Raw genomic sequence first — 72,089 nt, forward strand, 5'->3', positions numbered from 1 at the left:
AGTAGTGTGCGTTGAAAGAGGTGACTAGTGTATATTCTTTCAGATGAGTAGTGTGTGTTGAAACAGATGACTAGTGTATATTGTTTCAGATGAGTAGTGTGTGTTGAAACAGATGAGTAGTGTATACTGTTTCAGGTGAGTAGTGCGTGTTGAAATAGATGAGTAGTGTATATTGTTTCAGATGAGTAATGTACATTGTTTCAGATGAGTATTGTGTGTTTAAACAGATGACTAGTGTATGTTGTTTCAGATGGCTAGTGAGTGTTGAAACAGATGACTAATGTATAATGTTTCAGATGAATAGTGTGTGTTGAAACAAATGACTAGTATATATTGTTTCAGATGAGTAGTGTATATTGTTTCAGATGAGTAGTGTGTATTGAAACGAACGACTAGTGTATATTGTTTCAGATGAAAAGTGTGTGTTAAAACAGATGACAAGTGTTTATTATTTCAGATGAGTAGTGTGTATTGAAACAGATGACTAGTGTATGTTTCAGATGAGTAGTGTGTGTTGAAACAGATGAGTAGTGTATACTGTTTCAGGTGAGTAGTGCGTGTTGAAATAGATGAGTAGTGTATATTGTTTCATATGAATAGTGTGTGTTGAAACAGATGACTAGTGTATATTGTTTCATATGAGTAGAGTATATTGTTTCAGATGAGTAGTGTGTATTGAAACAGATGACTAGTGTATATTGTTTCAGATGAGTAGTGTGCGTTGAAAGAGGTGACTAGTGTATATTCTTTCAGATGAGTAGTGTGTGTTGAAACAGATGACTAGTGTATATTGTTTCAGATGAGTAGTGTGTGTTAAAATAGATGAGTAGTGTATATTGTTTCAGATGAGTAGTGTACATTGTTTCAGATGAGTATTGTGTGTTGAAACAGATGACTTGTGTATGTTTTTTCAGATGGCTGGTGAGTGTTGAAACAGATGACTAGTGTATATTGCTTCTGATGAGTGGTTTATGATGAAACAGATGACTAATGTATAATGTTTCAGAAGAATAGTGTCTATTGCAATAGATGACTAGTGTATATTGTTTCAAATGAGTAATGTGTGTTGAAACAGATGACTAGTCTATATTGTTTCAGATGAGTAGTGTGTATTGAAACAGATGACTAGTGTATATTGTTTCAGATGAGTAGTGTGTGTTGAAACAGATGACTAGTGTATATTATTTCAGATGAGTAGTGTGTATTGAAACAGATGACTAGTGTATGTTTCAGATCAGTAGTGTGTGTTGAAAGAGGTGACTAGTGTATATTCTTTCAGATGAGTAGTGTGTGTTGAAACAGATGACTAGTGTATATTGTTTCAGATGAGTAGTGTGTGTTGAAACAGATGAGTAGTGTATACTGTTTCAAATGAGTAGTGCGTGTTGAAATAGATGAGTAGTGTGTGTTAAAACAGATGACTATTGTATGTTGTTTCAGATGGCTAGTGAGTGTTGAAACAGATGACTAGTGTATATTGCTTCTGATGAGTGGTTTATGATGAAACAGATGACTAATGTATAATGTTTCAGAAGAATAGTGTCTATTGAAACAGATGACTAGTATATATTGTTTCAGATGAATAGTGTGTGTTGAAACAGATCACTAGTGTATACTGTTTCAGATGAGTAGTGTGTATTAAAACAGATGACTAGTGTATATTGATTCAGATGAGTAGTGTGTGTTGAAAGAGGTAACTAGTGTATATTGTTTCTGATGAGTAGTGTGTGTTGAAACAGATGACTAGTATATATTGTTTCAGATGAGTAGTGTGTGTTAAAACAGATGAGTAGCGTATATTGTTTCAGATGAGTAGTGTGTGATGAAACAGCTGACTAGTATATATTGTTTCAGATGACCAGTGAGTGTTGAAACAGATGACTAGTGTATATTTCTTCAGAGGAGTAGTGTGGGTTGAAATAGATGACTAGTGTATATTGTTTCAGATGAATAGTGTGTGCTGAAACAGATGACTAGTGTATATTGTTTCATATGAGTAGTGTGTATTGAAACAGATGAGTAGCGTATATTGTTTTAGATAAGTAGTGAGTGTTGAAACAGATGACTAGTGTATATTGCTTCTGATGAGTGGTTTATGATGAAACAGATGACTAATGTATAATGTTTCAGAAGAATAGTGTCTATTGCAATAGATGACTAGTGTATATTGTTTCAAATGAGTAATGTGTGTTGAAACAGATGAGTAGTGTATATTGTTTCAGATGAGTAGTGTGTGTTGAAACAGATGACTAATGTATATTGATTCAGATGAATAGTGTGTGTTGAAACAGATGACTAGTGTATATTGTTTCTGATGAGTAGTGTGTATTGAAACAGAAGACTAGTGTATATTTTTTCAGGTGAGTAGTGTGTGTTGAAACAAATGACTAGTGTATATTATTTCAGATGAGTAGTGTGTATTGAAACAGATGACTAGTGTATGTTTCAGATGAGTAGTGTGTGTTGAAAGAGGTGACTAGTGTATGTTTCAGATGAGTAGTGGGTGTTGAAAGAGGTAACTAGTGTATATTCTTTCAGATGAATAGTGTGTGTTGAAACAAATGACTAGTATATATTGTTTCAGATGACCAGTGAGTGTTGAAACAGATGAGTAGTGTATATTGTTTCAGATGAGTAGTGTGTGTTGAAACAGATGACTAATGTATATTGTTTCAGATGAGTAGTGTGTGTATTGAAACAGATGACTAGTGTATATTGTTTCAGATGAGTAGTGTGTGTTGAAACAGATGACTAGTGTATATTGTTTCAGATGAGTAGTGTGTATTGAAACAAATGACTAGTGTATATTGTTTCAGATTAGTAGTGTGTGTTGAAACAGATGACTAGTGTATATTGTTTCAGATGAGTAGTGTGTGTTGAAACAGATGACTAGTGTATGTTTCAGATGAGTAGTGCGTGTTGAAACAGATGAGTAGTGTATATTGTTTCAGATGAGTAGTGTATATTGTTTCAGATGAGTATTGTGTGAAACAGATGACTAGTGTATATTGTTTCAGATGGCTAGTGTATATTGCTCAGATTAGTAGTTTATGATGAAACAGATGACTGTATAATGTTTCAGATGAATAGTGTGTGTTGAAACAAATGACTAGTATATATTGTTTCAGATGAGTAGTGTGTGTTGAAACAGATGACTAGTGTATATTGTTTCAGATGAGTAGTGTGTATTGAAACAGATGACTAGTGTATATTTCAAATGAGTAGTGTGTGTTGAAACAGATGACTAATGTATATTGTTTCAGATGAATAGTGTGTGTTGAAACAAATGACTAGTATATATTGTTTCAGATGAGTAGTGTGTGTTGAAACAGATGACTAGTGTATATTGTTTCAGATGAGTAGTGTGTATTGAAACAGATGACTAGTGTATATTGTTTCACATGAGTAGTTTGTGTTGAAACAGATGACTAGTGTATATTATTTCAGATGAGTAGTGTGTGTTGAAAGAGGTGACTAGTGTATATTCTTTCAGATGAGTAGTGTGTATTGAAACAGATGACTAGTGTATATTGTTTCACATGAGTAGTTTGTGTTGAAACAGATGACTAGTGTATATTATTTCAGATGAGTAGTGTATGTTGAAAGAGGTGACTAGTGTATATTCTTTCAGATGAGTAGTGTGTGTTGAAACAGATGAGTAGTGTATATTGTTTCAGATGAGTAGTGTGTGTTGAAACAGATGAGTAGTGTATACTGTTTCAGGTGAGTAGTGCGTGTTGAAATAGATGAGTGGTGTATATTGTTTCAGATGAGTAGTGTATATTGTTTCAGATGAGTATTGTGTGTTGAAACAGATGACTAGTGTATGTTGTTTCAGATGGCTAGTGTATATTGCTTCAATTAGTGGTTTATGATGAAACAGATGACTAATGTATAATGTTTCAGATGAATAGTGTGTGTTGAAACAAATGACTAGTATATATTGTTTCAGATGAGTAGTGTGTGTTGAAACAGATGAGTAGTGTATACTGTTTCAGGTGAGTAGTGCGTGTTGAAATAGATGAGTAGTGTATATTGTTTCAGATGAGTAGTGTATATTGTTTCAGATGAGTATTGTGTGTTGAAACAGATGACTAGTGTATGTTGTTTTAGATGGCTAGTGTATATTGCTTCAGATTAGTGGTTTATGATGAAACAGATGACTAATGTATAATGTTTCAGATGAATAGTGTGTGTTGAAACTAATGACTAGTATATATTGTTTCAGATGAGTAGTGTGTGTTGAAACAGATGACTAATGTATATTGCTTCATATGAACAGTGTGTGTTGAAACAGATGACTAGTGTATATTGTTTCAGATGAGTAGTGTGTATTGAAACAGATGACTAGTGTATATTATTTCAGATGAGTAGTGTGTATTGAAGCAGATGACTAGTGTATGTTTCAAATGAGTAGTGTGTGTTGAACGATGTGACTAGTGTATATTCTTTCAGATGAATAGTGTGTGTTGAAACAAATGACTAGTATATATTGTTTCAGATGAGTAGTGTGTGTTGAAACAGATGAGTAATGTATATTGCTTCAGATGAATAGTGTGTGTTGAAACAGATGACTAGTGTATATTGTTTCAGATGAGTAGTGTGTATTGAAACAGATGACTAGTGTATATTGTTTCACATGAGTAGTTTGTGTTGAAACAGATGACTAGTGTATATTATTTCAGATGAGTAGTGTGTGTTGAAAGAGGTGACTAGTGTATATTCTTTCAGATGAGTAGTGTGTGTTGAAACAGATGAGTAGTGTATACTGTTTCAGGTGAGTAGTGCGTGTTGAAATAGATGAGTAGTGTATATTGTTTCAGATGAGTAGTGTATATTGTTTCAGATGAGTATTGTGTGTTGAAACAGATGACTAGTGTATGTTGTTTCAGATGGCTAGTGTATATTGCTTCAGATTAGTGGTTTATGATGAAACAGATGACTAATGTATAATGTTTCAGATGAATAGTGTGTGTTGAAACAAATGACTAGTATATATTGTTTCAGATGAGTAGTGTGTGTTGAAACAGATGACTAGTGTATATTGTTTCAGATGAGTAGTGTGTGTTGAAACAGATGAGTAGTGTATACTGTTTCAGGTGAGTAGTGCGTGTTGAAATAGATGAGTAGTGTGTGTTAAAACAGATGACTAGTGTATGTTGTTTCAGATGGCTAGTGAGTGTTGAAACAGGTTACTAGTGTATATTGCTTCAGATGAATAGTGTCTGTTGAAAGAGATGACTAGTATATATTTTTTCAGATGAATAGTGTGTGTTGAAACAGATGACTAGCGTATATTGTTTCAGATGAGTAGTGTGTGTTGAAACAGATGACTAGTATATATTGTTTCAGATGACCAGTGAGTGTTGAAACAGATGACTAGTGTATATTTCTTCAGAGGAGTAGTGTGGGTTGAAATAGATGACTAGTGTGTATTGTTTCAAATGAGTAATGTGTGTTGAAACAGATGACGAGTATATATTGTTTCAGATGAATAGTGTGTGTTGAAACAGATGACTAGCGTATATTGTTTCAGATGAGTAGTGTGTGTTGAAACAGATGACTAGTATATATTGTTTCAGATGACCAGTGAGTGTTGAAACAGATGACTAGTGTATATTTCTTCAGAGGAGTAGTGTGGGTTGAAATAGATGACTAGTGTATATTGTTTCAAATGAGTAATGTGTGTTGAAACAGATGACGAGAGTATATTGTTTCAGATGAGTAGTGTGTGCTGAAACAGATGACCAGTATATATTGTTTGAGATGAGTAGTGTGTTGAAACAGATGAATAGTGTATATTTTTTCATATGAGTAGTGTGTATTGAAACAGATGAGTAGTGTATATTGTTTCAGATAAGTAGTGTGTATTGAAACAGATGACTAGTATATATTGTTTTAGATGTGTAGTGTGTGTTGAAACAGATGAGTAGTGTACATTGTTTCATATGAGTAGTGTGTTCAAACAGATGACTAGTGTATATTGTTTCAGAGGAGTAGTGTGTGTTTAAACAGATGAGTAGTGTGTGTTGAAACAGGTGACAAGTGTATATTGTTTCAGATGAGTAGTGTGTGTTGAAAATGATGAGTAGTGTATATTATTTCAGATGAGTAGTGTGTGTTGAAACATATATTGTTTCAGATGAGTACTGTGTGTTGAAACAGATGAGTAGCGTATATTGTTTCAGATGAGTAGTGTGTGTTAAAACAGATGAGTAGTGTGTGTTGAAACAGATGAGTAGTGTATATTGTTTCAGATGAGTAATGTGTTGAAACAGATAACTAGTGTATATTGTTTCCGATAAGTAGTGTGTTGAAACAGATGACTAATGTATATTATTTCAGATGAGTAGTGTGTGTTAAAACAGATATCTAGTGTATATTGTTTCAGATGACTAGTGTGTGTTGAAACAGATGACTAGTGTGTGTTGAAACAGATGACTAGTGTATATCGTTTGAGATGAGTAGTGTGTGTTAAAACAGATGACTAGTGTATATTGTTTCAGATTACTAGTGTGTGTTGAAACAGATGATTAGTGTATATCGTTTGAGATGAGTAGAGTGTGTTAAAACAAATGACTAGTGTATATTGTTTCAGATTTGTAGTGTATATTGTTTCAGATGACTAGTGTGTGTTGAAACAGATGAGTAGTGCGTGTTGAAACAGACGACTAGTGTATATTGTTTCACATAACTAATGTGTATTGAGACAGATGACTATTATATATTGAAAAAGATGACTAGTGTATATTTTGTTTCAGAGGACTAGTGTGTATTGTTTGAGATGTCAAATGTGTGTTGTAATATATGACTAGTGTTATATCGGTAACTGTCAAGTAACAATGCAACTGTTTTTTAGTGTTAAGTTCTACACAGTTCTTTAAGTAGTGAAAGTTAAGAGATAAATTTCAGGGGAAGAAATTATGTTTTGTAAAAAAAGGAAAAATGTCTCGTCTACCGTTCGACTTACGTCACCATAGATACAGACATTCTTGTTCGACCCAACACCTTTAGTGTCACAAATCACAGTCAGTCCCATTTATATAATTCGTTTTTTTTAAATTTATTACCGAGGTATATATTGTGGAAAATAATTCTATTCAATAAAGGAAATCCCACTTATTTGTGACAGTGCTTTGCACGCAATATCCGGTGAAGCAAATGAAACAGAGAAAAGAGACATTTAAACATTTCTACAAATAGAATTAAAACACCAAGCGTGTTGTACAGAATAATAATAAGTATATAATATATTTGAGGTCAAATTCAACGTAATGAACTAGGATCCTTACCGAATATTAATATATATAGATTTCTCTGCAGCTTGAATACAACATCACAATCTAGGAGCTTACTCAAACAAAACAGTATCCAATGTAACTGATTTCATTACAGTCCTGTTCAAATGAGACATGTTTTATTTATCCTTAGTTATTTAGTTACACTCCTACTGTCTGGTTGAGTCATATATATATCCTCTCCAGCTGAACCATATTCTTATGATTGGCAGTTTATTTACTTTTCTATTTTTGATATAACGTTATATCAGGGTCACATATCTTTGTTATAACGCTATATCAGGGTCACATATGTTTGTTATAACGCTATATCAGGGTCACATATGTTTGTTATAACGCTATATCAGGGTCACATATGTTTGTTATAACGCTATATCAGGGTCACATATCTTTGTTATAACGCTATATCAGGGTCACATTACTGTGAAATTGCTATAATTTTTACGTTGTGTAGTTCAGTCACATTCCTCTTGTGACCTGATGAATACCAAGTTGAATCATTTTTTGCTAGACCAGTTTGTTCGCTTCAGAATTTTCGTGAAACGTTAGACAAAAGACTGTTACCGTATAGCTGTCCCTAGTTTTGATGGAAGAGAACATTCACCACGAATACACAATCAGATCACACTATCATTGAGCCAATGTTTCTTTTTCTAGTATAATAACAGGTGGACGTGGTAATGTTTATAATGATATTGTTTTTGTAGTAAGACTAGGGAAACTTTGATACTGTGTTTGTACGTAACTGATAAAGTGTAGCTTTGTGCTGTCTTGATATAGTGAAATTTAGATAAATAATAAATGTTTCATTTTACTCCTTAGCAAACTGCGGCTGTTCGTACAAACTAATCTGATTTCTATGTAAAACTCACCACAATAACCTTTATGTTCAACCACAAACAATCCACATATCATCCCCGAGAGACAGTGAGCTTCCATTCGGTGGATTACCTTATTCACAGATGTAATAATTTAGCATGTCTTTCGTTATAATGTGATAATGGTATTTCTATCATAACACACTCGGTCTAGAACTTAAACCTGGTGTTATAAAGTGATAACGACATTCCTTCTGTCATAACACACTCGGTCTAGAACTTAAACCTGGTGTTATAAAGTGATAACGACATTCCTTCTGTCATAACACACTCGGTCTAGAACTTAAACCTGGTGTTATGAAGTGATAACGACATTCCTTCTGTCATAACACACTCGATCTAGAACTTAAACCTGGTGTTATAAAGTGATAACGACATTCCTTCTGTCATAACAAACTCGGTCTAGAACTTAAACCTGGTGTTATAAAGTGATAACGACATTCCTTTTGTTATAACACATTGAGTGATAATATACACTAAGTCTTCAGCTTGCAATACTAAACACAGTGACCACCATATGTATATTTTCTTACTAACCTGTATTGCTTGACAATGAACACAGTGGACAATGAAGTAACATATTACCTTATCTTCTATACTTTCCAACACTGAATACAAAATACTACACGTATAAGGCACAATCTAGAGAGAATTGGACAATACTGAACAATGTAAGTACGGTTTCTTAACATAACAACTTGGAGCAGCTCTTGAGAAATCGCGTGGTGTTTCATTGTGAAGTTTCAAGAGTTATATACTCTTTAAATTTAAACATAGTTTTAAATTGTTTTAGTGACTTGAATGAATTATCAAACTTTCATTTTAAGTTGATTACGAATTACAAACAAAGAACTGTGTTTTGACTTGTTTGTACACAGCTGTTATTATTCGGTTATTATGATTTGTTGTTTGTACACGGCTGTTATTATTCGGTTATTATGATTTCTTGTTTCTACACAGCTGTTATTATTCGGTTATTATGATTTCTTGTTTCCACACAGCTGTTATTTTCGGTTATTATGATTTCTTGTTTCTATACAGCTGTTATTATTCGGTTATTATGATTTGTTGTTTCTACACAGCTGTTATTATTCGGTTATTATGATTTCTTGTTTCTACACAGCTGTTATTATTCGGTTATTATGATTTGTTGTTTCCACACAGCTGTTATTTTCGGTTATTATGATTTCTTGTTTCTATACAGCTGTTATTATTCGGTTATTATGATTTGTTGTTTCTACACAGCTGTTATTATTCGGTTATTATGATTTCTTGTTTCCACACAGCTGTTATTTTCGGTTATTATGATTTCTTGTTTCTATACAGCTGTTATTATTCGGTTATTATGATTTGTTGTTTCTACACAACTGTTATTATTCGGTTATTATGATTTCTTGTTTCTACACAGCTGTTATTATTCGGTTATTATGATTTGTTGTTTCTACACAGCTGTTAGTATTCGGTTATTATGATTTGTTGTTTCTACACAGCTGTTAGTATTCGGTTATTATGATTTGTTGTTTCTACACAGCTGTTATTATTCGGTTATTATGATTTCTTGTTTCTACAGCTGTTATTATTCGGTTATTATGATTTGTTGTTTCTACACAGTTGTTATTATTTGGTTATTATGATTTGTTGTCTCTGCACAGCTGTTATTATTAGGTGACTTGCGTATCTTAGGTTGCCAGTAAATAAAAATATAAACAACATGTCAGTAGAGTTACGGAAGCGTTACCAAAGTGTGGTCCACCGACGGGTCAGCGGTAAGTTTACGGACTTACAACGCTATAATATGGGGCTCGATTCCCCGCAATGGACACAACAGATAGTTCAATACGTTTTGTTTTTTTTCTAAACCAAAAAAACACAAGGTGTAAACCAATATCGTTGAAGTAGACAGGCATAGTCCTTGTGTCAGTTGGTTATTACTACAAAATTAAGTACAACTAACCCTGATGCCTAGAGGTTGTGACCAAGGCGTTTAGCGTAACACTGACTGAATAAAACATTGTAATTATTTTATAGATACTGTGATGTTATTTTAGAGAAAAGCAATCCAAATATCCTAACAAAGTAGAATCATTACTTACTAGCTGCACAAGACCACGTTGGGACACGTTTACCTCTATAAAACTGACCTCAACACCGAAGGTACTTACCGGTGTGAAATCTCAGCAGAAGCGCCCTCTTTTCAAACAGAGCGAGCGGAGAGAGAACTGAGAGTATATGGTAAGTTCACTTCTTACATTAACTAAGTCTTATCTTTATTTGTCGAGATAAAATTTATAATGTACACTATTTCCGTTATTTACGTTTTTTTTCTGAACTGGTCAGATTAAGCTATTTATTCGTCTCTTTTTCATTAGAAATAATTTATCTACAGGGTGGCCCGTAAGTCCCTACCCATCCATATATCTTATGTATCCAGTGTATCTGTTTGCTGTCCCTCATTCTCGCTGCATAATATTATGCGACGCCATGTTCTATGAGACATTTTCAAGTGTAAATGGGCTTACATCGGCCATATTTCTCTGAAAAAAAAGAAACAAATTTATAATACATGCGTAATTGAATATAACATAATAACATATGGATGGGTAGGGACTTACGGGCCACCCTGTAGACTGGTCACTCTAGGCTTTCACGATATCTCTCAACTCGTCAGTATTTGTAATTGTAATAATTATCTTAACCACTCAACTTATCATCATATTAATTTAACAGTTATATAGATTATATAAAGATACAATATATTATTTGATTGGCTTTTGATATAAAGACACAACATATTATTTGACTGGCTAATGATATAGAGACACAATACATTCTTTGACTGGGTAGTGATTAAGAGATACGGTATATTATTTGACTGGTTAGTGATATAGAGACACAATATATAATTTGATTGGCTAGTGATATAGAGACACAATATATTATTTGATTGGCTAGTGATAAAGAGACACAATATATTATTTGACTGGCTAGTGATACAGAGACACAATATATTATTTGACTGGCTAATGATATAGAGACACAATACATTCTTTGACTGGGTAGTGATTAAGAGATACGGTATATTATTTGACTGGTTAGTGATATAGAGACACAATATATAATTTGATTGGCTAGTGATATAGAGACACAATATATTATTTGATTGGCTAGTGATAAAGAGACACAATATATTATTTGACTGGCTAGTGATACAGAGACACAATATATTATTTGATTGGCTAGTGATACAGAGACACAATATATTATTTAATTGGCTACTTTTACTGCAACAGACTAAAATCGTGTTAATTAATAGTTCATTAGTACTGCTTGAAAACAGCAACAAGCAGAAACAATACACCTCGTATATAGGAGAGAAATGTAAACAGTTTGTTTGGTTTAGACGTATGTTTCAGGTTATTAGTAGCCGGTTAAGGACCATTCATCGCAAACAAAGAGAATAACAATTTTTTGTTTTTTTATCTATAACGTTTGTAAACTAGTGGGTTTTCCAGCCGTTTTGTTCTTGTCCTGACGTAAGACACCTATACTTTATTCAATAGCTGATTCGGTATCATAATATATAATACTTACACCTAAAGTTTATTGTATAACTGTTTCGCTATCGTAGCATATAATAGTTACCCACTGTTACTAGAGGAAGTCTAGTCCAAAAGGCAGTTTCTAAACTGCGAATTAAGTTTCTTTAAGACACAATGAAAGAACAAAGCACGCGGTTGTTGGTATAATGACGTAACGTTGATGTGAACTATAGATTAAATGAAGAGAAAAAAGCTAAAGAACAGAGACCGAACGATGGATTGAGACACGTATAGATAGTGGATACCATATGGTTGACAACACTCCCCGTTTATTTGACACGTGAAGATAATGGATACTATATGGTTGACAACACTCCCCGTTTATTTGAAACGTGAAAAAAATGGAAATTATACGGTTGACAACACTCCCGTTTATTTGACACGTGAAGATAATGGATACTATATGGTTGACAACACACCCCGTTTATTTGACACGTGAAGATAATGGATACTTTATGGTTGACAACACTCCCCTTTTATGTGAAGATAATGAATACCTTATGGTTGACAACATTCCCCCTTTATTTGACACGTGAAGATAATGGATTATATATGGTTGATCACACTCCCCGTTTATTTGACAGGTGAAGATAATGGACACTTTATGGTTGACAACACTCCCCGTTTATTTGAAACATGAAGATAGTGGATACCATATGGTTGACAACACTCCCCGTTTATTTGACACGTGAAGATAGTGGATACTATATGGTTGACAACATTCCCCGTTTATTTGACACGTGAAGATAATGGATACTTTATGGTTGACAACACTCCCCTTTTATGTGAAGATAATGAATACCTTATGGTTGACAACACTCCCCGTTTATGTGAAGATAATGGATACTATATGGTTGACAACACTCCCCGTTTATTTGACACGTGAAGATAATGGATCCTATATGGTTGACAACACTCCCCGTTTATTTGACACATGAAGATAATGGACACTTTATGGTTGACAACACTCCCCGTTTATTTGACACGTGAAGATAGTGGATACTATATGGTTGACAACACTCCCCGTTTATTTGACACGTGAAGATAGTGGATACTATATGGTTGACAAAACACCCCGTTTATTTGAAACGTGAAGATAGTGGATACAATATGGTTGACAACACTCCCCGTTTATTTGACACGTAAAGATAGTGGATACTTTATGGATGACAACACTCCCCGTTTATTTCACACGTGAAGATAATGGATACTATACGGTTGACAACACTCCCCGTTTATTTGACACGTGAAGATAGTGGATACTATATGGTTGACAACACACCACGTTTATTTGACACGTTAAGACAGTGGATACTATACGGTTGACAACACTCCCGTTTATTTGACACGTGAAGATAATGGATACTATATGGTTGACAACACACCCCGTTTATTTGACACGTGAAGATAATGGATACTTTATGGTTGACAACACTCCCCTTTTATGTGAAAATAATGAATACCTATTGGTTGACAACACTCCCCGTTTATGTAAAGATAATGGATACTATATGGTTGACAACACTCCCCGTTTATTTGACACGTGAAGACAGTGGATACTATATGGTTGACAACCCTCCCCGTTTATTTGACACGTGAAGATAATGGATACTATACGGTTGACAACACTCCCCGTTTATTTGACACGTGAAGATAGTGGATACTATATGGTTGACAACACTCCCCGTTTATTTGACACGTGAAGATAGTGGATACTATATGGTTGACAAAACACCCCGTTTATTTGAAACGTGAAGATAGTGGATACAATATGGTTGACAACACTCCCCGTTTATTTGACACGTAAAGATAGTGGATACTTTATGGATGACAACACTCCCCGTTTATTTCACACGTAAAGATAATGGATACTATACGGTTGACAACACTCCCCGTTTATTTAACACGTGAAGATAGTGGATACAATATGGTTGACAACACTCCTCGTTTATTTGACACGTAAAGATAGTGGATACTATACGGTTGACAACACTCCCCGTTTATTTAACACGTGAAGATAGTGGATACTATATGGTTGACAAAACACCCCGTTTATTTGAAACGTGAAGATAGTGGATACAATATGGTTGACAACACTCCCCGTTTATTTGACACGTAAAGATAGTGGATACTATACGGTTGACAACACTCCCCGTTTATTTAACACGTGAAGATAGTGGATACAATATGGTTGACAACACTCTTCGTTTATTTGACACGTGAAGATAGTGGATACTGTACGATTGACAACACTCCCCGTTTATTTGACACGTGAAGATAGTGGATACTATATGGTTGACAAAACACCCCGTTTATTTGACACGTGAAGATAGTGGATACAATATGTTTGACAACACTCCCCGTTTATTTAACACGTGAAGATAGTGGATACTTTATGGATGACAACACTTCACGTTTATTTGACACGTGAAGATAGTGGATACTATATGGTTGACAACACTCCCCGTTAATTTGATATGTGAAGATAATGGATACTATACGGTTGACAACACACACCGTTTATTTGACACGTGAAGATAGTTGATACTATATGGTTGACAACACTCCCTGTTTATATAATAAAGACGAGAATAATGTTAGATAGTACCACTAGTACCACTTTGTAAACATTTTTATATTACATTCTTTACCGGCTCACTACCGATTTGTAATATCTTTCATTCACTATTATTAAACTCATTAGGCTAAATACAATGATTAGTGTATTAGCTGCACTTTGGTTACAATTTTTTGGAGATTTGACTGAGTTCTATAAGTTTACTTGCCCTGCCAATATTTTACCCTGATCCTATTGTATGTCTTTCTACGCTTAAGTTTATATGTTACTCTTTTATATGTTCTCAAACTAAAAATAAGGTTCCTTACTTACTCTGTGATTAATTACTTCACGAAACACGAATGCTCAAGCAATTTACAATTATTGTTGACACTTTTATATGCAAAAACGTCTCGTTTGGGTTGAGAAAATAGTTTACATAGAAGAGCGAACAACGTTTCGACCTTCTTCACTCATCGTCAGGTTCACACTGATCTGCAGAGTAAAAGAAGAAAAATGTAGATAGTGAAAACTTATAGTTGGTTTTCGATCGTTGACATTAAAAACGATAAAGATTTGGGTTTGCTAAAAAAGAACAATTGTTTTATTTTATGTGTAAAATATCTAACGTTTGGTTAAAAATATAATGTTTACTTCTACTTGTTTCATTATGGTTTTAAAGATATAATGAAAACAAATTTTGTTACAAAGGGTTTGACGGTAATTGGTTATTTGATTTGTTGGATTAGTTATTCTAGAATAAAGCCACATTAGGCTATCTACTTGGGTTTTTGCGAAGAATTGAACCCCAGATTTTAGGGTCGTAAGTCCGTAGACTTATCGCTGTCCTAGCAGGGGACTTGGTTGTTTTATGCACCATCATTGGTTGAACGATACTTTTATGGACTACACGACCAGGTTAGAGAATTCCTAGGATTTAGGATTTAATTTTGAAATATTGGACAAAGAGGGAGGGAACAGTCAGTGAGCAGCTCCAGCCACTACAACTTTAACTTGCCCACAATTGAATAGGCTGGGCGTTTTCAGCAGCGTCGTGTCTCTAGCCTAGGACCTTTCGATCACACGCTAACTACTAAGACATCATCAATCAAGGTTTAATCACTCTTTGTATAACAGTGTCTCAGTTCCACCTTGTTTAATCTGACGACAATGCTGTTCGATACCTTCCATGTCTATGAAGGATGACATGGTTAATTTTAGACCATCTCCCTTTGTCACACTTTTCACGAGACGTCAGGAATCAGTCACAAGACCACATGTAAGCAAAGAAATAACACACAACACTGAAGGTCCCTTTTTCACAATTTTTGCGGGCTTTGGTTCTGAATTTAAGAATCGTGCTATATGAAAATCGTTTCTTGCTAAGGGCTGTGATACCCTTCATATAGTCATATAGTTCACTGGTGGCATTGTATTACCTAACGGCCAAGAATCTGCTGTGAATCAAAAGTAGGAGCGAACAACATGAACCGTGACGTCACTGATAACTCGAATTGGAAGTACTCCCCTCTCCAGAACAAACAAACAAAGTAGTTATCGGTACCTGACTTGAGCAAGCCTATAAAATATACATCCATGAGGATAAAGTTATAATAACTTCAACACTACGTACGAGAAACACTGTTTCTCTCTCTCTTCATCTTGGCCCAAGGTATACGACAAGATATATATACGATATCAGCTTCCAGTCATGCGAAGTACACATCAGATATTTAATGACTATTACAACGGAATTCCAATGGGACTTTCTATGTGTGTTCATGTATAACAATTGTCAAATAACACACAGTACCATAAGGGTGAAAAGGCGGTGATCCAGATAAAACTCACCTATACTGGTTAATAAATTACGTTCACGGAAATATTTTTGGAGTAGAATACAAACTTGGGTGCATACGATCTGTTACAGATGACAAACTGCACGTTTAACTATGGTTCAGCCACTGTATGAAAGCGTGATTTCATATGTTCTTCTAACAGTAATTTATTATTAATTTCTATCTCTAAGTCATCACGGTTGTGAAGCTGTAATAAATCATAACATTCGGTTGCAATAAACACGTGTTCAGTTAGCCATTAAAATACAATTCTAGTTTGAATGACTTTGCAACGGGCACTAAGTCGTTTCTATTAATATAACGATCTGTTAAGATTTCTTACTATTTGTCACAATTTTATTATTGAATATTCCTTATTATCTTATATTAACTATTGACTATTGTATACTTGTATTAATTTATATTTACTACTGACTTTTGTGTACATGTATTGTTTTATATTAACTACTGACTCTTGTGTATATGTATTATAAGAACTACTGACTTTTGTGTACATGTATTATTTTAAATTAGCTACTGACTTTTGTGTACATGTATTATTTTAAATTAGCTACTGACTCTTGAGTATATGTATTATAAAAACTACTGACTCATGTGTATATGTATTATTTTGTATTATCTACTGACTCTTGTGTATATGTGTTATTTTATATTAACTACTGACTCTTGTGTATATGTGTTATTTTATATTAACTACTGACTCTTGTGTATGTGTTATTTCATATTAACTACTGACTCTTGAGTATATGTATTATAAGAGCTACTGACTCTTGTGCATGTGTATTATTTTGTATTAACTACTGACTCTTGAGTATATGTATTACTTAGTATTAACTACTGACTCTTGTGCATATGTATTTTGTATTAATTACTGACTTTTGTTTATATGTATTATTTTATATTAACTACTGATTATTGTGTATAGGTATTATTTCATATTAACTACTGACTCATGTGTATAGGTATTATTAACTACTGACTCGTGTCTAATGGTGTTTAATTCTGTTGAACAATATAAATGAAATATTTGTATGGTTCTAATATGACTTTTTTATGTTACACTCAGTTCTATTTGATTTAAAATTTGTCTTCGTTACGGTGATAAACATGGTGATAAATCATGTCCCACTTCACACACCACGTTAAATACATACTACGTTAAACCATTATATTCATAAACATTATGTAGGTTTAAACATTTAATACTCTGTAGGATTATCCACATGAATGGCCAACAAAATGTGAATCATTCTGATAATAAACGATCATTTTATATGATGCACGTGATCTCACCACCACATTTTGTAAACTTCGATGCACGTGATCTCACTACCACATTTTGTAAACTTCGATGCACGTGATTTCACTACCACATTTTGTAAACTTCGATGCACGTGATATCACTACCACATTTTGTAAACTTCGATGCACGTGATATCACTACCACATTTTGTAAACTTCGATGCACGTGATCTCACTACCACATTTTGTAAGCTTCGATGCACGTGATATCACTACCACATTTTGTAAACTTCGATGCACGTGATATCACTACCACATTTTGTAAACTTCGATGCACGTGATTTCACTACCACATTTTGTAAACTTCTATGCACGTAATATCACTACCACATTTTGTAAGCTTCGATGCACGTGATATCACTACCACATTTTGTAAACTTCGATGCACGTGATCTCACTACCACATTTTGTAAACTTCTATGCACGTGATATCACTACCACATTTTGTAAGCTTCGATGCACGTGATATCACTACCACATTTAGTAAACTTCGATGCACGTGATATCACTACCACATTTTGTAAACTTCGATGCACGTGATCTCACTACCACATTTTGTAAACTTCGATGCACGTGATATCACTACCACATTTTGTAAACTTCGATGCACGTGATCTCACTACCACATTTTGTAAGCTTCGATGCACGTGATCTCACTACCACTGATTTATATATTTTACATCAGTTTTGTTTCCCTTATATAACTAACTAGTATATATAGTTTAAAACTTGTTTTATAGCATTAGCAACTAAGACCAAAAGACTATAGGCATTATGTAATCCTAAAATTTTTTAGGATTTTTTGTAATCCTAAAAAAACATCCCAACCAATCAAGAAATACCAACTGACATGATACGCAAATGTACATGTGGAGACATGATGATGTATAAAACTGTAAATATCGCCATCAGTGACATAACGGCTACTGTAACTGTATGCAATGTATAGAACAGAACCTCACCACATGATGATGTGTAAAACTGTACAATGTCACCATCAGTGACATAATGGCTACTGTAACTGTATGTAATGTATAAAACAGAAACTTTCCACATGATGATGTGTAAAACTGTACAATGTCACTATCAGTGGCACGGTGGCTACTGTAACTGTGTGCACTGTATAGAACAGAAAATCTCCACATGGTAATGTGTAAAACTGTACAATGCCACCATCAGTGACATGGTGGCTACTGTAACTATATGTAATGTATACAACAGAACCTCTCCACATGATGATGTGTAAAACTGTACATGTCGCCATCAGTTGCATGGTGGCTAACTGTACTTAACTCCAACGAACCATAAAAACACCACATGGACACAGAAACCGTTCCTACTATTGGTTCAAGTCAGTCTTATGACAGATCCGCCCACGGGTAGCTACTACTATCGTGTAGATATAACTATGTAAAGGTAAACGTGTACGTTTGTATTGTGGCTCACAGCTAGTTAACAATCACGACACAGGGACACAGAAACACACTGGTGTTAAAGCAAACTTAACAGAGCGAAGTGTTTATCACCAAAATGTGTCTTTCGTAAGTTAAAGTTGATTACCGATATGAGTAGTGTTTAACTGTTCAAAACCAATTGTTTTAAACTGTAGTTTATATAATAATTAGTACAGGAATGTGTTTGTAGATGGCGTGAATGAAATTCAATGTTCACATGGCAGGCACGACATGGGTGCGATAGCTATTACTGATTTATTGTTCCAACTATACTGATATCACGCTGTATTTGCCTTATGTATACAAGGTTCCTCTCCTTTCGGACACAACGCTGTTAATAAGACCAAACTTTGTTGTTGTTGTCGTATTCCAATGCATGATCGAAGTCGGCCATGTAAACTGTCACTCGAAACAGAGTTCTTTAGATCATAATTTAAAAGATAACTTCAAGCAAAAGTTTCGAACAATGAATCTACAATCACGATGATGGTTGAAGATAGCTGTCGAATTACATACAGTCAACACCGCGTAAGTGGGTATTTTAAAGAGAGTGAAGCCATACACTAAAGATATGGCAATATTCCCCATATTGATAAGGGGTATAAATATAATAGCTATGTAAATTTTAAAAACATGGTGTGTTGATCACCAGTGATCAGATATATATAATACATCTACCAACAATAATACAAATAACTGTCCAATCTGCATGAAGACAATCCAAAGGTTGTCTGTTTCTTACACCACGGACGTATTTAATTAAACTACACTGTTTCAGATAAGACAATATAAAAACTAAAGAAATAACATTCAAACAACAAATCCTTATTCTGACCCCATGTTTAAAAGCTGTAATATCTAGGAAAGTGAACTGCGTAAAGATATATCATAAACACTGTCTTCTTTTTTCTTGTTTCGTTTTACTGGCGATGGTATTACAGGTTTCATCTCTGTATCATTTTAAAAGTTCGTATTAAATTAACAACTTTAATAATCCTGTATCAGAAGGTTGAGTACTTGGAAGTCTCGAAACCGGACTTTTTCCATGAGGGCGTGCTAGAGAAGTCTGTCAAAACTGTAGCACAGGATTTATTTAATACGTTATGGAAGAGAAGTCACTCAAAACTGTAGTACAGGATTTATTTAATAAGGCATGCTAGAGAAGTCTCTCAAAACTGTACTACAGAATTTACTTAATAAGGCATGCTAGACAAGTCTCTCAAGACTGTAGTGCAGGATTTATTTAAAAGGGTATGCTAGAGAAGTCTCTCAAAACAGTAGTACAGGATTTATTTAATAAGGCATGATTGAGAAGTCTCTCAAGACTGTAGTATAGGATCTATGTAATAAGGTATGCTAGAGAAGTCTCTCAAAAGTGTAGTACAGGATTTATTTAATAAAATATGCTAGAGAAGTCTAACAAAACTGTAGTACAGGACTTATTTAGTAACGTATGATAGAGAAGTCTGTGAAAAATGTAGTACAGGATTTATTTAATAAGGTTTGAATGAGAAGTCTCTCAAAACTGTAGTACAGGATTTATTTAATAAGGCATGCTAGAGAAGTCTCTCAAAACTGTAGTACAGGAATTATTTAATAAGGTATACTAGAGAAGTGTGTCAAAACTGTAGTACAGGATTTATTTAATAAAGTATGCTAGAGAAGTCTCTCATAACTGTAGTACAGGAATTATTTAATAAGGTATGCTAGAGAAGTCTCTCAAGACTGTAGTAGTGGATTTATTTAATAAGGCATGATTGAGAAGTCTCTCAAAACTGTAAAACAGGATTTATTTAATAATGTATGCTGGAAAACTCCCTCAAAATTGTAGTACAGTATTTATTTAATAAGCAATGCTAGAGAAGTCTCTCAAAACAGTATTACAGCATTTATATAATAAGGTATGATAGAGAAGTCTGTCAAAACTGTAGTACAGGATTTATTTAAAAAGGTATGCTTTTGAAATCTCTCAAAACTATAGAACAGGATTTATTTAGTAACGTAAGATATAAAAGTCTCTCAAAACTGTAGCACAAGATTTATTTAATAAAGCATTCTAGATAAGTCTGTGAAAACTGTAGTACAAGATTTATTTAATAAGATATGTTTGAGAAGTCTCTCAAAACAGTATTACAGCATTTATATAATAAGGTATGATAGAGAAGTCTGTCAAAACTGTAGTACACGATTTATTTAATAAGGCATGCCAGAGAAGACTCTCAAAACTGTAGTACAGGATTTATTTAAAAAGGTATGCTTTTGAAGTCTCTCAAAACTATAGAACAGGATTTATTTAGTAACGTAAGATATAAAAGTCTCTCAAAACTGTAGTACAAGATTTATTTAATAAAGCATTCTAGATAAGTCTGTGAAAACTGTAGTAGGGGATTTATTTAATAAGGTATGATAGAGACGTCTCTCAAAACTGTAGTACAGGATTTATTTAATAAGGCATAGAAGAGAAGTTTCTACAAATTGTAGCACAGGATTTATTTAATTAGGCATTCTAGATAAGTCTGTCAAAACGGTAGTACAAGATTTATTTAATAAGGTATGTTTGAGAAGTCTCTCAAAACTGTAGTACAGGATTTATTTAATAAGGCATGCTAGAGAAGTCTCTCAAAACTATAGTATAGGATTTATTTAATAAGGCATGCTTGGGAAGTCTCTCAAAACTGTAGTACAGGAATTATTTAATAAGGTATGCTAGAGAAGTCTCTCATAATTGTAGTACAGGAATTATTTAATAAGGTATGATAGAAAGTCTTTCAAGACTGTAGTACAGGATTTATTTAATAAGGCATGATTGAGAAGTCTCTCAAAACTGTAAAACAGGATTTATTTAATAAGGTATGCTAGAGAAGTATCTCAAAACTGTAGAACAGGATTTATTTAGTATCATATGATAGAAAAGTCTCTCAAAACTGTAGTAAAGGATTTATTTAATAATTCATGCTAGAGAAGTCTCTAAAAACTGTACTACAGGATTTATTTAATAAGGTATGCTGGAAAAGTCCCTCAAAACTGTAGTACAGTATTTATTTAATAAGGCATAGAAGAGAAGTTTCTCAAAATTGTAGTACAAGATTTATTTAATTAGGCATTCTAGATAAGTCTGTCAAAACTATAGTACAAGATTTATTTAATAAGGTATGTTTGAAAAATCTCTCAAAACTGTAGTACAGGATTTATTTAATAAGGCATGCTAGAGAAGTCTCGCAAAACTGTAGTACATGATTTATATAATACTGCATGGTAGAGAAGTCTGTAAATACTATAGTACAGAATTTATTTGATAAAAAATGCTAGAGAAGTTTCTCACAACTGTAGTAAAGGATTTATTTAATAAGGTATGCTAGAGAAGTTTCTCAAAACTGTAGTACAGGATTTATTTCATAAGGCATGCCAGAGAAGTCTGTCAAAACTGTAGTACAGGATTTATTTAATAAAGTATGCTAGAGAGGTCTCTCAAAACTGTAGTATAGGATTTATTAAATAAATCATGCTAGAGAAGTCTGTCACAACTGTAGTACAGGATTCATATAATAAGGTATGCTAGAGAAGTCTCTGAAAACTGTAGTTCAGGATTTATTTAATAAGGCATGGTAGAGAAGTCTGTAAATACTATAGTACAGAATTTATTTGATAAGAAATGCTAGAGAAGTCTCTCAAAACTGTAGTACAGGAATTATTTAATAAGGTATACTAGAGAAGTGTGTCAAAACTGTAGTACAGGATTTATTTAATAAAGTATGCTAGAGAAGTCTCTCATAACTGTAGTACAGGAATTATTTAATAAGGTATGCTAGAGAAGTCTCTCAAGACTGTAGTAGTGGATTTATTTAATAAGGCATGATTGAGAAGTCTCTCAAAACTGTAAAACAGGATTTATTTAATAATGTATGCTGGAAAACTCCCTCAAAATTGTAGTACAGTATTTATTTAATAAGCAATGCTAGAGAAGTCTCTCAAAACAGTATTACAGCATTTATATAATAAGGTATGATAGAGAAGTCTGTCAAAACTGTAGTACACGATTTATTTAATAAGGCATGCCAGAGAAGACTCTCAAAACTGTAGTACAGGATTTATTTAAAAAGGTATGCTTTTGAAGTCTCTCAAAACTATAGAACAGGATTTATTTAGTAACGTAAGATATAAAAGTCTCTCAAAACTGTAGTACAAGATTTATTTATTAAAGCATTCTAGATAAGTCTGTGAAAACTGTAGTACAAGATTTATTTAATAAGATATGTTTGAGAAGTCTCACAAAACAGTATTACAGCATTTATATAATAAGGTATGATAGAGAAGTCTGTCAAAACTGTAGTACACGATTTATTTAATAAGGCATGCCAGAGAAGACTCTCAAAACTGTAGTACAGGATTTATTTAAAAAGGTATGCTTTTGAAGTCTCTCAAAACTATAGAACAGGATTTATTTAGTAACGTAAGATATAAAAGTCTCTCAAAACTGTAGTACAAGATTTATTTAATAAAGCATTCTAGATAAGTCTGTGAAAACTGTAGTAGGGGATTTATTTAATAAGGTATGATAGAGACGTCCCTCAAAACTGTAGTACAGGATTTATTTAATAAGGCATAGAAGAGAAGTTTCTCCAAATTGTAGCACAGGATTTATTTAATTAGGCATTCTAGATAAGTCTGTCAAAACGGTAGTACAAGATTTATTTAATAAGGTATGTTTGAGAAGTCTCTCAAAACTGTAGTACAGGATTTATTTAATAAGGCATGCTAGAGAAGTCTCTCAAAACTATAGTATAGGATTTATTTAATAAGGCATGCTTGGGAAGTCTCTCAAAACTGTAGTACAGGAATTATTTAATAAGGTATGCTAGAGAAGTCTCTCATAATTGTAGTACAGGAATTATTTAATAAGGTATGATAGAAAGTCTCTCAAGACTGTAGTACAGGATTTATTTAATAAGGCATGATTGAGAAGTCTCTCAAAACTGTAAAACAGGATTTATTTAATAACGTATGCTAGAGAAGTATCTCAAAACTGTAGAACAGGATTTATTTAGTATCATATGATAGAAAAGTATCTCAAAACTGTAGTAAAGGATTTATTTAATAATTCATGCTAGAGAAGTCTCTAAAAACTGTACTACAGGATTTATTTAATAAGGTATGCTGGAAAAGTCCCTCAAAACTGTAGTACAGTATTTATTTAATAAGGCATAGAAGAGAAGTTTCTCAAAATTGTAGTACAAGATTTATTTAATTAGGCATTCTAGAAAAGTCTGTCAAAACTATAGTACAAGATTTATTTAATAAGGTATGTTTGAAAAATCTCTCAAAACTGTAGTACAGGATTTATTTAATAAGGCATGATAGAGAAGTCTCGCAAAACTGTAGTACATGATTTATATAATACTGCATGGTAGAGAAGTCTGTAAATACTATAGTACAGAATTTATTTGATAAAAAATGCTAGAGAAGTTTCTCACAACTGTAGTAAAGGATTTATTTAATAAGGTATGCTAGAGAAGTTTCTCAAAACTGTAGTACAGGATTTATTTCATAAGGCATGCCAGAGAAGTCTGTCAAAACTGTAGGACAGGATTAATTTAATAATGCATTTTAGAGAAGTCTGTCAAAACTGTAGTACAGGATTTATTTAATAAAGTATGCTAGAGAGGTCTCTCAAAACTGTAGTATAGGATTTATTAAATAAATCATGCTAGAGAAGTCTGTCACAACTGTAGTACAGGATTCATATAATAAGGTATGCTAGAGAAGTCTCTGAAAACTGTAGTTCAGGATTTATTTAATAAGGCATGGTAGAGAAGTCTTAAAAATACTATAGTACAGAATTTATTTGATAAGAAATGCTAGAGAAGTTTCTCACAACTGTAGTAAGGGATTTATTTAATAAGGTATGCTAGACAAGTCTCTCAAAACTGTAGTGCAGGATTTATTTAAAAGGGTATGCTAGAGAAGTCTCTCAAAACAGTAGTACAGGATTTATTTAATAAGGCATGATTGAGAAGTCTCTCAAGACTGTAGTATAGGATTTATGTAATAAGGAATGCTAGAGAAGTCTCTCAAAACTGTAGTAGTGGATTTATTTAAAAAGCCATGATTGAGAAGTCTCTCAAAACTGTAGTACAGTATTTATTTAATAAGGAATGCTAGAGAAGTCTCTCAAAACAGTATTACAGCATTTATATAATAAGGTATGATAGAGAAGTCTGTCAAAACTGTAGTACACGATTTATTTAATAAGGCATGCCAGAGAAGACTCTCAAAACTGTAGTACAGGATTTATTTAAAAAGGTATGCTATTGAAGTCTCTCAAAACTATAGAACAGGATGTATTTAGTAACGTAAGATATAAAAGTCTCTCAAAACTGTAGTACAGGATTTATTTAATAAGGCATTCTAGATAAGTCTGTGAAAACTGTAGTACAAGATTTATTTAATAAGATATGTGTGAGAAGTCTCTCAAAACTGTAGTACATGATTTATTTAATAAAGCATGCTAGAGAAGTCTCTCAAAACTGTAGTACAGGATTTATTTCATACGGCATGGTAGAGAAGTCTCTCAAAACTGTAGTAGGGAATTTATTTAATAAGGTATGATAGAGACGTCTCTCAAAACTGTAGTACAGGATTTATTTAATAAGGCATAGAAGAGAAGTTTCTCAAAATTGTAGTACAAGATTTATTTAATTAGGCATTCTAGATAAGTCTGTCAAAACTGTAGTACAAGATTTATTTAATAAGGTATGTTTGAGAAGTCTCTCAAAACTGTAGTACAGGATTTATTTAATAAGGCATGCTAGAGAAGTCTTGCAAAACTGTAGTACATGATTTATATAATACGGCATGGTAGAGAAGTCTGTAAATACTATAGTACAGAATTTATTTGATAAAAAATGCTAGAGAAGTTTCTCACAACAGTACTAAAGGATTTATTTAATAAGGTATGCTAGAGAAGTTTCTCAAAACTGTAGTACAGGATTTATTTCATAAGGCATGCCAGAGAAGTCTGTCAAAAGTGTAGGACAGGATTAATTTAATAATGCATTTTAGAGAAGTCTGTCAAAACTGTAGTACAGGATTTATTTAATAAAGTATGCTAGAGAGGTCTCTCAAAACTGTAGTATAGGATTTATTAAATAGGTCATGCTAGAGAAGTCTGTCAAAACTGTAGTACAGGCTTCATATAATAAGGAATGCTAGAGAAGTCTCTGAAAACTGTAGTTCAGGATTTATTTAATAAGGCATGGTAGAGAAGTCTGTAAATACTATAGTACAGAATTTATTTGATAAGAAATGCTAGAGAAGTTTCTCACAACTGTAGTAAGGGATTTATTTAATAAGGTATGCTAGACAAGTCTCTCAAAACTGTAGTGCAGGATTTATTTAAAAGGGTATGCTAGAGAAGTCTCTCAAAACAGTAGTACAAGATTTATTTAATAAGGCATGATTGAGAAGTCTCTCAAGACTGTAGTACAGGATTTATTTAATAAAATATGCTAGAGAAGTTTAACAAAACTGTAGTACAGGACTTATTTAGTAACGTATGATAGAGAAGTCTCTGAAAAATGTAGTACAGGATTTATTTAGTAACGTATGATAGAAAAGCCTCTCAAAACTGTAGTACAGGATTTATTTAGTAATTCATGCTAGAGAAGTCTCTGAAAACTGTACTACAGAATTTATTTAATAAACCATGCTAGACAAGTCTCTCAAGACTGTAGTGCAGGATTTATTTAAAAGGGTATGCTAGAGAAGTCTCTCAAAACAGTAATACAGGACTAATTTAATAAGGAATGCTAGAGAAGTATCTGAACAGTAGTACAGTATTTATTTAATAAGGTTTGGTTGAGAAGTCTCTCAAAACTGTAGTAAAGGATTTATTTAATAATTCATTCTTGAGAAGTCTCTCAAAACTGTACTACAGGATTTATTTAATAAGGTATGCTGGAAAAGTCCCTCAAAACTGTAGTACAGTATTTATTTAATAAGGTATGCTAGAGAAGTCTCTCAATATAGTAATACAGGACTAATTTAATAAGGAATGCTAGAGAAGTCTCTCAAAACAGTAGTACAGGATTTATTTAATAAGGCATCACTGAGAAATCTCTGAAGACTGTAGTATAGGATTTTTTTAAATAAAATATACTAGAAAAGTCTAACAAAACTGTAGTACAGGACTTATTTAGTAACGTATGATAGAGAAGTCTCTCAAAACTGTAGTACAGGATTTATTTCATAAGGCATGCCAGAGAAGTCTCTCAAAACTGTAGTATAGGATTTATTAAATAAGGCATTCTAGAGAAGTCTGTCAAAACTGTAGTACAGGATTCATATAATAAAGTATGCTAGAGAAGTCTCTGAAAACTGTAGTATAAGATTTATTTAATAAAGCATGCTTGAGAAGTCTCTCAAGACTGTAGTACAAGTTCTTATTTGATAAGGTAGCTTGAGAAGTCTCTCAATACAGTAGAACAGGATTTATTTAATAAGGTATGATAGAGAAGTCTCTCAAGACTGTAGTATAGGATTTATTTAATAAGGTATGCTACAGAAGTCTCTCAAGACTGTAGTACAGGATTTATTTAATAAAGTATGCCAGAGAACTCTGTCAAGACTGTAGTGCAGATTTAATTTAATAAGGTATGCTAGAGAACTCTGTCAAATTTTAATACAGGATTTATTTAATGAGGTATGCTGGAGAACTCTGTCAAAACTGTAGTACAGGATTTGTTTAATAAGGGATGCTAGGGAAGTATCTCAAGACTGTAGTACAGGATTTATTTAATAAGGTATGCTAGAGAAATCTTTCAATACAGTAGTACAGAATTTATTTAATAAGGTATGCTAGAGACGTTTGTCAAAAGTGTAGTACAGGATTTATTTAATAAGGTATGTTTGAGAAGTCTCTCAAAACTGTAGTACAGGATTTATTTAATAAGGTATGCTAGAGAAATCTTTCAATACAGTAGTACAGAATTTATTTAATAAGGTATGCTAGAGACGTTTGTCAAAAGTGTAGTACAGGATTTATTTAATAAGGTATGTTTGAGAAGTCTCTCAAAACTGTAGTACAGGATTTATTTAATAAGGTATGCTAGAGAAATCTTTCAATACAGTAGTACAGAATTTATTTAATAAGGTATGCTAGAGATGTCTCTGAAAACTGTAGTACAGGATTTATTTAATAATTTATGCGAGAGAAGTTTCTCAAAACTGTAGTACATGATTTATTTAATATGGAATGCTACAGAAGTCTCTCAAGACTGTAGTGCAGATTTTATTTAATAAGGTATGCTAGAGAACTCTGTCAAAACTGTAGTACAGGATTTATTTAATAAGGTATGATAGAGATGTCACTCAAAACTGTAGTACAGGATTTATTTAATAAGGTATGCTAGAGAAGTCTGTCAAAACTGTAGTACAGGATTTATTTAAGAAGGCATGTTTGAGAAGTCTTTCAGTACAGTAGTACAGAATTTATTTACTAAGACATACTAGAGAAGTCTCTCAAGACTGTAGTACAGGATTTATTTAATAAGGTATGCTAGAAAAGGTTCTCAAAACTGTAGTACAGGATTTATTTAATAAGGTATGCTAGAGAAGTCTCTCAAAACTGTAGTACAGGATTTGTTTAATAAGGTATGCTAGAGAAGTCTCTAAGGACTATAGTACAGAATTTATTAATAAAGGTATGCTAGAGAAGTCTCTCAAAACTGTAGTACAGGATTTATTTAATAAGGTATGCTAGAGAAGTATCTCAAAACTGTAGTACAGGATTTGTTTTATAAGGTATGCTAGATAAGTCTCTAAGGACTGTAGTACAGGATTTATTTAATAAGGTATGCTAGAGAAGTCTCTCAAAACTGTTGTACAGGATTTGTTTAATAAGGTATGCTAGAGAAGTCTCTAAGGACTGTAGTACAGAATTTAATTAATAAAGTATGCTAGAGAAGTCTCTAAGGACTGTAATAAAGGATTTATTTAATAAGGTATGCTAGAGACGTCTCTAAAGACTGTAGTACAGGATTTATTTAATAAAGTATGCTAGAAAAGGTTCTCAAAACTGTAGTACAGGATTTAATTAATAAGGTATGCTAGAGAAGTCTCTAAGGACTGTATTACAGAATTTATTTAATAAGGTATGCTAGAGAGGTCTCTCAAAAATGTAGTGCAGGATTTATTTAATAAAGTATGCTAGAGAAGTCTCTCAAAACTGTAGTACAGGATTTGTTTAATAAGGTATGCTAGAGAAGTCTCTAAGGACTGTAGTACAGGATTTATTTAATAAGGTATGCTGGAGATGTCTCTTAAGACTGTAGTACAGGATATATTTAATAAGGTATGCCAGAGACGTCTCTCAAGACTGTATTACAGGATTTATTTAATAAGGTATGCTAGAAAAGGTTCTCAAAACTGTAGTACAGGATTTGTTTAATAAGGTATGCTAGAGAAGTCTCTAAGGACTGTAGTATAGAATTTATTTAATAAGGTATGCTAGAGAAGTCTCTCAAAAATGTAGTACAAGATTTATTTAATAAGGTATGATTGAGAAATCTCTCAAGACTGTAGTACAGGATTTATTTAATAAGGTATACTTGAGAAGTCTCTCAATACAGTAGTACAGTATTTATTTAATAAGGCATGCTACAGAAGTCTCTCAAGACTTTAGTACAGGATTTATTTAATAAAGTATGCCAGAGAACTCTGTCAAGACTGTAGTGCAGATTTAATTTAATAAGGTATGCTAGAGAGCTCTGTCAAAACTTTAATACAGGATTTATTTAATAAGGTATGCTGGAGAACTCTGTCAAAACTGTACTACAGGATTTGTTTAATAAGGCATGCTAGGGAAGTATCTCAAGACTGTAGTACAGGATTTATTTAATAAGGTATGCCAGAGAACTCTGTCAAAACTGTAGTACAGGATTTATTTAATAATTTATGCGAGAGAAGTTTCTCAAAACTGTAGTACAGGAATTATTTAATAAGGCATGCTACAGAAGTCTCTCAAGACTGTAGTACATGATTTATTTAATAAGGCATGCTAGAAAAGTCTCTCAAGACTGTAGTGCAGATTTTATTTAATAAGGTATGCTTGAGAAGTCTGTCAAAACTGTAGTACAGGATTTATTTAATAAGGCATGTTTGAGAAGTCTTTCAGTACAGTAGTACAGAATTTATTTACTAAGGCATACTAGAGAAGTCTCTCAAGACTGTAGTACAGGATTTATTTAATAAGGAATGCTAGAGAAGTTCCTCAAAACTGTAGTACAGGATTTATTTAATAAGGCATGTTTGAGAAATCTCTAAATACAGTAGTACAGGATTTATTTAATAAGGCATGCCAGAGAACTCTGTCAAGACTGTAGTGCAGATTTAATTTAATAAGGTATGCTAGAGAGCTCTGTCAAAACTTTAATACAGGATTTATTTAATAAGGTATGCTGGAGAACTCTGTCAAAACTGTAGTACAGGATTTATTTAATAAAGTATGCTAGAGAGGTGTCTCAAAACTGTAGTATAGGATTTATTAAATAAGGCATTCTAGAGAAGTCTGTCAAAACTGTAGTACAGGATTCATATAATAAGGTATGCTAGAGAAGTCTCTGAAAACTGTAGTATCAGATTTATTTAATAAAGCATGCTTGAGAAGTCTCTCAAGACTGTAGTACAAGTTCTTATTTGATAAGGTAGCTTGAGAAGTCTCTCAATACAGTAGAACAGGATTTATTTAATAAGGTATGCTATAGAAGTCTCTCAAGACTGTAGTATAGGATTTATTTAATAAGGTATGCTACAGAAGTCTCTCAAGACTGTAGTACAGGATTTATTTAATAAAGTATGCCAGAGAACTCTGTCAAGACTGTAGTGCAGATTTAATTTAATAAGGTATGCTAGAGAACTCTGTCAAATTTTAATACAGGATTTATTTAATGAGGTATGCTGGAGAACTCTTTCAAAACTGTAGTACAGGATTTGTTTAATAATGCATGCTAAGGAAGTATCTCAAGACTGTAGTACAGGATTTATTTAATAAGGTATGCTAGAGACGTTTGTCAAAAGTGTAGTACAGGATTTATTTAATAAGGTATGTTTGAGAAGTCTCTCAAAACTGTAGTACAGGATTTATTTAATAAGGTATGCTAGAGAAATCTTTCAATACAGTAGTACAGAATTTATTTAATAAGGTATCCTAGAGATGTCTCTGAAAACTGTAGTACAGGATTTATTTAATAATTTATGCGAGAGAAGTTTCTCAAAACTGTAGTACAGGATTTATTTAATAAGGCATGCTACAGAAGTCTCTCAAGACTGTAGTACATGATTTATTTAATAAGGAATGCTACAGAAGTCTCTCAAGACTGTAGTGCAGATTTTATTTAATAAGGTATGCTAGAGAACTCTGTCAAAACTGTAGTACAGGATTTATTTAATAAGGTATGATAGAGATGTCACTCAAAACTGTAGTACAGGATTTATTTAATAAGGTATGCTAGAGAAGTCTGTCAATACTGTAGTACATGATTTATTTAATAAGGTATGCTAGAGAAGTCTCTCAAAACTGTAGTACAGGATTTGTTTAATAAGGTATGCTAGAGAAGTCTCTAAGGACTATAGTACAGAATTTATTTAATAAGGTATGCTAGAGAAGTCTCTCAAAACTGTAGTACAGGATTTATTTAATAAGGTATGCTAGAGAAGTATCTCAAAACTGTAGTACAGGATTTGTTTAATAAGGTATGCTAGAGAAGTCTCTAAGGACTGTAGTACAGGATTTATTTAATAAGGTATGCTAGAGAAGTCTCTCAAAACTGTTGTACAGGATTTGTTTAATAAGGTATGCTAGAGAAGTCTCTAAGGACTGTAGTACAGAATTTAATTAATAAAGTATGCTAGAGAAGTCTCTAAGGACTGTAATAAAGGATTTGTTTAATAAGGTATGCTAGAGAAGTCTCTAAGGACTATAGTACAGAATTTATTTAATAAGGTATGCTAGAGAAGTCTCTCAAAACTGTAGTACAGGATTTATTTAATAAGGTATGCTAGAGAAGTATCTCAAAACTGTAGTACAGGATTTGTTTAATAAGGTATGCCAGAGACGTCTCTCAAGACTGTAGTACAGGATTTATTTAATAAGGTATGCTAGAGACGTCTCTAAAGACTGTAGTACAGGATTTATTTAATAAAGTATGCTAGAAAAGGTTCTCAAAACTGTAGTACAGGATTTGTTTAATAAGGTATGCTAGAGAAGTCTCTCAAAACTGTTGTACAGGATTTGTTTAATAAGGTATGCTAGAGAAGTCTCTAAGGACTGTAGTACAGAATTTATTTAATAAGGTATGCTAGAGAAGTCTCTCAAAACTGTAGTACAGGATTTATTTAATAAAGTATGCTAGAGAAGTCTCTCAAAACTGTAGTACAGGATTTGTTTAATAAGGTATGCTAGAGAAGTCTCTAAGGACTGTAGTACAGGATTTATTTAATAAGGTATCCTGGAGATGTCTCTTAAGACTGTAGTACAGGATATATTTAATAAGGTATGCCAGAGACGTCTCTCAAGACTGTATTACAGAATTTATTTAATAAGGTATGCTAGAAACGTCTCTAAAAACGGTAGTACAGGATTTATTTAATAAGGTATGCTAGAAAAGGTTCTCAAAACTGTAGTACAGGATTTGTTTAATAAGGTATGCTAGAGAAGTCTCTAAGGACTGTAGTATAGAATTTATTTAATAAGGTATGCTAGAGAAGTCTCTCAAAAATGTAGTACAAGATTTATTTAATAAGGTATGATTGAGAAATCTCTCAAGACTGTAGTACAGGATTTATTTAATAAGGTATACTTGAGAAGTCTCTCAATACAGTAGTACAGTATTTATTTAATAAGGCATGCTACAGAAGTCTCTCAAGACTGTAGTACAGGATTTATTTAATAAAGTATGCCAGAGAACTCTGTCAAGACTGTAGTGCAGATTTAATTTAATAAGGTATGCTAGAGAGCTCTGTCAAAACTTTAATACAAGATTTATTTAATAAGGTATGCTGGAGAACTCTGTCAAAACTGTACTACAGGATTTGTTTAATAAGGCATGCTAGGGAAGTATCTCAAGACTGTAGTACAGGATTTATTTAATAAGGTATGTTTGAGAAGTCTCTCAAAACTGTAGTACAGAATTTATTTAATAAGGTATGCTAGAGATGTCTCTCAAGACTGTAGTACATGATTTATTTAATAAGGCATGCTACAGAAGTCTCTCAAGACTGTAGTGCAGATTTTATTTAATAAGGTATGCCAGAGAACTCTGTCAAAACTGTAGTACAGGATTTATTTAATAAGGTATGCTAGAGATGTCACTCAAAACTGTAGTACAGGATTTATTTAATAAGGTATGCTTGAGAAGTCTGTCAAAACTGTAGTACAGGATTTATTTAATAAGGCATGTTTGAGAAGTCTTTCAGTACAGTAGTACAGAATTTATTTACTAAGGCATACTAGAGAAGTCTCTCAAGACTGTAGTACATGATTTATTTAATAAGGAATGCTAGAGAAGTCTCTCAAAACTGTAGTACAGGATTTATTTAATAAGGCATGTTTGAGAAATCTCTAAATACAGTAGTACAGGATTTATTTAATAAGGCATGCCAGAGAACTCTGTCAAGACTGTAGTGCAGATTTAATTTAATAAGGTATGCTAGACAGCTCTGTCAAAACTTTAATACAGGATTTATTTAATAAGGTATGCTGGAGAACTCTGTCAAAACTGTACTACAGGATTTGTTTAATAAGGCATGCTAGGGAAGTATCTCAAGACTGTAGTACAGGATTTATTTAATAAGGTATGTTTGAGAAGTCTCTCAAAACTGTAGTACAGAATTTATTTAATAAGGTATGCTAGAGATGTCTCTCAAGACTGTAGTACATGATTTATTTAATAAGAAATGCTTGAGAAGTATTTCAATACAGTAGTACAGGATTTCTTTAATAAGGCATGCTAGAGAAGTCTCTCAAGACTGTAGTACAGGATTTATTTAATAAGATATGCTTGAGAAGTCTCTCAAAAACTGTAGTTCACGATTTATTTAATAAGGTATGCTATAGAAGTCTCTCAAGACTGTAGTAGAGGATTTATTTAATAAGATATGATAGAGAAGTCTGTGAAAACTGTACAACAGGATTTATTTAATAAGGTATGCTAGAGAAGTCTCAGAAAACTGTAGTAACGGATTTATTTAATAAGGCATGCAAGAGAAGTTTCTAAAGACTCTAGTGAAGGATTTATTTAATACGTTATGCTAGAGAAGTCACTCAAAACTGTTTTACAGGATTTATTTAATTAGGCATGCTAGAGAAGTTTCTCAAGACTGTAGTACAGGATTTATTTAATAAGGCATGCTAGAGATGTTTCTTAAGACTGTAGTACAGTTTTGACAAACGTCTCTAGCATACCTTATTAAATAAATCCTGTACTAAAGTCTTGAGATACTTCCCTAGCATGCCTTATTAAACAAATCCTGTACTACAGTTTTGACAGAGTTCTCCAGCATACCTTATTTAATAAGGTATGCTAAAGAAGTCTCTCAAGACTGTAGTACAGGATTTATTTAATAAGGTATGCTTGAGAAGTCTCTCAAGACTGTAGTACAGGATTTATTTAATAAGGCATGTTTGAGAAATCTCTAAATACAGTAGTACATGATTTATTTAATAAGGTATGCTAGAGAAGTCTCTTAAACTGTAGTACAGGATTTATTTCATAAGGTATTCTATAGAAGTCTCTAAGGACTGTACAACAGGATTTATTTAATAAAGTATGCTAGAGATGTCTCTCAAGACTCTAGTACAGGATTTATTTAATAAGGTATGCTAGAGAAGTCTGTCAAGAATGTAGTACAGAATTTATTTAATAAGGTATGATAGAGAAGTCTCTCAATACAGTAGAACAGTATTTATTTAATAAGGTATGATAGAGAAGTCTGTCAAAACTGTAGTACAGGATTTATTTAATAAGATATGCTGGAGAAGTCTTTCAATACTCTAGAACTGGATTTTTGTTTGTTTCTTTTTGAGTTTTGCACAAAGTTACACCAGGGCTATCTGCGCTAGCCATCCATAATTTAGCAGTACTTAACAACAGGAAAGGCAGCCAGTCACTATCACTCACCGCCAACTCTTGGGCTACACTTTTACCAACAAACAGTGTGATTAACCGTGATTTATAACGCCCCCACGGCTGAAATCGCGAGCATGTTTGATATGAGGGGGATTGGCACCCGCGACCCTCGAATTACAAGTCGAGTGCTGTAACCACCTGGCTATGCCGGGCCAGAACCGGATTTATTCATTATTCTAGTTATGTAAGTATCTGATAAAACATTGTGTATAATGCCAATCTGTTGTAGGCTATTAACCTAACTGGAACTGATAAGACATTGTGTATGATGTTCGTGTATTGCAGTTATTATCAGAACTGATAAAACATTGTGTGTGATATCCGTCTGTTGTAAGTATTAACAGAACTGATAAAACATTGTGTATGATGCCAGTCTGTTGTAGGATGTTATGTTAACTAAAACTGATAATACATTGTATTTAATGTCAGTTTATTGTAGGTATATCAGTACTTGTAGTGATAAGACATCATGTATGATGCCAGCCTGTGGTAGGTATTATCACAACGAGATTTTGTGAAACATCGGTTTTTATGTTCGGTTTTCAATTATTAACCACTTCGAAACACGATATCATTAAGTTATATCTACAACACTTTCCTGGAAGATATAGATACAATAAATGTACTGTAGGATAGAACGACAGTTTGATACACAAATCCTGACAAAATACACAGAAAATATGTTAGATGAATATGAGAAACTCTCCAATACGTTGTTTATATACAATATCAATTAGTGTTGTATCTCAAACAGGGACAGATGGTGTTGTATTTATTGTGTTATATTACTGGACTGTGTTCCATTATTAGTGTTGTGTCGTCAAATGGAATCGGGCACCAGACGTCAAGCGAGGGCTGTTCTTTGTCACCGATTACAGAGAAACTTGTTCATTCTTCATGTATAACGTATTAGCTAAAGCTTAGTAGTAATCCTATCGAAGCTGCTAAGGTCTTCAACTTTGTAGTTGTCAGTTGGTGGAACAACTGGACGCTGAACAGTAAAGTCATGTCTGAACTAAAGCAGGCATCTAGTCGTTATGTAAGTGACAAAAATATAACAAGAACTACTTCACAAAAACAAGCACGTGTTTTTAGACTAAGAACTCAGTTTAAGCCACGTGTCACGTGTATAGCATCTTCAACACGAGCTAGAAGAACAAAATCATTACATTGAAATCAATGATCCATGAACGACAACAATACGTAACCAAGATGAAAACAATACGTAACCAAGATGATAACAATACGTAACCAAGAAGAAAACAATACGTAACCAAGATGATTGTTAAAATATTACCTAATATTATTTTCTTATGATATTATATGTAAACTTTATAAAGTTGTTGTTTGTACCAGTTTCAGTTTAGAATAAAACGTTGTTAAAGTCGAGTAGAGACAAATTACCATTATAACTGTTTAACTACACCATTAAGAACCGTTAGTTCTTAACAACGGATTATATAGCTGTCTCCGAAACAGTTAACAAAACTAATAGAGCCATGGAATGCTAAAACAGCGACCTAAGAAACGCATGAAATCTCATTATTATGTACAATCTCAGCACATATCCATTTTGAACAATGTTAACTTCAGCCACCCCATATACGTGTCTATTGTGAATTTAAGAATAATAACTAATGTGTAAAATGAACTGCGTGTGTGAAGGGTAATCGTGTATAGCGTATAACGTGAAGCGATTGATTAAACTAGAAACTTTCCTAGAAAGTATGGCTTTGTTAACACGTTAAAATGTGCATATCGCAATGAATTTTAACTGTTTTGAAACATATCTGATTCAGTATATTTATTAGCAATATTAAAGTTAATGTTTTTCAACAGCTTTAGTAATAGCATTAAGCAGAAATATTTCTTTTATAATTTAAGTTATGAGACGTTTTGCTTTCAGTTTTGCCGACAGAGGGACCTACAATTTCTGGATCAAACACAAAATTTGAAGAGGGAAATGACGTCGATCTCACTTGTACTTCCGCTCCTTCTAAACCACCTGCAAAGTTAACATGGTTTATTAACGAGAAGGAGGTAAAGTGAAATAAGTGTTAGCAGATCGTAATAATTATTAGAAAGATATGCATAATTAACCGAAGTCACCATTTTAGAGGAATACGATATTTTGAAATAGAGAGTGAAAGTCTGGTTTTACTTTTTCGATGAGATACATACATAATTTTATTAAATATTCTACCATGTACTTTCAGAAGGTATTATATTAGATAACCAGTAAGACCAAACAACTATTTCTCATATGATACAGTTCAACAGACATTACAGGTTCACTACGTATTTCATAAATTACTAGCATGATCTGTCTTTTACCAAGCTCAGATGGGCCTTTACTTACCTGTGTTTTACCGACATTCAAACTAGAATGATACGGATCAATGAATAATAACTTCTATAACGCTGCCACACACCCTGAAGGGAAGATATTAAGTTAACACAAAACACAAAATCGTCACGACATCTTCAGCGTTCCAATATTTGATTTATTTCTTTGTGTCTTTTCAATTTATAGCAAAGCTACATGAGGACTGTCTGCGATGACCGTTCCTAATTTAACAGTCATCACCCCCCACCGACAACTCTTGGGCTACTCTTTTACATATGAATAGTGGGATTGACAATCACGTTATAAGACCACCAGGTGAGACAGGGTTTCGAAACCAAGGCCCACAGATTACGAGTCGAGTGCCCGAAAACCATGCCGGGCCACGCTGCAACACGCTCCAAACGGAACAAATAAAATTCAATCTAAGATTTAGAACATAGAATTTATCTTGAATATTAATACTAAACAATTTTTAACACCAGAGAGAAATACGTTTTACTTGGATCTTCACTCTGATCTCCACATCTTTAGTATACTCTAAGACACAATAACCTGGGATCGCAACCTCTCTTTGCTCCATTATTATTGGCATATCATTAAAAACAATAACATTTTATCTTAAGTTGAATAAGGAGTTGTTATTTGTATTCGTTTCTCGTCATTATTACAATACCTAGTGTATTAGGGAACTGTGAAATACAGGCACGTCTGTAGCCGTGAAAAACTTTATGACAATAAAAATAATCCTCATGGATAATTTTACATTCATGGGTCCACTGGTTCTATACTTCTTTCCTTTCCTGTTCTTTGGATAGCAGAGCCAGTCAGGCGGAGTGTGGCGCCATCCTCTGGTGAAATATACGAATGGCCTCATGGTATCTCGTTTAGGATTACACTTAACTCTCAAACCATCTCACCTTCTTCTCGGAGAACTGAAACTTCGCTGCTTGGCGACTATTTCTCAAGCTTATTCTATAACAAATGAAGAAGTTATAATTGGAAGCGGAGTTAGACCATCCGGATATTACGCTGGTAAGTTACTGCACTTTGGTTTTTATGATTCACAAGAACCTTAACACACGTCACTAAAAACACCACACCGTTTTCAGGGTTTTAATGAAACACACTGACCCGGCGAATAAGTTCCGTGCTGCGCTGACCTTGTGTCGAAGGTTCAATTGACTCCAAAACACAGATGTCTAAACCAATCTCTGTAATCTATGTTAGTGATACCAGAACACTAAGATCTAAAACTAGCTATGTAATCTATGTTAGTGATATCAGAACACTGACGTCTAAACCTAGTCCTCTAATGTATGTTAGTGATACCAGAACACTGAGGTCTGAACCTAGCTCTTTACTGTATGTTAGTGATAACAGAACACTGAGGTCTGAACCTAGTTCTTTAATGTATGCTAGTGATAACAGAACACTGAGGTCTGAACCTAGTTCTTTAATGTATGCTAGTGATAACAGAACACTGAGGTCTGAACCTAGCTCTTTAATGTATGCTAGTGATACCAGAACACTGAGGTCTGAACCTAGTCCGCTAATGTATGTTAGTGATACCAGAACACTGAGGTCTGAACCTAGCTCTGTAATCTATGTTAGTGAAACTAGAACACTGAGGTCTGAACCTAGCTCTTTACTGTATGTTAGTGATACCAGAACACTAAGATCTGAACCTTAGTCTTTAATGTATGTCTTAGTTCTTTAATGTATGTTAGTGATAACAGAACACTGAGGTCTAAACCTAGCTATTTAATGCTTGTTAGTGACACAAGAACACTGACCTCTAAACCTAGTTCTTTAATGTGTTAGTGATACTATAGCACTGATGTCTAAACCTATCTCTGTAATCTATGGTAATGATACATAGCTCTGTAATCTATGTTAGTGATACTTAGCTCTGTAATCTATGTTCGTGATACCAGAACTCTGACATATAAACCTATTTCTGTAATGTATGTTATTGATTCCAGAATACTGATCTCTAAACCTATCTCTGTAATGTATGTTAGTGATAGTAGAACATTGAGAACACAACATTGCTGTAATCAATGTATTAAGTTTACAGAAAACTAATGCGAGAGCTTGTCGTTTTTTACCTTTGGATTAAAACAAACTTTTCTTCAGTGAGCACTAAACACAATTCACTCTTTGTTGGTTTACTGTCTCCTGTCGTCTGAACAATGGGTGACTCTTTAAATTATAATATCATTTACTACAGTACAACAATGAAAACCGATCGAACATTATGGAAGTCGAAATCACCATGGATTAAAAATAAGTGGAAACTCCCAATAGCTCACACTTTGCCAACAGAATAGCTTATAGCTACAATACATGTTTACAGTATATGTAGGTAAATCAGTCACAGCCCGAGAAGTAAACTAACTGTTATAGAATATTTTTAAAAGGTGATATGGAAATATAACACAATAACTGGACTTCGATTTTCGGGGTTTGCCCACCAAGACAACCACCTTCCTTGATCTTAAAGAAACTAACTAAATACAAATTATTACAAGATTAAAATGCAAGTTTTTACCCAGCAAACTATTATACGTATTAGAAGGGATGTTTTTACCACTAAATTATTACAGTAATTAAATTAACTATTTGTACTCACTAAACTATTGTACGTATTACAAGGGATATTTTAGTAAATTATCATATGTATTAGAAGGGATGTTTCCAACTCGTCAAATTACAACAAGAATTATAAGGTACGTTTTTCAAAGAACGAATGTTTTTTTTTTACACACTAAAATGCTACTGGTATTAGAAAGATGTATTTTCCTTTGTTATTATACGTAATTTAATAGAAACGGATCCTATTTTGTTTCACAACAAAAATAAAAAAAATATTCTACGTATTCTTTTATTTATAATAGCTACTATAAAGAGAGAAGAGTAGTTTGTCAAAAGTTTAAAGCTAACAATTGTAACCTTTTATATAACGAAAGTCTATTTTACTTCATTTGCTACACACACGCACACAGAGGCTGTTTATCTAACGACTATAACTTCTTTCAATTCTTTAGGTAAAAATATCTTGGGTATCATCTCTAATAAACCGTCTTATCTTTAGCTCCCAATGGACCAAACATTAATGTTAAACAGCACAGCCGTTACCAGGTTGGAGATACGATGGAAGCTAACTGCACATCGGCCTTTTCAAACCAAATTGCCAAATTGTTATGGCAGATTAATGACGTCGAGGTACGAACAAACATTCATCCAGCAGTGTGATACTGATATGTATGTACGAGATTCGTTTTGGTTTAAATATGTAATGCGATAATCAAAGAGATCCAAGCTGAATACACATAAATATTTTCGACAAGTTACAGACAGATGATAACTAAGGTACAGTATGAGGTAATGAGAATGTATCAACAGAAGATGACTAAGGTACAGTATGAGGTAATGAGAATGTATCAATAGAAGATGACTAAGATACAGTATGAGCTAATGAGAATGTATTAATAGAAGATGAATAAGGTACAGTATGTGTTAATGAGAATGTATCAATAGAAGATGACTAAGGTCAGTATGTGTTAATGAGAAGGTATTACTAGGAGATGACTAAGATACAGTATGAGGTAATGAGAATGTATTAATAGAAGATGACTAAGGTACAGTATGAGGTAATGACAATGTATCAATAGAAGATGACTAAGGTACAGTATGAGGTAATGAGAATGTATCAACAGAAGATGACTAAGGTACAGTATGAGGTAATAAGAATGTATGAATAGAAAATGACTAAGGTACAGTATGAAGTAAAGAGAATGCATCAATAGAAGATGACTAAGGTACAATATGTGGTAATGAGAATGTATTAATAGAAGATGACTAAGGTACAATATGTGGTAATGAGAATGTATTAATAGACACAGAGAAGATTTACGTATTTGGTATTATTTTAAAAATCCCCACCAGGTTCGTTGGTAATGAGGTTTACTTCTTAATAACTGAAATAGATTGTTAAATGTAGCGACTTTTCTGTTCATTTAGAAATAAACTCGTTTGATAGAAATAGAAAATATATCCTCAAATCTATTGCTCTCTTTTGTTCATTCTAGAACCCTGGGATTGAAATTGATAATATTTGTTTAGATTATTGTATGCTTAATAAAATGATTGTATTGATTTGTTTTCCATAAACTCTAACAATGTTTATTGATGAACGTATAACTTTGCCCCATTGTTTATAAGAATAGTTTTCAACAACAACGTATTATCTTTCAACAGGCTGATCCAGTATATTTAATCCAATATCCGGCACGTCATGAGTCTAATCTGTTCTCAACTGCTCTGGGTCTTAAGTTTAATGTGCGCGCTAACCAGTTCCAAAAAGGTGAAATGACACTCAAATGTACAAGTATGTTGTTTAAGGTGATATATGAAAGAAGTGAGGAAACTGTGCTAGGAGGGAAACAGCAGAGTTCCGGTCTTCATGTGTCTGAAAGTAGCAGTTCAGGTGGGTTTTATATACAGTTCCAGTCTTCATGTGTCTGAAAGTACTAGTTCAGGTAGGTTTTTATATACAGTTCCGGTCTTCATGTCTATGAAAGAACTTGTTCACGTAGGTTTTATATACAGTTCTGGTCTTCATGTCTATGAAAGTAGCAGTTCAGGTGGGTTTTATATACAGTTCTGGTTTTCATGTCTATGAAAGTAGCAGTTCAGGTGGGTTTTATATACAGTTCTGGTCTTCATGTCTATGAAAGTAGCAGTTCAGGTGGGTTTTATATACAATTATGGTCTTCATGTCTATGAAAGTAGCAGTTCAGGTGGGTTTTATATACCATTCTGGTCTTCATGTCTAAGAAAGTAGCAGTTCAGGTGGGTCTTTACATATACTTCCGGTCTTCGTGTCTATGAAAGCACTAGTTCAGGTAGGTCTGTATATATACTTCCGGTCTTCATGTCTCTGAGAGTACTTGTTAAGGTGAGGTTCACACACACTGCCGGTCTTCATGCCTATTAAAGTTCTAGTTCAGGTGGATGTTATATACAGTTTCGGTCTTCGTGTCTCTGAAAGTACTAGTTAAGGTGGGTCTTTACATACACTTCCGGTCTTCATGTCGATGAAAGTACTAGTTCAAGTAAGTTTTATTTACACTTCCGGTCTTCGTGTCGATGAAACTACTAGTTCAGGTGGGTTTTATATACATTTCCGGTCTCAATGTCTCTGAAAGTACTAGTTCAGGTGGGTCTGTATATATACTTCCGGTCTTCATGTCTCTGAAAGTACTAGTTCAGGAAGGTTTCATACACACTGCCGGTCTTCATGCCAATCAAAGTTCTAGTTCAGGTGGGTTTAATATACAGTTCCGGTCTTCGTGTCTCTGAAAGGACTAATTTAGGTGAATTTTATACACAGTCGCGGTCTTCACGTCCATGAAAGTACTAGTTAAGGTGAGTTTCATACACTCTGCCGGTCTTCATGCCTACCAAAGTACTTGTTCAGGTGGGTGTTATATGCAGTTCCGGTCTTCATATCTCTGAAAGTACTAGTTCAGGTGGGTGTTATATGCAGTTCCGGTCTTCATATCTCTGAATGCACCTTCTTCAGGTGCATATTTACATTTTAAGCCGAAATATAAGTTTGTTTGTTTTTAAAAGGAAGCTTGAGGCACTTGTATTTATTGTGTTTACGTTTAGAGAAAGATACATGAAAAAGTAATTTTCCTTCCTATAGTTTAGAACACGGGTAGCATAGAACGTTACCATCTGGTATCAAAGCTTCCAATAAGAACAAAATTGTAAATTATAGTGAATGAAGATAAAATTGTTGGAAAGACGTGGATGGTTACAAGAAAGATAAAGAGATTTAGCCAATTTTTAACAACTGCATATTAGGGTTAAGCACGTACAGTTCGTGTCGAAATGTCTTTTAACCCTTGAACTAAATTCTTGTTAAAATCAACAGAGGTTTCAAAAAATAAGTGATTTATTTCATGTATTTATGGTGTAGTTACTAAGACTCTATGTTATTGTTCCTCATGTTGGGCTAGTAATCAGAGAATAGCAGCAACATACTCCTAGAGTACTGACCATAACTCTTATAACGCATTCAAGACGGAAAATATCTTGACATAACAAAGATTCCACCACGGTTCGTTAGGTCCTTAATCCAGAACTATGTCACAAGACACCAGAACTATGTCACAAGGCCGCAGCCACTGAGCTACAGTTTGATTAAATTTCTTTGATGAAAATTAATACTAAATATAACAGTTTCTTGAGGTATACAAGAAACTCAAACGAAAAAAAACTTTAGTTCGAACTTCACTGACCTGTTAAAAACAGCGATCTCGATGATAAAAGTAGTTTTTAAAAGAAGAAAACTTTGTTCGGCCGTCAAGTGAAAAGGTGAAACTCTTGAATGGCTTCGAGCACATCATAATTGAGGAACAGTTGTCTCTGTGTAAATCAAAATTATTAGCACACATTATTAAAACTAATATGATTAAAATACCATGTGCGTACACAGTAGAGCTTAGTTCTGTCTCCAATGTTAACCTTCGTCATCTCAGTAAAACAACATATATATTCCTTACAGGAATGTAAGACGCAAAGAATAACTTTAATACAGGTGTACACAGGAACATCACTACAATAATAACCACAGAACATCCGTTTCTTTGAAGTTAAGCACAAAGCTACACAATGAACTATTGGTGCTCTGGAATCGAAACTCAGATTCTTGTATTAGAACTTTGGAGAAAAGGAGCAAATAATAGCACATAAAGCTTTCGTGTTTTAAGCACAAAGACACACAAGGAGCTTTGTGTTTGTTTGTTTGTTTCGGAATTTCGCGCGAAGCTACACGAGGGTTATCTGCGCTAGCCGTCCCTAATTTAGCAGTGTAAGACCTTAGGAAAGGTAGCTAATCATAGCTACACATCGCCAACTCTTGAGATACTTTTTTTGCCAACAAGTTGGATTGACCGTCACCTTATAACGCTCATACGGCTGAAAGGGCGAGCGTATTCGGTGTCACGAAGATTCAAACCTGCGGCCCTCAGATTACGAGTCGAGCGCCCTAACCACTTGGACACGCCGGGCCCACAAGGAGCAAATAATAGTACATGAAACTTCCAATAGTTTTAAGCACAAAGACGCACAACAGGCTATCTGTGCTCTACTCAATGTGGATATCGAAATCCAGTTTTTAGTGTTACACGATTTTAGACTAGCCGGTGAGACAGAGGGAGGAGAGGGAATCTTTAAGCAACTGGATTCTAAATTTCATAAAAAAGATAGTTATGTTACTAATAGTAAAACGTATTTCAAGGGAAGTCCTAACTAAAATATACTGTTATTAAAATAATAATGTTTTAACCTATTGCACAAGACGATAATGTTCTGTAAACCTCAAGAAATTTAAGTGGTACTTTATTAATGTTTCATATCGTGTTACTGGAGTAACAATATATTCCTCCACTTCGCATAAGTGTACAATGGTATCTCAAGGAAGTTATGTATATGGGCTAATATGAGTTACTTCGAAATTCGGCTATATAATCTTGGTAAACAGTGGATTAATTATTATTTTCTTTTCAGTTCACGGAAGTGTCATGAAAGCCACCCAATCGCTCAATTGTGTGATTGGATTGATTTTCTTTCTTCACAAGTGGATGTAGATCTGAGTGTCCGGTGCAGCTTTGAGAGTTTCTCGGAACTCACTCAACATCCAGAACTAAGAACATCCTGGTTGTTACAGGTCAAGAGTCAATACTGCTTTGACCTTTCAGCAACCTGGCTCTCTAACGACAGACTCCAGTTCAAGCTCAATTCCAGTTTCACATTATAGCGAAACACAAAACATTGTTTATTTCTTCTTATGTCTTAGCTTTGTTACAAACATATATTCGGTGAACAAGCGAAAGAAACGATTAGTCGATTTCCCCAAACTGATAGAACATTGCAAAAGCAGGTTAAAGTTCAGAAAACTAAGGTCAGAAATGTTGGGTGTGATATTTCTCCAGACCAGATATAATCAATTCTCCACGAAGGTAGAAATATGAAAAGGTACTCGCTTCTCAGATTTAGATTCATGTATTGTGTAAGTTGTGCCTTGTATCACAAAGTTATGTTTACAATTAAAGATCAGTATGACAGAATTTTAATGAGTGTTTTATATCTGACAAGAAAGACAAAGTAAAATGAACACCATCTGTACTAGAGTCCTACAAGTGTCATCCTGGTAGTAGTGTTTGGCTAATATGTTGTGAAACGGAATATACAGTGATAAGTTACATTAATGTTATTGAAATCACACGATTTTCCCCAAATATAACACGTGCAAACCATTTATGAATATAATATATACTATCACAGTATTTCTACTTTTAATTCTATTCTACAAAATAATGTACATTTATTCAAAGTATTTAAATTTATCGCACAACAAACAATTAGTATTACAAATACAAAGATGAGAGTAGTCTCTCACTTTTGTTTCTGATAAAAGTATAGTGGTACATAATACCTCTTATGTTACTCTGGGGTCTCTTTTGTCCCTGGTAAACTTTAAGTGGTACATACCTCTTACGTCACTCTAGTGTCTCTCTTGTCCCTGGTAAACTTTCAGTGGCACAAACCTCTTGTGGTACTCTAATGTCTCTAATAAACTTTTAGTGCAACGTACTATTTTTAGATATTTTGCAAGTAACATTTATCCTACAATCCTCCAATAAAATATATTATTTTTAGATATTTTACAAGTAACATTTATCCTACGGTCTTCCAATAAAATATATTATTTTTAGATATTTTACAAGTAACATTTATACTACGGTCTTCCAATAAAATATATTATTTTTAGATATTTTACAAGTAACATTTATCCTACGGTCTTACAATAAAATACATTGTTTTTAGATATTTTACAAGTAACATTTATCCTACGGTCTTCCAATAAAATACATTGTTTTTAGATATTTTACAAGTAACATTTCTCCCACGTTCTCCCAGTACAAGATATTAATTTTAGATATTTTACAAGTAACATTTCTCACACGGTCTCCCAGTACAAGATATTAATTTTAGGTATTTTGCAAGTAACATTTTTTCCTATGGTCTTCCAGAACAATATATTATTTTTAGATATTTTACACATAACATCTGTCTCAAGTCTTCTAATTTTATTCACTTATAGAATCCAAGTCTTTTAGTTTTATTCACTTCTCGATTCCAAGTCCTCTAGTTTTATCCACTTATCGAATCCAAGTCCTCTAGTTTTATCCACTTATCGATTACAAGTCTTCTAGTTTTATTCACTTCTCGATTACAAGTCTTCTAGTTTTATTCACTTATCGAATCCAAGTCTTCTAGTTTTATTCACTTATCGAATCCAAGTCTTCCAGTTTTATTCGCTTCTCGATTCCAAGTCTTCTAGTTTTATTCACTTCTCGATTCCAAGACCTGTGGTATTATCCACTTATCGAATCCAAGTGTTTTAGTTTTATTCACTTCTCGATTCCAAGTCCTCCAGTGTTATCCACTTATAGAATCCAAGTCCTTTAGTTTTATCCACTTATCGAATCCAAGTCCTCAAGTTTTATTCACTTATCGATTCCAAGTCTTCTAGTTTTATTCACTTCTCGATTACAAGACTTCTAGTTTGTTCAATTATCGACCCAAGTCCTTTAGTTATACTCACCTATCGATTCCAAGTCTTCCAGTTTTATTCGCTTCTCGATTCCAAGTTCTCTAGTTTTATTCACTTCTCCATTCCAGTCTTCTTGTTTTATTCATTTATCGAATCCAAGTACTCTAGTTTTATTCACTTATCGATTCCACGTCTTCTAGTTTTATTCACTTATCGAATCCAAGTCGTCCAGTTTTATTCGCTTCTCGATTCCAAGTCTTCTAGTTTTATTCACTTCTCGATTCCAAGTCCTCTAGTATTATCCACTTATCGAATCCAAGTCCTTTAGTTTTATCCACTTATCGAATCCAAGTCCTCTAGTTTTATTCACTTATCGATTCCAAGTCTTCTAGTTTTATTCACTTCTCGATTACAAGTCTTCTAGTTTGTTCAATTATCGATCCAAGTACTTTAGTTATACTCACCTATCGGTTCCAAGTCTTCCAGTTTTATTCGCTTCTCGATTCCAAGTCTTCTAGTTTTATTCACTTCTCGATTCCAAGTCCTCTAGTTTTATCCACTTATTGAATCCAAGTGTTTTAGTTTTATTCACTTCTCGATTTTAAGTTCTCTAATTTCATTCACTTCTCCATTCCAGTCTTCTTGTTTTATTCATTTATCGAATCCAAGTACTCTGTTTTATTCACTTATCGCTTCCAAATATTCTAGTTTTATTCACTTATCGATTCCAAGTCTTCTAATTTTATTTACCTATCGATTCCAAGTCTTCTAGTTTTATTCACTTATCGAATCCAAGTCTTCCAGTTTTATTCGCTTCTCGATTCCAAGTCTTCTAGTTTTATTCACTTCTCGATTCCAAGTCCTCTGGTATTATCCACTTATAGAATCCAAGTCCTTTAGTTTTATCAACTTATCGAATCCAAGACCTCTAGTTTTATTCACTTATCGATTACAAGTCTAATAGTTTGTTAAATTATCGACCCAAGTCCTTTAGTTATACTCACCTATCGATTCCAAGTCTTCCAGTTTTATTCGCTTCTCGATTCCAAGTCTTCTAGTTTTATTCACTTCTCGATTCCAAGTCCTCTAGTTTTATCCACTTATTGAATCCAAGTGTTTTAGTTTTATTCACTTCTCGATTTTAAGTTCTCTAGTTTCATTCACTTCTCCATTCCAGTCTTCTTGTTTTATTCATTTATCGAATCCAAGTACTCTGTTTTATTCACTTATCGCTTCCAAATATTCTAGTTTTATTCACTTATCGATTCCAAGTCTTCTAATTTTATTTACCTATCGATTCCAAGTCTTCTAATTTTATTCACCTATCAATTCCAGTCTTCTAGTTTGTTCACTTATCGATTCCAAGTCCTCTAGTTTTATTCACTTATCGATTCCAAATATTCTAGTTTTATTCACTTATCGATTCCAAGTCTTCTAATTTTATTTACCTATCGATTCCAAGTCTTCTAATTTTATTCACCTATCAATTCCAGTCTTCTAGTTTGTTCACTTATCGATTCCAAGTCCTCTAGTTTTATTCACTTATCGATTCCAAGTCTTCTAGTTTTATTCACTTCTCTATTCCAAGTTTTCTAGTTTTATTCACCTAGCAATTCCAGTCTTCTAGTTTGTTCACTTATCGATTCCAAGTCCTCTGGTTTTATCCACTTATCGAATCCAAGTGTTTTAGTTTTATTCACATCTCGATTCCAAGTCTTCTAGTTTTATTCACCTATCGATTGCAAGTCTTCTAATTTTATTCACTTATCGAATCGAAGTTTTCAAGTTTTATTCACTTCTCGATTCCAAGTCCTCTAGTTATATTCTCCTATCGATTCCAAGTCTTCTAGTTTTATTCACTTCTCGATTCCAGGTCCTCTAGTTTTATTAACTTATCGAATCTAAGTTTTCTAGTTTTATTCACTTATTGCTTCCAAGTATTCTAGTTTTATTCACTTATCGATTACAAGTCTTCTAATTTTATTTACCTATCGATTCCAAGTCTTCTAATTTAATTCACCTATCGATTCCAAATCTTCTAGTTTTATTCACTACTCGATTCCAAATGCTCTAGTTTTATCCACTTATTGAATCAAAGTCCTCTAGTTTTATCCACTTATCGAATCCAAGTCCTCTAGTTTTATTCACCTATTGATTCCAAGTCCTCTAGTATTATCCACTTATCGAATCCAAGTGTTTTAGTTTTATTCACTTCTCGATTCCAAGTCCTCTAGTTTTATCCACTTATAGAATTCAAGTCCTTTAGTTTTATCCACTTATCGAATCCAAGTCCTCTAGTTTTATCCACTTATTGAATCCAAGTATTTTAGTTTTATTCACTTCTCGATTCCAAGTCCTCTAGTTTTATTCATTTCTCGATTCCAGTCTTCTAGCTTTATTCACTTATCGAATCCAAGTCCTTTAGTTTTATTCACTTCTCGATTCCAAGTCTTCTAGTTTTATTCACCTATCGATTCCAAGTCTTCTAGTTTTATTCACTTATCGATTCCAAGTCTTCTAGTTTTATTCACTTATCGATTCCAAGTCCTCTAGTTTTATTCACCTATCGATTCCAAGTCTTCTAGTTTTATTCACTTCTCGATTCCAAGTCCTCTAGTTTTATTAACTTATCTAAGTTTTAGTTTTATTCACTTATTGATTCCAAGTCTCTAGTTTTATTCCTTAATTCCAAGTCTTCTAATTTTATTCACCTATCGATTCCAAGTCTTCTAGTTTTATTCACTTCTCGATTCCAAGTCCTCTAGTTTTATCCACTTATAGAATCCAAGTCCTTTAGTTTTATCCACTTATCGAATCCAAGTCCTCTAGTTTTATCCACTTATTGAATCGAAGTATTTTAGTTTTATTCACTTCTCGATTCCAAGTCCTCTAGTTTTATTCATTTCTCGATTCCAGTCTTCTAGCTTTATTCACTTATCGAATCAAAGTCCTCTAGTTTTATTCACTTCTCGATTCCAAGTCCTCTAGTTATATTCACCTATTGATTCCAAGTCTTCTAATTTTATTCACTTCTCGATTCCAAGTCCTCTAGTTTTATTAACTTATAGAATGCAATTTTCTAGTTTTATTCACTTATCGCTTCCAAGTATTCTAGTTTTATTCACTTATCGATTCCAAGTCTTCTAATTTTATTTACCTATCGATTCCAAGTCTTCTAATTTTATTCACATCTCGATTCCAACTCTTCTAGTTTTTTTCACTTCTCGATTCCAAGTCCTATAGTAATATCCAATTATAGAATCCAAGTGTTTTGGTTTTATTCAATTCTCGATTCAAAGTCCTCTAGTTTTATCCACTTATAGAATCCAAGTCCTTTAGTTTTATCCACTTATCGAATTCAAGTCTTCTAGTTTTATTCACTTCTCGATTCTCGAATCCAAGTCCTCTAGTATTATCCACTAATCGATTCCAAGTATTTCAGTTTTATTCACTTCTCGATTCCAGGTCCTCTAGTTTATCCACTTATAGAATCCAAGTTCTTTAGTTTTATCCACTTATCGAATCCAAGTCCTCTAGTTTTATTCACTTATCGATTCCAAGTCTTCTAGTTTTATTCACTTCTCGATTACAAGTCTTCTTGTTTGTTCAATTATCGATCCAAGTCCTTTAGTTATACTCACCTATCGATTCCAAGTCTTCCAGTTTTATTCGCTTCTCGATTCCAAGTTCTCTAGTTTTATTCACTTCTCCATTCCAAGTATTTCAGTTTTATTCACTACTCGATTCCAAATTCTTTGATTTTAATCACTTCTCGATTACAAGTCTTCTAGTTTGTTCAATTATCGATCCAAGTCCTTTAGTTATACTCACCTATCGATTCCAAGTATTCCAGTTTTATTCACTACTCGATTCCAAATTCTTTGATTTTATTCACTTCTCGATTACAAGTCTTCTAGTTTATTCATTTATCGATCCAAGTCCTTTAGTTATACTCACCTATCGGTTCCAAGTCTTCCAGTTTTATTCGCTTCTCGATTCCAAGTCTTCTAGTTTTATTCACTTCTCGATTCCAAGTCATCTAGTTTTATCCACTTATTGAATCCAAGTGTTTTAGTTTTATTCACTTCTCGATTTTAAGTTCTCTAGTTTCATTCACTTCTCCATTCCAGTCTTCTTGTTTTATTCATTTATCGAATCCAAGTACTCTGTTTTATTCACTTATCGCTTCCAAATATTCTAGTTTTATTCACTTATCGATTCCAAGTCTTCTAATTTTATTTACCTATCGATTCCAAGTCTTCTAATTTTATTCACTTATCGATTACAAGTCTTCCAGTTTTATTCACTTCTCGATTCTAAGTCTTCTAGTTTTATTCACTTCTCGATTCCAAGTCCTCTGGTATTATCCACTTATAGAATCCAAGTCCTTTAGTTTTATCCACTTATCGAATCCAAGTGTTTTAGTTTTATTCACTTCTCGATTCCAAGTACTCTAGTTTTATCCACTTATAGAATCCAAGTCCTTTAGTTTTATCCACTTATCGAATCCAAGTCTTCTAGTTTTATTCACTTATCGATTCCAAGTCTTCTAGTTTTATTCACTTCTCGATTACAAGTCTTCTAGTTTGTTCAATTATCGATCCAAGTCCTTTAGTTATACTCACCTATCGATTCCAAGTCTTCCAGTTTTATTCGCTTCTCGATTCCAAGTCTTCTAGTTTTATTCACTTCTCGATTCCATGTCCTCTAGTTTTATCCACTTATTAAATCCAAGTGTTTTAGTTTTATTCACTTCTCGATTTTAAGTTCTCTAGTTTCATTCACTTCTCCATTCCAGTCTTCTTGTTTTATTCATTTATCGAATCCAAGTACTCTCTTTTATTCACTTATCGCTTCCAAATATTCTAGTTTTATTTACTTATCGATTCCAAGTCTTATAATTTTATTTACCTATCGATTCCAAGTCTTCTAATTTTATTCACTTATCGATTACAAGTCTTATAGTTTTATTCACTTCTTGATTACAAGTCTTCTACTTTTATTCACTTATCGAATCCAAGTCTTCCAGTTTTATTCGCTTTTCATTTCCAAGTCTTCTAGTTTTATTCACTTCTCGATTCCAAGTCCTCTGGTATTATCCACTTATCGCATCCAAGTGTTTTAGTTTTATTCACTTCTCGATTCCAAGTCCTCTAGTTTTATCCACTTATAGAATCCAAGTCCTTTAGTTTTATCCACTTATCGAATCCAAGTCCTCTAGTTTATTCACTTATCGATTCCAAGTCTTCTAGTTTTATTCACTTCTCGATTCTTGAATCCAAGTCCTCTAGTATTATCCACTAATCGATTCCAAGTATTCCAGTTTTATTCACTACTCGATTCCAAATCCTTTGATTTTATTCACTTCTCGATTACAAGTCTTCTAGTTTGTTCAATTATCGATCCAAGTTCTTTAGTTATACTCACCTATCGGTTCCAAGTCTTCCAGTTTTATTCGCTTCTCGATTCCAAGTCTTCTAGTTTTATTCACTTCTCGATTCCAAGTCATCTAGTTTTATCCACTTATTGAATCCAAGTGTTTTAGTTTTATTCACTTCTCGATTTTAAGTTCTCTAGTTTCATTCACTTCTCCATTCCAGTCTTCTTGTTTTATTCATTTATCGAATCCAAGTACTCTGTTTTATTCACTTTTCGCTTCCAAATATTCTAGTTTTATTCACTTATCGATTCCAAGTCTTCTAATTTTATTTACCTATCGATTCCAAGTTTTCTAATTTTATTCACTTCTCGATTACAAGTCTTCTAATTTTATTCACTTCTCGATTACAAGTCCTCTGGTATTATACACTTATCGAATCCAAGTGTTTTAGTTTTAATCACTTCTCGATTCCAAGTCCTCTAGTTTTATCCACTTATAGAATCCAAGTCCTTTAGTTTTATCCACTTATCGAATCCAAGTCCTCTAGTTTTATTCACTTATCGATTCCAAGTCTTCTAGTTTTATTCACTTCTCGATTACAAGACTTCTAGTTTGTTCAATTATCGACCCAAGTCCTTTAGTTATACTCACCTATCGATTCCAAGTCTTCCAGTTTTATTCGCTTCTCGATTCCAAGTTCTCTAGTTTTATTCACTTCTCCATTCCAGTCTTCTTGTTTTATTCATTTATCGAATCCAAGTACACTAGTTTTTTTCACTTATCGATTCCATGTCTTCTAGTTTTATTCACTTATCGAATCCAAGTCTTCCAATTTTATTCGCTTCTCGATTCCAAGTCTTCTAGTTTTATTCACTTCTCGATTCCAAGTCCTCTAGTATTATCTACTTATCGAATCTAAGTGTTTTAGTTTTATTCACTTCTCGATTCCAGGTCCTCTAGTTTTATCCACTTATAGAATCCAAGTTCTTTAGTTTTATCCACTTATCGAATCCAAGTCCTCTAGTTTTATTCACTTATCGATTCCAAGTCTTCTAGTTTTATTCACTTCTCGATTACAAGTCTTCTTGTTTGTTCAATTATCGATCCAAGTCCTTTAGTTATACTCACCTATCGATTCCAAGTCTTCCAGTTTTATTCGCTTCTCGATTCCAAGTTCTCTAGTTTTATTCACTTCTCCATTCCAAGTATTTCAGTTTTATTCACTACTCGATTCCAAATTCTTTGATTTTAATCACTTCTCGATTACAAGTCTTCTAGTTTGTTCAATTATCGATCCAAGTCCTTTAGTTATACTCACCTATCGATTCCAAGTATACCAGTTTTATTCACTACTCGATTCCAAATTCTTTGATTTTATTCACTTCGCGATTCCAAGTCGATTACAAGTCTTCTAGTTTATTCATTTATCGATCCAAGTCCTTTAGTTATACTCACCTATCGGTTCCAAGTCTTCCAGTTTTATTCGATTCTCGATTCCAAGTCTTCTAGTTTTATTCACTTCTCGATTCCAAGTCATCTAGTTTTATCCACTTATTGAATCCAAGTGTTTTAGTTTTATTCACTTCTCGATTTTAAGTTCTCTAGTTTCATTCACTTCTCGATTCCAGTCTTCTTGTTTTATTCATTTATCGAATCCAAGTACTCTGTTTTATTCACTTATCGATTCCAAATATTCTAGTTTTATTCACTTATCGATTCCAAGTCTTCTAATTTTATTTACCTATCGATTCCAAGTCTTCTAATTTTATTCACTTATCGATTCCAAGTCTTCTAGTTTTATTCACTTCTCGATTCCAAGTCTTCTAGTTTTATTCACTTCTCGATTCCAAGTCCTCTGGTTTTATCCACTTATAGAATCCAAGTCCTTTAGTTTTATCCACTTATCGAATCCAAGTGTTTTAGTTTTATTCACTTCTCGATTCCAAGTCCTCTAGTTTTATCCACTTATAGAATCCAAGTCCTTTAGTTTTATCCACTTATCGAATCCAAGTCTTCTAGTTTTATTCACTTATCGATTCCAAGTCTTCTAGTTTTATTCACTTCTCGATTACAAGTCTTCTAGTTTGTTCAATTATCGATCCAAGTCCTTTAGTGATACTCACCTATCGCTTCCAAGTCTTCCAGTTTTATTCGCTTCTCGATTCCATGTCCTCTAGTTTTATCCACTTATTAAATCCAAGTGTTTTAGTTTTATTCACTTCTCGATTTTAAGTTCTCTAGTTTCATTCACTTCTCCATTCCAGTCTTCTTGTTTTATTCATTTATCGAATCCAAGTACTCTGTTTTATTCACTTTTCGCTTCCAAATATTCTAGTTTTATTCACTTATCGATTCCAAGTCTTCTAATTTTATTTACCTATCGATTCCAAGTTTTCTAATTTTATTCACTTCTCGATTACAAGTCTTCTAATTTTATTCACTTCTCGATTACAAGTCCTCTGGTATTATACACTTATCGAATCCAAGTGTTTTAGTTTTATTCACTTCTCGATTCCAAGTCCTCTAGTTTTATCCACTTATAGAATCCAAGTCCTTTAGTTTTATCCACTTATCGAATCCAAGTCCTCTAGTTTTATTCACTTATCGATTCCAAGTCTTCTAGTTTTATTCACTTCTCGATTACAAGTCTTCTAGTTTGTTCAATTATCGACCCAAGTCCTTTAGTTATACTCACCTATCGATTCCAAGTCATTCAGTTTTATTCGCTTCTCGATTCCAAGTTCTCTAGTTTTATTCACTTCTCCATTCCAGTCTTCTTGTTTTATTCATTTATCGAATCCAAGTACTCTAGTTTTATTCACTTATCGATTCCACGTCTTCTAGTTTTATTCACTTATCGAATCCAAGTCGTCCAATTTTATTCGCTTCTCGATTCCAAGTCTTCTAGTTTTATTCACTTCTCGATTCCAAGTCCTCTAGTATTATCTACTTATCGAATCTAAGTGTTTTAGTTTTATTCACTTCTCGATTCCAGGTCCTCTAGTTTTATCCACTTATAGAATCCAAGTTCTTTAGTTTTATCCACTTATCGAATCCAAGTCCTCTAGTTTTATTCACTTATCGATTCCAAGTCTTCTAGTTTTATTCACTTCTCGATTACAAGTCTTCTTGTTTGTTCAATTATCGATCCAAGTCCTTTAGTTATACTCACCTATCGATTCCAAGTCTTCCAGTTTTATTCGCTTCTCGATTCCAAGTTCTCTAGTTTTATTCACTTCTCCATTCCAGTCTTCTTGTTTTATTCATTTATCGAATCCAAGTACTCTAGTTTTATTCACTTATCGATTCCACGTCTTCTAGTTTTATTCACTTATCGAATCCAAGTCGTCCAGTTTTATTCGCTTCTCGATTCCAAGTCTTCTAGTTTTATTCACTTCTCGATTCCAAGTCCTCTAGTTTTATCCACTTATCGAATCCAAGTCCTTTAGTTTTATCCACTTATCGAATCCAAGTCCTCTAGTTTTATTCACTTATCGATTCCAAGTCTTCTAGTTTTATTCACTTCTCGATTACAAGTCTTCTAGTTTGTTCAATTATCGATCCAAGTACTTTAGTTATACTCACCTATCGGTTCCAAGTCTTCCAGTTTTATTCGCTTCTCGATTCCAAGTCTTCTAGTTTTATTCACTTCTCGATTCCAAGTCCTCTAGTTTTATCCACTTATTGAATCCAAGTGTTTTAGTTTTATTCACTTCTCGATTTTAAGTTCTCTAGTTTTATTCACTTCTCCATTCCAGTCTTCTTGTTTTATTCATTTATCGAATCCAAGTACTCTGTTTTATTCACTTATCGCTTCCAAATATTCTAGTTTTATTCACTTATCGATTCCAAGTCTTCTAATTTTATTCACTTCTCGATTCCAAGTCCTCTGGTATTATACACTTATCGAATCCAAGTGTTTTAGTTTTATTCACTTCTCGATTCCAAGTCCTCTAGTTTTATCCACTTATAGAATCCAAGTCCTTTAGTTTTATCCACTTATCGAATCCAAGTCCTCTAGTTTTATTCACTTATCGATTACAAGTCTAATAGTTTGTTAAATTATCGACCCAAGTCCTTTAGTTATACTCACCTATCGATTCCAAGTCTTCCAGTTTTATTCGCTTCTCGATTCCAAGTCTTCTAGTTTTATTCACTTCTCGATTCCAAGTCCTCTAGTTTTATCCACTTATTGAATCCAAGTGTTTTAGTTTTATTCACTTCTCGATTTTAAGTTCTCTAGTTTCATTCACTTCTCCATTCCAGTCTTCTTGTTTTATTCATTTATCGAATCCAAGTACTCTGTTTTATTCACTTATCGCTTCCAAATATTCTAGTTTTATTCACTTATCGATTCCAAGTCTTCTAATTTTATTTACCTATCGATTCCAAGTCTTCTAGTTTTTTCACTTATCGATTCCAAGTCTTCTAGTTTTATTCACTTATCGATTCCAAGTCCTCTAGTTTTATTCACTTATCGATTCCAAGTCTTCTAGTTTTATTCACTTCTCTATTCCAAGTTTTCTAGTTTTATTCACCTATCGAATTCCAGTCTTCTAGTTTGTTCACTTATCGATTCCAAGTCCTCTTTTTATCCTTAGAATCCAAGTGTTTTAGTTTTATTCACTTCTCGATTCCAAGTCCTTAGTTTTATTCACTTATCGAATCCAAGTCCTTTAGTTTTATTCCACTTATCGAATCCAAGTCCTCTAGTTTTATTCACTTATCGATTCCAAGTCTTCTAGTTTTATTCACTTCTCGATTCCAAGTCTTCTAGTTTTATTCACTTATCGATTCCAAGTCCTCTAGTTTTATTCACCTATCGATTCCAAGTCTTCTAGTTTTATTCACTTCTCGATTCCAAGTTTCTAGTTTTATTCACTTCTCGATTCCAAGTCTTCTTGTTTTATTCATTTATCGAATCCAAGTACTCTAGTTTTATTCACTTATCGATTCCAAGTCTTCTAGTTTTATTCACTTATCGATTCCAAGTCTTCTAGTTTTATTCACTTATCGATTCCAAGTCTTCTAGTTTTATTCACTTCTCGATTCCAAGTCCTCTAGTATTATCCACTTATCGAATCCAAGTGTTTTAGTTTTATTCACTTCTCGATTCCAAGTCCTCTAGTTTTATCCACTTATAGAATCCAAGTCCTTTAGTTTTATCCACTTATCGAATCCAAGTCCTCTAGTTTTATTCACTTATCGATTCCAAGTCTTCTAGTTTTATTCACTTCTCGATTCCAAGTCTTCTAGTTTTATCACTTATCGATTCCAAGTCCTTTAGTTTTATTCACTTATCGATTCCAAGTCTTCTAGTTTTATTCACTTCTCGATTCCAAGTTCTCTAGTTTTATTCACTTCTCGATTCCAGTCTTCTAGTTTTATTCATTTATCGAATCCATCGAAGTCCAAGTCTTCTAGTTTTATTCACTTATCGATTCCAAGTCTTCTAGTTTTATTCACTTATCGATTCCAAGTCTTCTAGTTTTATTCACTTCTCGATTCCAAGTCTTCTAGTTTTATTCACTTCTCGATTCCAAGTCCTCTAGTTTTATTCACTTATATCCAAGTCCTCCTTAGTTTTATCCACTTATCGAATTCCAAGTCCTCTAGTTTTATTCACTTATCGATTCCAAGTCTTCTAGTTTTATTCACTTCTCGATTACAAGTCTTCTAGTTTGTTCACTTATCGATCCAAGTCCTTTAGTTATATTCACCTATCGATTCCAAGTCTTCTAGTTTTAGTTTTATTCACTTCTCGATTCCAAGTCTTCTAGTTTTATTCACTTCTCGATTCCAAGTCCTCTAGTTTTATCCACTTATTCGAATCCAAGTGTTTTAGTTTTATTCACTTCTCGATTCCAAGTTCTCTAGTTTTATTCACTTCTCGATTCCAGTCTTCTTGTTTTATTCATTTATCGAATCCAAGTCTTCTAGTTTTATTCACTTATCGATTCCAAATATTCTAGTTTTATTCACTTATCGATTCCAAGTTTCTATTTTATTCACTTATCGATTCCAAGTCTTCTAGTTTTATTCACTTATCGATTCCAAGTCTTCTAGTTTTATTCACTTATCGATTCCAAGTCTTCTAGTTTTATTCACTTATCGATTCCAAGTCTTCTAGTTTTATTCACTTATCGAATCCAAGTCTTCTAGTTTTATTCACTTATCGATTCCAAGTCCTCTAGTTTTATCCACTTATCGAATCCAAGTCCTCTAGTTTTATCCACTTATCGATTCCAAGTCCTAGTTTTATTCACTTATCGATAAGTCTTTAGTTTTATTCACTTATCGATTCCAAGTCTTCTAGTTTTATTCACTTATCGATTCCAAGTCCTTTAGTTTTATTCACCTATCGATTCCAAGTCTTCTAGTTTTATTCACTTATCGATTCCAAGTCTTCTAGTTTTATTCACTTCTCGATTCCAAGTCCTCTAGTTTTATCCACTTATTGAATCCAAGTGTTTTAGTTTTATTCACTTATCGATTCCAAGTTCTCTAGTTTTATTCACTTCTCGATTCCAGTCTTCTTGTTTTATTCATTTATCGAATCCAAGTCCTCTGTTTTATTCACTTATCGATTCCAAGTCCTCTAGTTTTATTCACTTATCGATTCCAAGTCTTCTAATTTTATTCACTTATCGATTCCAAGTCTTCTAATTTTATTCACCTATCAATTCCAGTCTTCTAGTTTGTTCACTTATCGATTCCAAGTCCTCTAGTTTTATTCACTTATCGATTCCAAGTCTTCTAGTTTTATTCACTTCTCTATTCCAAGTTTTCTAGTTTTATTCACCTAGCAATTCCAGTCTTCTAGTTTGTTCACTTATCGATTCCAAGTCCTCTGGTTTTATCCACTTATCGAATCCAAGTGTTTTAGTTTTATTCACATCTCGATTCCAAGTCTTCTAGTTTTATTCACCTATCGATTGCAAGTCTTCTAATTTTATTCACTTATCGAATCGAAGTTTTCTAGTTTTATTCACTTCTCGATTCCAAGTCCTCTAGTTATATTCACCTATCGATTCCAAGTCTTCTAGTTTTATTCACTTCTCGATTCCAAGTCCTCTAGTTTTATTAACTTATCGAATCTAAGTTTTCTAGTTTTATTCACTTATTGCTTCCAAGTATTCTAGTTTTATTCACTTATCGATTCCAAGTCTTCTAATTTAATTCACCTATCGATTCCAAATCTTCTTGTTTTATTCACTTCTCGATTCCAAGTCTTCTAGTTTTATTCACTTATCGATTCCAAGTGCTCTAGTTTTATCCACTTATTGAATCCAAGTCCTCTAGTTTTATCCACTTATCGAATCCAAGTCCTCTAGTTTTATTCACTTATTGATTCCAAGTCCTCTAGTTTTATCCACTTATCGAATCCAAGTGTTTTAGTTTTATTCACTTCTCGATTCCAAGTCCTCTAGTTTTATCCACTTATAGAATCCAAGTCCTTTAGTTTTATCCACTTATCGAATCCAAGTCCTCTAGTTTTATCCACTTATCGAATCCAAGTCACTTCTAGTTTTAGTTTTATTCATTATCTCGATTCCAAGTTTTATTCACTTATCGAATCCAAGTCTTCTAGTTTTATTCACTTCTCGATTCCAAGTCCTCTAGTTTTATTCACTTATCGATTCCAAGTCTTCTAGTTTTATTCACTTATCGATTCCAAGTCCTCTAGTTTTATTCACTTATCGATTCCAAGTCTTCTAGTTTTATTCACTTATCGATTCCAAGTCTTCTAGTTTTATTCACCTATCGATTCCAAGTCTTCTAGTTTTATTCACTTATCGATTCCAAGTCTTCCAAGTTTTAGTTTTATTCACTATCGATTCCAAGTCTTCTAGTTTTATTCACTTATCGATTCCAAGTCCTCTAGTTTTATTCACTTATCGATTCCAAGTCTTCTAGTTTTATTCACTTATCGATTCCAAGTCTTCTAGTTTTATTCACTTATCGATTCCAAGTCTTCTAGTTTTATTCACTTATCGATTCCAAGTCTTCTAGTTTTATTCACTTATCGATTCCAAGTCTTCTAGTTTTATTCACTTATCGATTCCAAGTCTTCTAGTTTTATTCACTTCTCGATTCCAAGTCTCTAGTTTTATTCACTTATCGATTCCAAGTCCTCTAGTTTTATTCACTTCTCGATTCCAAGTCCTCTAGTTTTATCTAGTTTCCAAGTCTTCATTCACTTATCGATTCCAAGTCTTCTAGTTTTATTCACTTATCGATTCCAGTCCAAGTTTTATTCTAGTTTTATTCACTTATCGATTCCAAGTCTTCTAGTTTTATTCACTTCTCGATTCCAAGTCTTCTAGTTTTATTCACTTATCGATTCCAAGTCCTTCTAGTTTTATTCACTTATCGATTCCAAGTCTTCTAGTTTTATTCACTTCTCGATTCCAAGTCCTCTAGTTTTATTCACTTATCGATTCCAAGTCTTCTAGTTTTATTCACTTATCGATTCCAAGTCTCTAGTTTTATTCACTTCTCGATTCCAAGTCTTCTAGTTTTATTCACTTATCGATTCCAAGTCCTCTAGTTTTATTCACTTATCGATTCCAAGTCTTCTAGTTTTATTCACTTATCGATTCCAAGTCTTCTAGTTTTATTCACTTATCGATTCCAAGTCTTCTAGTTTTATTCACTTATCGATCCAAGTCCTTTAGTTTTATTCACTTATCGATTCCAAGTCTTCTAGTTTTATTCACTTCTCGATTCCAAGTCTTCTAGTTTTATTCACTTATCGATTCCAAGTCCTCTAGTTTTATCCACTTATCGAATCCAAGTCCTTTAGTTTTATTCACTTCTCGATTCCAAGTTCTCTAGTTTTATTCACTTCTCGATTCCAGTCTTCTAGTTTTATTCATTTATCGAATCCAAGTCTTCTAGTTTTATTCACTTATCGATTCCAAGTATTCTAGTTTTATTCACTTATCGATTCCAAGTCTTCTAGTTTTATTCACCTATCGATTCCAAGTCTTCTAGTTTTATTCACTTATCGATCGTTTTATTCACTTCTCGATTCCAAGTCTTCTAGTTTTATTCACTTATCGATTCCAAGTCTTCTAGTTTTATTCACTTATCGATTCCAAGTCTTCTAGTTTTATTCACTTATCGATTCCAAGTCCTCTAGTTTTATTCACTTATCGATTCCAAGTCTTTTAGTTTTATTCACTTCTCGATTCCAAGTCCTCTAGTTTTATCCACTTATCGATTCCAAGTCCTTTAGTTTTATCCACTTATCGAATCCAAGTCCTCTAGTTTTATTCACTTATCGATTCCAAGTCTTCTAGTTTTATTCACTTATCGATTCCAAGTCTTCTAGTTTGTTCACTTATCGATCCAAGTCCTTTAGTTATATCACCTATCGATTCCAAGTCTTCTAGTTTTATTCACTTCTCGATTCCAAGTCTTCTAGTTTTATTCACTTCTCGATTCCAAGTCCTCTAGTTTTATCCACTTATCGAATCCAAGTGTTTTAGTTTTATTCACTTCTCGATTCCAAGTTTCTAGTTTTATTCACTTCTCGATTCACTTTCTCGTTTTCCAGTCTTCTCTAGTTTTATTCACTTATCGAATCCAAGTCCTCTAGTTTTATTCACTTATCGATTCCAAGTCTTCTAGTTTTATTCACTTATCGATTCCAAGTCTTCTAGTTTTATTCACCTATCGATTCCAAGTCTTCTAGTTTTATTCACTTATCGATTCCAAGTCTTCTAGTTTTATTCACTTATCGATTCCAAGTCTTCTAGTTTTATTCACTTATCGATTCCAAGTCTTCTAGTTTTATTCACTTTCTCACTTCCAAGTCTTCTAGTTTTATTCACTTCTCGATTCCAAGTCCTCTAGTTTTATTCACTTATCGATTCCAAGTGTTTCTAGTTTTATTCACTTATCGATTCCAAGTCCTCTAGTTTTATTCACTTATCGATTCCAAGTCTTCTAGTTTTATTCACTTATCGATTCCAAGTCTTCTAGTTTTTCATTCACTTCTATCGATTCCAAAGTCTTCTAGTTTTATTCACTTATCGATTCCAAGTCTTCTAGTTTTATTCACTTATCGATTCCAAGTCTTCTAGTTTTATTCACTTATCGATTCCAAGTCTTCTAGTTTTATTCACTTATCGATTCCAAGTCTTCTAGTTTTATTCACTTATCGATTCCAAGTCTTCTAGTTTTATTCACTTATCGATTCCAAGTCCTCTAGTTTTATTCACCTATCGATTCCAAGTCTTCTAGTTTTATTCACTTCTCGATTCCAAGTCTTCTAGTTTTATTCACTTATCGATTCCAAGTCCTCTAGTTTTATTCACTTATCGAATCCAAGTCTTTTAGTTTTATTCACTTCTCGATTCCAAGTTCTCTAGTTTTATTCACTTCTCGATTCCAAGTCTTCTAGTTTTATTCACTTATCGAATCCAAGTACTCTAGTTTTATTCACTTATCGATTCCAAGTATTCTAGTTTTATTCACTTATCGATTCCAAGTCTTCTAATTTTATTTACCTATCGATTCCAAGTCTTCTAATTTTATTCACTTATCGATTCCAAGTCTTCTAGTTTTATTCACTTATCGATTCCAAGTCCTCTAGTTTTATTCACTTATCGAATCCAAGTCTTCTAGTTTTATTCACTTCTCGATTCCAAGTCCTCTAGTTTTATTCACTTATCGATTCCAAGTCCTTCTAGTTTTATCCACTTATCGAATCCAAGTCCTCTAGTTTTATTCACTTATCGATTCCAAGTCTTCTAGTTTTATTCACTTATCGATTCCAAGTCTTCTAGTTTTATTCACTTATCGATTCCAAGTCCTCTAGTTTTATTCACTTATCGATTCCAAGTCTTCTAGTTTTATTCACTTCTCGATTCCAAGTCCTCTAGTTTTATTCACTTATCGATTCCAAGTCTTCTAGTTTTATTCACTTATCGATTCCAAGTCCTCTAGTTTTATTCACTTATCGATTCCAAGTCTTCTAGTTTTATTCACTTATCGATTCCAAGTCTTCTAGTTTTATTCACTTATCGATTCCAAGTCTTCTAGTTTTATTCACTTATCGATTCCAAGTCTTCTAGTTTTATTCACTTATCGATTCCAAGTCCTTCTAGTTTTATTCACTTATCGATTCCAAGTCTTCTAGTTTTATTCACTTATCGATTCCAAGTCCTCTAGTTTTATCCACTTATCGAATCCAAGTCTTCTAGTTTTATTCACTTATCGATTCCAAGTCCTCTAGTTTTATTCACTTATCGATTCCAAGTCTTCTAGTTTTATTCACTTATCGATTCCAAGTCCTCTAGTTTTATTCACTTATCGATTCCAAGTCCTCTAGTTTTATTCACTTATCGATTCCAAGTCTTCTAGTTTTATTCACTTCTCGATTCCAAGTCCTCTAGTTTTATTCACTTATCGATTCCAAGTCTTCTAGTTTTATTCACTTATCGATTCCAAGTCTTCTAGTTTTATTCACTTATCGATTCCAAGTCTTCTAGTTTTATTCACTTATCGATTCCAAGTCCTCTAGTTTTATTCACTTATCGATTCCAAGTCTTCTAGTTTTATTCACTTATCGATTCCAAGTCCTCTAGTTTTATTCACTTATCGATTCCAAGTCCTCTAGTTTTATTCACTTATCGATCCAAGTCCTCTAGTTTTATTCACTTATCGATTCCAAGTCTTCTAGTTTTATTCACTTATCGATTCCAAGTCTTCTAGTTTTATTCACTTCTCGATTCCAAGTCTTCTAGTTTTATTCACTTATCGATTCCAAGTCCTCTAGTTTTATTCACTTATCGATTCCAAGTCTTCTAGTTTTATTCACTTCCAAGTCGTTTTATTCCACTTATCGATTCCAAGTCTTCTAGTTTTATTCACTTATCGATTCCAAGTCTTCTTTTTATTCACTCGAGTTTTTTATTCACTTATCGATTCCAAGTCTTCTAGTTTTATTCACTTATCGATTCCAAGTCTTCTAGTTTTATTCACTTATCGATTCCAAGTCTTCTAGTTTTATTCACTTATCGATTCCAAGTCTTCTAGTTTTATTCACCTATCGATTCCAAGTCTTCTAGTTTTATTCACTTATCGATTCCAAGTCTTCTAGTTTTATTCACTTCTCGATTCCAAGTCCTCTAGTTTTATTCACTTATCGAATCCAAGTCCTCTAGTTTTATTCACTTATCGATTCCAAGTCCTCTAGTTTTATTCACTTATCGATTCCAAGTCCTCTAGTTTTATTCACTTATCGATTCCAAGTCCTCTAGTTTTATTCACTTATCGATTCCAAGTCTTCTAGTTTTATTCACTTATCGATTCCAAGTCTTCTAGTTTTATTCACTTATCGATTCCAAGTCCTCTAGTTTTATTCACTTATCGATTCCAAGTCTTCTAGTTTTATTCACTTCTCGATTCCAAGTCTTCTAGTTTTATTCACTTCTCGATTCCAAGTCTTCTAGTTTTATTCACTTATCGAATCCAAGTCTTCTAGTTTTATTCACTTATCGATTCCAAGTCTTCTAGTTTTATTCACTTATCGATTCCAAGTCTTCTAGTTTTATTCACTTATCGATTCCAAGTCTTCTAGTTTTATTCACTTATCGATTCCAAGTCTTCTAGTTTTATTCACTTATCGATTCCAAGTCTTCTAGTTTTATTCACTTATCGATTCCAAGTCTTCTAGTTTTATTCACTTATCGATTCCAAGTCTTCTAGTTTTATTCACTTATCGATTCCAAGTCTTCTAGTTTTATTCACTTATCGATTCCAAGTCTTCTAGTTTTATTCACTTATCGATTCCAAGTCTTCTAGTTTTATTCACTTATCGATTCCAAGTCTTCTAGTTTTATTCACTTATCGATTCCAAGTCTTCTAGTTTTATTCACTTATCGATTCCAAGTCTTCTAGTTTTATTCACTTATCGATTCCAAGTCCTCTAGTTTTATTCACTTATCGATTCCAAGTCTTCTAGTTTTATTCACTTATCGATTCCAAGTCTTCTAGTTTTATTCACTTATCGATTCCAAGTCTTCTAGTTTTATTCACTTATCGATTCCAAGTCCTTTAGTTTTATTCACTTATCGATTCCAAGTCTTCTAGTTTTATTCACTTATCGATTCCAAGTCTTCTAGTTTTATTCACTTATCGATTCCAAGTCTTCTAGTTTTATTCACTTATCGATTCCAAGTCCTCTAGTTTTATTCACTTATCGATTCCAAGTCCTCTAGTTTTATTCACTTATCGATTCCAAGTCCTCTAGTTTTATTCACTTATCGATTCCAAGTCTTCTAGTTTTATTCACTTCTCGATTCCAAGTCCTCTAGTTTTATTCACTTATCGATTCTTCTAGTTTTATTCACTTATCGATTCCAAGTCTTCTAGTTTTATTCACTTATCGATTCCAAGTCTTCTAGTTTTATTCACTTATCGAATCCAAGTCTTCTAGTTTTATTCACTTATCGATTCCAAGTCCTCTAGTTTTATTCACTTATCGATTCCAAGTCTTCTAGTTTTATTCACTTATCGATTCCAAGTCTTCTAGTTTTATTCACTTATCGATTCCAAGTCTTCTAGTTTTATTCACTTATCGATTCCAAGTCTTCTAGTTTTATTCACTTCTCGATTCCAAGTCTTCTAGTTTTATTCACTTATCGATTCCAAGTCTTCTAGTTTTATTCACTTATCGATTCCAAGTCCTCTAGTTTTATTCACTTATCGATTCCAAGTCTTCTAGTTTTATTCACTTATCGATTCCAAGTCCTCTAGTTTTATTCACTTATCGATTCCAAGTCTTCTAGTTTTATTCACTTATCGATTCCAAGTCTTCTAGTTTTATTCACTTATCGATTCCAAGTCTTCTAGTTTTATTCACTTATCGATTCCAAGTCTTCTAGTTTTATTCACTTATCGATTCCAAGTCTTCTAGTTTTATTCACTTATCGATTCCAAGTCTTCTAGTTTTATTCACCTATCGATTCCAAGTCTTCTAGTTTTATTCACTTATCGATTCCAAGTCTTCTAGTTTTATTCACTTCTCGATTCCAAGTCCTCTAGTTTTATTCACTTATCGAATCCAAGTCCTCTAGTTTTATTCACTTATCGATTCCAAGTCTTCTAGTTTTATTCACTTAGATTCCAAGTCTTCTATTTTATTCACTCTATCGATTCCAAGTCTTCTAGTTTTATTCACTTATCGATTCCAAGTCTTCTAGTTTTATTCACTTATCGATTCCAAGTCTTCTAGTTTTATTCACTTATCGATTCCAAGTCTTCTAGTTTTATTCACCTATCGATTCCAAGTCTTCTAGTTTTATTCACTTATCGATTCCAAGTCTTCTAGTTTTATTCACTTATCGATTCCAAGTCCTCTAGTTTTATTCACTTATCGAATCCAAGTGTTTTAGTTTTATTCACTTCTCGATTCCAAGTCCTCTAGTTTTATCCACTTATAGAATCCAAGTCCTTTAGTTTTATCCACTTATCGAATCCAAGTCCTCTAGTTTTATTCACTTATCGATTCCAAGTCTTCTAGTTTTATTCACTTATCGATTCCAAGTCTTCTAGTTTTATTCATTCCAAGTTATCGATTCCAAGTCCTCTAGTTTTATTCACTTATCGATTCCAAGTCTTCTAGTTTTATTCACTTCTCGATTCCAAGTCCTCTAGTTTTATTCACTTCTCGATTCCAAGTCTTCTAGTTTTATTCACTTATCGAATCCAAGTCTTCTAGTTTTATTCACTTATCGATTCCAAGTCTTCTAGTTTTATTCACTTATCGATTCCAAGTCTTCTAGTTTTATTCACTTATCGATTCCAAGTCTTCTAGTTTTATTCACTTCTCGATTCCAAGTCCTCTAGTTTTATCCACTTATCGAATCCAAGTCTTTTAGTTTTATTCACTTCTCGATTCCAAGTCCTCTAGTTTTATCCACTTATCCAAGTTCTAGTTTTATTCACTTAAGTCCAAGTCCTCTAGTTTTATTCACTTATCGATTCCAAGTCTTCTAGTTTTATTCACTTATCGATTCCAAGTCTTCTAGTTTTATTCACTTATCGATCCAAGTCCTCTAGTTTTATTCACTTATCGATTCCAAGTCTTCTAGTTTTATTCACTTCTCGATTCCAAGTCAGTTTTATTCACTTCTCGATTCCAAGTCTTCTAGTTTTATTCACTTATCGATTCCAAGTCTTCTAGTTTTATTCACTTATCGATTCCAAGTCTTCTAGTTTTATTCACTTATCGATTCCAAGTCTTCTAGTTTTATTCACTTATCGATTCCAAGTCTTCTAGTTTTATTCACACTTCTCGATTCCAAGTCCTCTAGTTTTATTCACTTATCGAATCCAAGTCCTTTAGTTTTATTCACTTATCGATTCCAAGTCCTCTAGTTTTATTCACTTATCGATTCCAAGTCTTCTAGTTTTATTCACTTCTCGATTCCAAGTCTTCTAGTTTTATTCACTTATCGATCCAAGTCTTTAGTTTTATTCACCTATCGATTCCAAGTCTTCTAGTTTTATTCACTTATCGATTCCAAGTCTTCTAGTTTTATTCACTTCTCGATTCCAAGTCCTCTAGTTTTATTCACTTATCGATTCCAAGTCTTCTAGTTTTATTCACTTATCGATTCCAAGTTCTCTAGTTTTATTCACTTCTCGATTCCAAGTCTTCTAGTTTTATTCACTTATCGATTCCAAGTCTTCTAGTTTTATTCACTTATCGATTCCAAGTCTTCTAGTTTTATTCACTTATCGATTCCAAGTCTTCTAGTTTTATTCACCTATCGATTCCAAGTCTTCTAGTTTTATTCACTTATCGATTCCAAGTCTTCTAGTTTTATTCACTTCTCGATTCCAAGTCCTCTAGTTTTATTCACTTATCGAATCCAAGTGTTTTAGTTTTATTCACTTCTCGATTCCAAGTCCTCTAGTTTTATCCACTTATAGAATCCAAGTCCTTTAGTTTTATCCACTTATCGAATCCAAGTCCTCTAGTTTTATTCACTTATCGATTCCAAGTCTTCTAGTTTGTTCACTTATCGATCCAAGTCCTTTAGTTTTATTCACCTATCGATTCCAAGTCTTCTAGTTTTATTCACTTCTCGATTCCAAGTCTTCTAGTTTTATTCACTTATCGATTCCAAGTCCTCTAGTTTTATCCACTTATTGAATCCAAGTGTTTTAGTTTTATTCACTTCTCGATTTTAAGTTCTCTAGTTTTATTCACTTCTCGATTCCAGTCTTCTAGTTTTATTCATTTATCGAATCCAAGTCCTCTAGTTTTATTCACTTATCGATTCCAAGTCCTCTAGTTTTATTCACTTATCGATTCCAAGTCTTCTAATTTTATTTACCTATCGATTCCAAGTCTTCTAATTTTATTCACCTATCAATTCCAGTCTTCTAGTTTGTTCACTTATCGATTCCAAGTCCTCTAGTTTTATTCACTTATCGATTCCAAGTCTTCTAGTTTTATTCACTTCTCTATTCCAAGTTTTCTAGTTTTATTCACCTAGCAATTCCAGTCTTCTAGTTTGTTCACTTATCGATTCCAAGTCCTCTGGTTTTATCCACTTATCGAATCCAAGTGTTTTAGTTTTATTCACATCTCGATTCCAAGTCTTCTAGTTTTATTCACCTATCGATTGCAAGTCTTCTAATTTTATTCACTTATCGAATCGAAGTTTTCTAGTTTTATTCACTTCTCGATTCCAAGTCCTCTAGTTATATTCACCTATCGATTCCAAGTCTTCTAGTTTTATTCACTTCTCGATTCCAAGTCCTCTAGTTTTATTAACTTATCGAATCTAAGTTTTCTAGTTTTATTCACTTATTGCTTCCAAGTATTCTAGTTTTATTCACTTATCGATTCCAAGTCTTCTAATTTTATTTACCTATCGATTCCAAGTCTTCTAATTTAATTCACCTATCGATTCCAAATCTTCTTGTTTTATTCACTACTCGATTCCAAGTGCTCTAGTTTTATCCACTTATTGAATCCAAGTCCTCTAGTTTTATCCACTTATCGAATCCAAGTCCTCTAGTTTTATTCACCTATTGATTCCAAGTCCTCTAGTATTATCCACTTATCGAATCCAAGTGTTTTAGTTTTATTCACTTCTCGATTCCAAGTCCTCTAGTTTTATCCACTTATAGAATCCAAGTCCTTTAGTTTTATCCACTTATCGAATCCAAGTCCTCTAGTTTTATCCACTTATTGAATCGAAGTATTTTAGTTTTATTCACTTCTCGATTCCAAGTCCTCTAGTTTTATTCATTTCTCGATTCCAGTCTTCTAGCTTTATTCACTTATCGAATCAAAGTCCTCTAGTTTTATTCACTTCTCGATTCCAAGTCCTCTAGTTATATTCACCTATTGATTCCAAGTCTTCTAATTTTATTCACTTCTCGATTCCAAGTCCTCTAGTTTTATTAACTTATAGAATGCAATTTTCTAGTTTTATTCACTTATCGATTCCAAGTCTTCTAGTTTTATTCACTTATCGATTCCAAGTCTTCTAGTTTTATTCACTTCTCGATTCCAAGTCTTCTAGTTTTATTCACTTCTCGATTCCAAGTCCTCTAGTTTTATCCACTTATCGAATCCAAGTGTTTTAGTTTTATTCACTTCTCGATTCCAAGTCTTCTAGTTTTATTCACTTATCGATTCCAAGATTTTATTCACTTATCAAGTCTTCTAGTTTTATTCACTTATCGATTCCAAGTCTTCTAGTTTTATTCACTTATCGATTCCAAGTCCTCTAGTTTTATTCACTTATCGATTCCAAGTCCTCTAGTTTTATTCACTTATCGATTCCAAGTCTTCGATTAGTTTTTTTATTCACTTATCGATTCCAAGTCCTCTAGTTTTATTCACTTATCGATTCCAAGTCTTCTAGTTTTATTCACTTATCGATTCCAAGTCTTCTAGTTTTATTCACTTATCGATTCCAAGTCTTCTAGTTTTATTCACTTATCGATTCCAAGTCTTCTAGTTTTATTCACTTATCGATTCCAAGTCTTCTAGTTTTATTCACTTATCGATTCCAAGTCTTCTAGTTTTATTCACTTATCGATTCCAAGTCTTCTAGTTTTATTCACTTATCGATTCCAAGTCCTCTAGTTTTATCGATCGATTCCAAGTCTTCTAGTTTTATTCACTTCTCGATTCCAAGTCCTCTAGTTTTATCCACTTATCGAATCCAAGTCTTTAGTTTTATTCACTTATCGATTCCAAGTCCTCTAGTTTTATTCACTTATCGATTCCAAGTCCTTCTAGTTTTATTCACTTATCGATTCCAAGTCCTAGTTTTATTCACTAGTTTTATTTTATTCACTTATCGATTCCAAGTCTTCTAGTTTTATTCACTTATCGATTCCAAGTCTTCTAGTTTTATTCACTTATCGATTCCAAGTCTTCTAGTTTTATTCACTTATCGATTCCAAGTCTTCTAGTTTTATTTTATTCACTTATCGATTCCAAGTCTTCTAGTTTTATTCACTTATCGATTCCAAGTCTTCTAGTTTTATTCACTTATCGATTCCAAGTCTTCTAGTTTTATTCACTTATCGATTCCAAGTCTTCTAGTTTTATTCACTTATCGATTCCAAGTCTTCTAGTTTTATTCACTTATCGATTCCAAGTCCTCTAGTTTTATTCACTTATCGATTCCAAGTCTTCTAGTTTTATTCACTTATCGATTCCAAGTCCTCTAGTTTTATTCACTTATCGATTCCAAGTCTTCTAGTTTTATTCACTTATCGATTCCAAGTCCTCTAGTTTTATCCACTTATCGAATCCAAGTCTTTTAGTTTTATTCACTTATCGATTCCAAGTCCTCTAGTTTTATTCACTTATCGATTCCAAGTCTTCTAGTTTTATTCACTTATCGAATCCAAGTCCTCTAGTTTTATTCACTTATCGATTCCAAGTCTTCTAGTTTTATTCACTTATCGATTCCAAGTCTTCTAGTTTTATTTTATTCACTTATCGATTCCAAGTCTTCTAGTTTTATTCACTTATCGATTCCAAGTCTTCTAGTTTTATTCACTTCTCGATTCCAAGTCTTCTAGTTTTATTCACTTATCGATTCCAAGTCCTCTAGTTTTATTCACTTATCGAATCCAAGTCACTTATCGATTCCAGTTTTAGTTTTATTCACTTATCGATTCCAAGTCCTCTAGTTTTATTCACTTATCGAATCCAAGTCTTCTAGTTTTATTCACTTATCGATTCCAAGTCCTCTAGTTTTATTCACTTATCGATTCCAAGTCTTCTAGTTTTATTCACTTATCGATTCCAAGTCCTCTAGTTTTATTCACTTATCGATTCCAAGTCTTCTAGTTTTATTCACTTATCGATTCCAAGTCTTCTAGTTTTATTCACTTATCGATTCCAAGTCTTCTAGTTTTATTCACCAATCGATTCCAAGTCTTCTAGTTTTATTCACTTATCGATTCCAAGTCTTCTAGTTTTATTCACTTATCGATTCCAAGTCTTCTAGTTTTATTCACTTATCGATTCCAAGTCTTCTAGTTTTATTCACTTATCGATTCCAAGTCTTCTAGTTTTATTCACTTATCGATTCCAAGTCTTCTA

The 72,089-nt window shown here is 33.2% G+C and overlaps 1 protein-coding gene across 1 annotated transcript; it reads left to right on the top strand.

Moving 5' to 3' along the window:
• The first annotated feature begins 10,278 nt into the window (after nt 1-10,278).
• Nucleotides 10,279-45,607, top strand: LOC143253283 (uncharacterized). Its single transcript, XM_076506935.1, has 6 exons — nt 10,279-10,408; nt 37,035-37,168; nt 38,291-38,507; nt 40,570-40,700; nt 41,736-41,964; nt 45,057-45,607. Exons 3-6 carry the CDS (start codon nt 38,348-38,350, stop codon nt 45,134-45,136), a joined length of 600 nt encoding a protein of 199 aa, XP_076363050.1. The 5' UTR covers nt 10,279-10,408; nt 37,035-37,168; nt 38,291-38,347; the 3' UTR covers nt 45,137-45,607.
• Nucleotides 45,608-72,089: the final 26,482 nt, after the last annotated feature.

This window comes from Tachypleus tridentatus, chromosome 1, assembly GCF_004210375.1.
Source record: "Tachypleus tridentatus isolate NWPU-2018 chromosome 1, ASM421037v1, whole genome shotgun sequence".
Taxonomy (NCBI): domain Eukaryota; kingdom Metazoa; phylum Arthropoda; class Merostomata; order Xiphosura; family Limulidae; genus Tachypleus; species Tachypleus tridentatus.

Bases quoted from the DNA above. Each gene is read 5' to 3' on its own strand.
- LOC143253283 (XM_076506935.1), top strand. From the start codon at position 38,348: ATGGTATCTCGTTTAGGATTACACTTAACTCTCAAACCATCTCACCTT. The intron at 40,701-41,735 runs GTACGAACAAAC...ATCTTTCAACAG, and splicing joins GGCAGATTAATGACGTCGAG to GCTGATCCAGTATATTTAAT. The intron at 41,965-45,056 runs GTGGGTTTTATA...TTTTCTTTTCAG, and splicing joins GTCTGAAAGTAGCAGTTCAG to TTCACGGAAGTGTCATGAAA.